A 64,830-nucleotide genomic window follows, 5' to 3' on the forward strand; every position below is an offset into this window, starting at 1 on the left:
AGCCGTGAGGTTAGGTCCTTTTTTTTATATTCAAATGGTAACTATAAGTCCTTATTTAAAATAATACCTCATGCCATTATTTGAAAAAATGTGAGCACTTTAAGCCCTTACTTGAAAAAATGAGGACACTTCATGCCCTTATTTAGAATTTTTCCTTTCATTAATTAAGGATGACTATACTTAGAGATTAAAAAATTTTCCCGTCCATTCACTAAACGCTTTATAATTTCGAATTTATTACTTAGTTTTCAAATTCTACATCTATCCTTGAACAAATCCACCTAGATTTATTGTTTAGAATTTGTCATACCTAAAAATTCACATAGCAATCTCACATTCAAGAACTCTTTTTCCTTTTGTCTTTCGAATTCTATAAAAGTATTAATTCTTAAATAGATTCTAATAACTCACTAGTGTCATCAACTAATATAATACCTTCCAACAATCTTTCCAACACCATAAAATCCGTTAATACTTGTTGACACTTGAAAGCTAATTGGCTGAATATCTATAAAACTAAGATATATTGTATCATCTCCTATAGTCATTACAACCTGAATATTTTTACTAACCATCAATTCTTCTTTTGACATTCTCGTCATTTTAATTATGTAAATCATTAATAATATCACATCATCCAGTTGAAAGGAGGGTCTTATACTAAGTTTCAAATAATAATATGAAAGATAAATTTGAGGAATTTTTATATAATTCAATATATTCATAATGAGGATATTAGGCAATTATTGAATGCAACATATCAATTAAGGATATGTACTATCAAATGGGTTATATGTAATTTTGAAAGATATTTATAATTAAGTAGATCTCCTAATTTTACTAACAAAGGTTGTGCTCAATCTTTGAACATTAACTTCTACCGAGTCCGTCGAAGGTGACCCAACGCCTCCTAAAACAACGCCTCCTATAAGCTACTCCCTAAAGGAGCTCCGAGTAGCCACAGGCAACTTCAGCCGCGACAACTTCTTGGGGGAAGCTAGATTTGGGAAGCTTTACCGGTGGGGGCTCTTGTTTGCACCCACCAGCTCGTAGTTTTCCTGCTTCAGCTGTTTTTTGTTCTTGAATTAGCCACGCGAACGAGTGAAGTTGTCGTCTTTTTGGCTGATGGCGACCACCCATTATGATAATTTTCTACTTTGCTTCTCTTTGATCTCTCCCCGAACTGATTATGGCTTCAATTCTGCATGCTTTGCCCTCCTTAATTGTCCTCGTGACTTCTGATCGATTCAGATTGGCTCGTTTAGCTTGAATTCACCCTAGTTTTAGCGCTGTTTAATGTTCTTGTGGGACGTATACGGGAAAAAATACAGGTATAGATTTTTTTTTCTGACAGTACGTGAAAGGCTGTTCTCTTGGCCATTTGTGATTTTAATGTAAAAAATATCGGAAGGGCTTGTTCTGTTTTTTGCTCCAAGAGAATGAAAGAGAGGTTGATGTTATTTTTGGTTTGAAATATGAACTGAATTGAGCCACATGAGTCTCAAGGAATTTATTCAGTGAAATAGTTCTTTATCCTTTTCTGCCCTGAAAATTGGTTGCGCTGTTAATGCTTCTTCTGAGCTGGGGGGCGGGTGTTAGAGAGATAAAACAGATATCAAAAGAGCAATTAAACACAGGAGCTAATAATAGTGGAAGAATCAGACTTAGCGAAGTAACTGAGGCAGAGAAGGCTGGAACAGAGGAAGCTAGAGCAGAGGAGAGTCGTTAGCTGAAGAATCTGGAGCAGAGGAAGATTGATGAGCTGGCGATCCATGGCATGAATTGATGAGCTGGTGATCCATGGCATCAATGAGCTGGCAATCCATGGCATCAAAATCTGGAAGAACAGAAGTTGATCAAGCAGGATTAAAGGAACTGCACAGATTAAAGCTAGAAGGACTCTCGCATATTTCTATATTGGTTATTCTGTTGTAACAAGTTTGTAACAGAAGTACTTGAACTACCTGCACTAGTATAAAAGGATAAGAGAATGAGAGTAGAGTTAGAAAACTTACCTTCATCCTTTAAAACTCAGTTTTCTCTTGGAATCATCTGTAGCAATTCTCTTCACCTCTGCATTTTCTCAAGAATGGTGAAGTTTTGTAAAGCGTGATCTCGAACTTCAGAAGAATGAATACATTTCAGCTGAGGTATTACTCATTGATTGTTCAAGAGTTGAAATCTCTTTCATATTCAGATCGTATTCTATGTTCAATTTCTTCTCATGGTATCAGAGCTTGAATGCCTGGGAGTAATAGATCTGATATGTTCTTGCTGCAAGATAGTATAGAGATTCTGGTGATTTCTTAAGTAATTGATCTTCAAAGTTTGCTGGGTTATTTCTTCAAATCTTCAAGGTTTCTGATCATATAAGAATGGCAACTAGAGTGCAGAAGTATCCTTTCCCTATCCATGTGAATATAGCTAATTTCGTTACTATCAAATTGAATGAAGAGAACTTTCTGCTATGGCAAGCTCAATTCAATCGATTTCTGAAAAGCCAAGATCTGATTGGCTTTATTAATGGTGAAACATTACCTCCAACACAAATGATACGACGATAACAGGAGAAATAATGAATCCCGATCATCCGGATTGGATAAAAACCGACCAGCTCATATCATCCTCGGATTAGTGGTGCTGTATCAGAGAATATTCTAAGCCTGATAATTGGTTTAGAAACCTCACTTGAAGTATGGCAGGCTCTTGTAAATAAGTTTACACAGAAATCTATTGCAAAGGAGTTTGAGTTGAGAGGAAAACTTCAGGCTTGCAAGAAGAGAAATAGATTACTAAGCGAATACCTTCGTGAGTTCAAAACTATCTGTGATCAGTTAAATGCAATTGGAAAGCCTGTTGATGATATAACAAGAATGTTTGGCATACTCGAAGGGCTAGATTCTGAATATGAAACTTTCAGGACAACCATGTATTGTCTAAAGCCTCAGCCAGAATATGATGAGGTAATTTCACAACTTGAAAGGTTTGAAACCCGATTACGCATATTCCGTGAATGAGTATAATACCAACTTGGCCTATTACGGGCAAAGAAGAATTGGAACAAGTCAGCAGAGAGTTAATCCTAGAAATCAAAGAGAAAATTTTCGAGGAGAAGCTAACTATGGTAGAGGACAGTCATTCACTCGAAGGGAGTATGGAAACAATGTTACAGAAGCAGGAAGGAATCAACAGATTAAAGTGAATACCCTGAATTCAACTCAGCAAGGTCAAGTTAACAAGGATAATTGGTCTAATTTTGGACAAGGATTTAGACCATATTCCAATCCTGCACAAAGATATCAAGGTGTTAGGTCTTATTCACCACAAAGTTCAAATAGTGGAAGACAAACACAGAGTACAAAACCTATGAGTAATGGATTACTGCAATGTCAGATTTGTAAGAAATCAGGCCATACAAAGACTCGGATGTTGGTACAGTTTGATAACTCATACTGGCGAGGAAATACCAACTGCATTGGCAGCAGTTCATATTGAAGAACCATATGGCTCGGAATGGTACCCAGATACAGGGGCTACAGCTCACATTACCTCAGAACCTGGTAAGATTCAAAACTTCGGTACATATAATGGTACTGACACTGTCATGATAGGAGATGGATCTCATTTGTCAATCTCCTGCATTGGTAATGGAATATTGAACATAGAAAATAGCAAATTACCTCTGAATGATGTTTTAATAGTCCCTGAAATCAAAAAGAATCTTCTATCAGTGTCAAAACTCACTGATGATTATCCCTGTGCTTTTATTTTTGATAAAAATGGGGTATATGTGAAGGACAATCACAAACATACAACAGTGAAGCTAGGAAGGAAAGTCAAGGGACTATACCAGGTGGAACCTAAAGTTGCAGAGGTCTTCTTCACACAAACTCAACCAGAGGTTGGAGAGGACATCTGGCATCAAAGACTTGCTCACACTAGTCTTAAAACAAAGGGAGACTCTGGCGAAACAACAACTCATTCATTTTAGTTCTAAAGCTCAGAATATATGTAGTAGCTGTCAAACTGCCAAAAGCTCAGCTTTATCTTTCCATTCCTCAGAACATATCTCGAATATTCCATTAGAAAGAATACACTGTGATGTATGGGGACCTTCACCAATTCAATCTGTTCAGAAATTCTCCTATTATGTCATTTTTGTGGATGATTTTTCTCGGTATAGTTGGTTATACCCAATGAGACAAAAGTCAGAAGTCTATGAGATATTCATTATGTTTCAAAGACTTATAGAAAATCAGTTTAACCACAAGATCAAAATCTTTCAGAGTGATGGAGGAGGTGAGTTTACTAGCAGTAAATTTCAAACTCATCTACAAAAATGTGGAATCAAGCAGTATATTTCTTGCCCTCACACACCAGAGCAAAATGGTGTCTCAGAAAGAAAGCATCGACATGTCATTGATTTGAGTCTAGCAATGATGTATCATGCTACAATACCACTGAAATATTGGGTAGATGCATTCAAAACAGCAATTCACATTATCAATCTTCTGCCCTCAACAAAACTACATATGCATTCACCCCATTATAAGCTCTACAACAAGACACCGACTATTCGTATCTTCGAGTCTTTGGGTCAGCATGTTATCCATGTCTCGGGCACTACACAAAGCATAAGTTTGATCCAAGATCACTTACATGTATCTTTCTTGGATATAGTGAGAAGCATAAGGGATACGAGATGTCTCTTACCTACAAATGGAAGAGTTTACATCAGCAGACATGTCATATTTGATGAGAAGGTTTTTCCCTTCTCTCATACTATACATACCGAATATCAACAGGATCGATTTATACAAACAAAGGGATAAAAGGAGTACTATCTTCTATTTCCAGTTCTACTAAGCGAATCAATCACAAGACAATATATCAAGGGAGCATTTGCAGCATACCAGATCAACTCAAACAACTTCGCACACAGACAATGAGTTCGGTCAGGTAATCCAGCCAATCACATTTCCGATAGTATCCGATGCTGAAATGCGAATGATCTCCATAATGCCTCTGAGTTACCGAATTGCACTTGCCATCTCCAATCATAGAGGAACAAATACCTACAAGTCAAGAGACTACCTCAACATCAAATGCTAATACGAGCATATACAAATCGCCTCAAACCAACAGTGCAAGGTACTTCTTCAACTCATCCTATGCAAACAAGACTTCGATCTGGAATTATTAAAGCAAATCCCAAATATGCATGTCTAGTTGAATATCAGTTCCTATAGAACCAAAATCGGTAAAGTCAGCATTAGCGTAGACCAAGGATGGTATCAAGCAATGAAAGAAGAAATGGATGCCTTATATCGAATCAAACTCCGGGATTTAGTTCCTCGAAATGATCATATGCATGTTATCGGATGCAGATGGGTGTTCAAGGCAAAACTTGCATCCGATGGAAGCCCTCGGATAGACTCAAAGCAAGGCTTGTAGCCAAAGGCTTCCATCAAGAAGAAGGTCTTGATTTCACAAACCTTCAGCCCTGTAGTAAAACAGGCAACAATCCGAATAATTCTATCAGTAGCTATGATGAAACAATGGAAAATTCATCAATTAGATGTCAAAAATGCCTTCTTACATGGAACCTTAAGTGAAACAGTATATATGGAGCAGCCTCCGATTTAAAGAATCACAAAAGCCTCACCATGTCTGTCTTCTTTCGAAGATCTCTTTATGGACTTCGACAAGCTCCTCGAGCTTGGTTTGATAGGTTTAGCAGTTTCCTACTCGAATATGGATTTTTCTGCAGCTCTACTGATCCTTCTCTATTCATTCTGCATACTAAAACAGCAACCATTCTCTTATTATTGTATGTAGATGATATAATTCTCACTGGAAGCTCTCCTCACATGATTTCTGCTCTTATTAATTCTCTGAGTATTCATTTTCATATGAAGGATTTAGGATCCCTGCACTATTTCCTCGGCATTGAAGCTACACGAACTTCGATTATCTCGTTCTTATGTCAAACCAAGTATGCTCTAGACCTTCTTACTCGAGCTCATATGCTTAACTCAAAACCAGTTTCAACTCCTCTTGCATTAAAACCACCTATTCTAATCAATGATACTATACCTTTGACCAATCCTACTGAATATCGAAGTCTAGTTGGAGGTCCAATATCTTACATTAACTGAGACCCGGACATTGCTTATGCTACTAATATTCTCTCGTCAAAGAATGCAGCAAACCTACAATTGCTGACTTCAACCGGTTAAAAAGAGTCTTGCGATATATCAAGGGAACTATCAAGCTTGGCTTATTCCTTCATTCTCACGGTACCATGAATCTCTATGGTTTCTCGATGCCGATTGGGCGGGGTGTACGAAACCGAAGATCAACAACGGTTTTTGTATATATCTTGGATCTAACCTTATATCCTGGGCAGCAAAGAAACAACCTACAAAAGGAGCGAGATCTTCTCTAAGCCGAATACCGTGCTCTTGCATCAGCCACTGCTGATCTTACTTGGGTTAGTTTTGTATTGCGTGATATAGGTTGTTCTCTTAATCCTCCTATTCATTTGTACTGTGATAATAAATCAGCCATCTCTCTCACTTTAAATCCTGTTTTACACGCTCGAACCAAACATATTGAAGTAGATTTCCACTTCGTTCGGGAAAAAGTATCTTCAGGATCTTTACAAGTCAGATACATTCCAAGTGCTTATCAATTAGCTGATATTTTCACCAAATCACTGACACGAAGTGTACATTCTTATATGAGAACCAAATTGGGAATTTGTACTCTACCTATTCCCAATTTGAGGGGGATGTTAGAGAGATAAAACAGATATCAAAAGAGCAATTAAACACAGGGAGCTAATAATAGTGGAAGAATCGGACTTAGCGAAGTAACGAGGCGAGAAAGGCTGGAACAGAGGAAGCTAGAGCAGAGGAGAGTCGTTAGCTGAAGAATCTGGGAGCAGAGGAAGATTGATGAGTGGGCGATCCATGGCATGAATTGATGAGCTGGTGATCCATGGCATCAATGAGCCGGCAATCCATGGCATCAAAATCTGAAGAACAGAAGTTGATCAAGCGGATTAAAGGAACCGCACGTGATTAAAGCTAGAAGGACTCTCGCATATTTCTATATTGGTTATTCTTGTTGTAACAAGTTTGTAATGTAAAGTACTTGAACTACCTCGCACTAGTATAAAAGGATAAGAGAATGAGAGTAGAGTTAGAAAACTTACCTTCATCCTTTAAAACTCAGTTTCTCTTGGAATCATCTCAGCAATTCTCTTCACCTCTGCATTTTCTCAAGAATGGTGAAGTTTTGTAAAGCGTGATCTCGAACTTCGAAGAATGAATACATTTCAGCTGAGGTATTACTCATTGATTGTTCAAGAGTTGAAATCTCTTTCATATTCAGATCGTATTCTATGTTCAATTTCTTCTCAGCGGGTTCATACTTGCAAGTTGAAGACTGTTAGTTGGCCAATTTTTGCAGGTTAATGTCGGTCTGGCATTTTCTGCAATATGCTCTTCAACTGTGCATTCTGGTTTCTTTCTACTCGTTCTCTTGATCTTCAAGTTGTGAAGTAGTAGTAATGACTGCTTCAATTCCATCTTTTCTTCAGCTCAACTTCCTTCTGTTAGACTTGTCGGAGTTTTGCTGGTTGTCATCAATATTGTGTACTTGTATAGACAGGATTTGTTCTTCTCATCAAGTATTGTGGCCATGGGCACTGCTGAAGGAGTTATCCAAGTTTTCGCTGGTGTTGCTCCACGTAATCTTTGTTCTGACGTTCTAATGCATTGGGCTTGGCATATCCAGTTAACTCTCGTCTCATCAGTACCAAAAGAAGTGCATCGAAGAAAACAAAAATCCCTGTCTATGTAAGGGTACAGATTTGTACTTCTGAAACCTGTGGGGTGCAAGGATTTGGAGGGAGTTCATATAAGGATAGGAGTATCGATTGGTTGAAGTTTTCAAGTTGCAGATGCCAAAAGTGTTGTTGGGACAACGGCCGGGAGTTGGTTTGTAGATAGTGCTGATGATTTAAACCCCTTAAATACTATGGTAAATTGGTCACATGTTCTGAATTTTGATGATGTCAAGCAATTGAAAGAGGATAAAACAGATGCAATGTCAAATGGTGCACCCATAGCCAGCAGTACCATTCACAGGGCTAAGGTTGAGCCCATTTGTCACGCCCCGATCCTCCAAGCGCGCGAACATCCCACTCTGGTCGATACAAATGCGACTTCTCAGGACATGTCGTCGACCTATTCATTTTTATTGCACATGCGGATGCGAAACAAATCCCCTGACAACATCTAACTTGGGATAGAAAAGCAGGCAATCAATCACAACCAAACAAGCTTTCTTATAAACACATAGGTTTATATACAATAATAGATTGACTACAAAATAGACCGGCTTAACAAAAAGGGAACTATCCTATGACCAACTTGTCAGACACGTTTGCCAATTTTTTAGCCTCCACCTTCCAAACTCCAGGACTTCCGATCCTCCACAACCGTCATCTAGGTACCTGAAATATTATCCCACAATCGGAATGAGACTACGTCTCAACGAGTCATACCCTCTAAAACTCAATTAGGAAGAAAATACGCCTCAGGGCGCTCTAGCCACACAAATAGGATAAAGGACTTACCTCGCCTCAGTTCCTTCTTGCACATCAGTACATTTCATAATTCAACCAATTCCGATCATTCACAATGATTCAATTCAATCATATTATCTATGTTTCCATACCATCTATCAAACCAGTCATTAATACGACAAATGCTCTCAAAAGCTGTAATATATAGACGGTAGCTCGCTGAAGCTATAGCGTAAAGATAGCTCACTGAAGCTGTAGCGTATAGATAGCTCACTGAAGTTGTAGCGTATATTTATATAATATTTGCTCGACCAAGCTAATACATATATAAACAATTGCTCGCCAAAGCTATCAATTCAACAATAACCCAAACCAATCCTCAATCAAGTCAATCAATAGATTCAAATTGATCTTACCAACCACCACGATGCCAATAGGCGACACCGGTATTTTCAAGTTAAATACCAAAACTTCTCCAATTTCACTTAATTCCACATTATTGGAATTATTAACCACAATCATCATTTCCACTCAATTCCTCAATTACACATACAATTAACACAAACTAACCGCACTACTACGATCGGCCGCAAAATTCTAATGACTGCCATCCCGGCAAAATTTTCAAAATTATTAAATAATTAAATTTAATTCCGAAAATTAAATAATTAAATATTATATTATAATAATATAATTTAATAAAATAATATTTATAAATTCGAAATAATTAATTAGGGCTTAAACAAGATTACACTAATTTAATCATACAATTAGCCCTAATTAAACATCCATTAAGCTAATCATACAACTAATCTAATTTACATTGAAATAATCTAATCTAATCACCTAAACCTAATTAGACTAATCTAAACACCCCTTAAGCGTCGTTAACTCACTAAGCAATGATTAGAGAATAAACTCACCGGTTTGCACGCCGGTGAGTTCATGGCGACCTCGACACCAAGGCGGTCGATAAACCCCAAGGCGGCGACACCAACGGAGGCCAGAAGACATTGAAAATGGGCCTCGAAGTCTGGAACTTATTGTTGTCTTCTACTTCGATTTGGCCGAATAACCGCAAAGAAGAAACCCAAGAACTCAACGGCGAAAATGGGCCGATTGGAGCTCCGGCGAGCGGGTGGTTGGCAACCAGCGGCTCTCGGGGTCAAGAGGATCTTGCTGGTGGTTGGCATGGGTGGAGGTAGGGTAGAAATGGGGAAAAAATGGCTGAAAACCGCGAAATGGGCGAAACAGGCGAAACCAGGCGAGTCCATACGGTCCGGCGAGCGGCGGCTTCGGGCGGCCTTACGGGACGGCTGGAGAATTGTTCTGGTGAGCGGCGAGGTGCTCCGAAACGGTCTGGATGTCGTCTTCGCGGTGATGGGTGGCTCGTTCGCTGATTCAGCCGGAAGTTAACTTTTACTTAGATCTTTGGCGAAAGGTCGGCTGGAGCGTAACCGGAACGAGGGAAAAACAAGGGAGGAAAACGGCCCACGATGGCCTTCCGGGCGTACGACGATGGAGGGGCTGGTGAGCTCGGTTTCCTTTGGTTCTCTTGAGCTTTTCCTAAGCCTTAACCATGGAGAAAGCCATGAATGAAGGAAGAAGATGGTCTGCTGAAGAGGGGGGCCTCCTTGGTTGCTCACTAGAACTCAACATTTGTCTAAATCTCATTTGTTTTGCCCCCACCATGACATCACATGACATCATCCACTCTCTCTCCTCAATCTTCCTCCACAACCTTGCCAATAGGTGCAAAATAGCTCTCCCCCATGGTATACGAATTTCATATATTTGTACATCAAATTCAATCAATTCTCACTCAATTCCATCCAATTGAAGCTCAATTAAATCAACCCATGTATCCTCGGCCTTCTCATGACATTTCCTCGTCAAATGATCCAACTTGCATCTCGAAGATTCGATTAAAAACGGCCCTTTGACAATCTCGAACAAAAACGGCATTACTTTGCTTTTCCGCCAAAAATCTCGGTTTGTAGAATAATCTTCGGAGATGAGTCGACATTCCTAAAATGAATTGTGACTTGACAGAACTTCCAATTTCGTAATCGGGTTCAATTTCACGGTTAAATTCAATCGCGCGACTTTAGTGTGTCATAATCTACCGGGTAGCTTTTAGGAATTTTCTGGCAATTAACTTGTGGTTGATTATTTTCAAGCCACAAAGTGCATCTTCGACATATTGGCGACTCTCGATTATCGTAGAAATCTCGAGGTTTTAAATACGAACACAGGGTACCAAAACAATAGGGAAATCGGTCTAGTGCCGATCAACAAGAATTGTGCAATTAGGTAGAATCACCCACACTGAATTACATGGTTCTGTTGAATCGACCTATCTCCGGTCTCTAATCGATCTGTGCCGTAATGGCCATTGCATATTAGTACGGTCGAGCAATCGGTTCCTGATCGAATTCTCAAGTCTATTGCGTTTAGATTCCTTAACGGCTTCACATGATAGACTAGTTATCTCGCAAGTGGCCAACTCAGAGAAGAAAGATATAGATGCGAAGATGAAATACCCGACTTATTTAATTGAAACCAGAATTGGAAAATCGGGATGTCACACCATTGAGGATGAAGCATGGGATCTATTGCGCAACTCAGTTATTTAATACTATGGAAGTCCTATAAGAATGATTGCTGCAAATGATCAAACCAGTTCTAGCGTTTTGAACTATGATCAGGTCCTGATTCATGATTTCATTCCTTCTGGTATAGCTTTCTCTTGAAGGGATAGTATGATATTGTGCGGAACTTCATCCTTCACACTCTTCAGTTGCAAGTATATATTATTCAATTGCCATTGATGTAACTCATTTCAATTGTGGTTGTCCTTGCTTTTGTTCCAACGTTCAACTATTGTTGTCAGTATATGTTTGTTGTATTGAGTTTCTAGGCTTATCTATCTCAATATCAGATGCACTTTGGCGACTGCACTTCGAGTTTTTTAAATTAATCTAATCACTGTTGGTTTCTGTGATTCTGATGATATATGCTTACATGGTGAAGGAACTTTGTTGTGTTAACTAAAAGATGCTCTTCATCAGTTTTGGGGCTCTTACTGTAGTTTGGATGTACACCATGCCTTTCACCTGAAGGATAAGAAGAATTCTAGTAATTTAATCTTTCCATTGCTCTTTGACATCAGACTATACAGTCCTCTGTTAGCATCACTTTGTGCTGATAAACCAAAGCGCAAAAGGTGTTTTGAGTTTGAGGCGCACTAGATGAAGGTCCATAGTTGTTCTTCTTTTAAGGGCTGGGGAGCTCAGTTTGAGTTTTGAAACTCTTGCCATTTCTCCCGCCGAGAGGGGCATAAAAAGAACTCCCAAAAATCCAGAAAAATTCAAGCAATTGAGCAATGCGGCATCATTTAAGAGTGTGCAAAAGAACCGGGCACCATATGAAAGTATTGACACATATACTATTCTTACTCCCTATTTCTCCTCATGGTCTTCGAGCGGGTGAGTAAAAAAAAAAAAAAGCTTAAGAAAATTTGAAGCACAATGGAAACCCCCTCCAAAAAAAAAAAAAGAACGAAAAAGAAACATAATGACGTGTAAGAAAAAAAATTAGAAAAGAAAAAATTGGAAGAGAATTGGCAAATTCTCGAGCAAGTGGACCATCAAAATTTTTCCCGTGACCGGCGTGTGGGCCTCATTACTGTAAAGAGAGAGAGAGAGAGAGAGAGAGAGAGAAAAGGGAGGAGAGACGAGCCTTGGCTTTCTAATGTTAAAAGAATGCCCGACATTCACGGCATCCCTCGCTCCCTCCACATTACCGCTTAGATCTGGGGGCAACTCATTGTTGGGCGTGGCTGGGGTAGAAGTCGAGCGGTGGGAATATGTAGGGCTTGGTGGCCGCGGTGGAAAAGGCGATAATGACGGATGAACAGTACGAGAGGCAGTAAAACAAAAAAGAACGAAGAGAGAAGGAAAGGAAAGGAAAGGAAAAAAAATCTAAAAAATTCAACAAAAAAATTCAAAATGAGGTCATATTGAGTGGAGTTGTACATGTTAGATTGCCGGTGTGCCACGTAGAATGGTCGGAGTTGACTAGACCTCTATGTCGGAATTTCCTAACCTAAATTAATTGAGTGACTTGCATTGCAAGTAGATTACTATCTTCTCAACTTTTCATGGATTGAAAGTGCAACACAACCATGGTGGATCCAAAGGAAAAAAAAAGACTCTTTACCTTAAAGAAGATTTATCAAATAAGCCAACGCTCCTTCTGCAAAGTTCATTTAATTCAATAAATAAAGGGAAAAAGCCACCAAAAACTCCAAACTTTGCCTAGAGTGACACATTTATCCCGAACTTTGTTTTGTGACGTGAAAAATCCCAAAGTTTGCTAACTCGACACATTTACCCCAAACTTTTATTTGTGACATAAAAACCTTGAACTTTCATTTGTGTGACACATTTACCCTAAATCATAGGGGCATTTTGGTCTTTTTACTTTTAAAAACTTTTTTTTTTTTTTTCCTTATTCTTCTTTCTTTTCTCCACTGGCCATGGCGGAGGGAAGCCGGCGTCCCGGCGAGGACTGCCCGCCGACGTCCGGCCCTCGTTGGCGTCGGGCGAGGGCCTCCCAGATAGATCTCGGCGAGGGCACCTCGCCCGACGCGGCGAGGGTGGGCCTCCTCGCTGACGCCCCGGCGAGGGCGGCCCTAGCTAGCCCAGGCGAGGGCGACCCTCACCGACGCCGGCAAGGGCAGCTCTCGCCGGACGCCGGCTCCGCCATGGCCGGCGGAGGGAAGAGAGAAGAAGAAAAATAAAAAATAAAAAAGAATAAGAAAAATAGAAAGAATAAGACGAAAATACCCTTAATGGGATAAATGTGTTACAGTTAGCAAACTTCGATGTTTTTTATGTCGCAAAACAAAGTTCGGGAGAAATGTGTCACTACAAGCAAAGTTGAGAGTTTTTGGTAGCTTTTTCCCATAAATAAACTCAAGTGGCACTCACCTAGCCAATACTTATATATCCGGTCATCTTCACTGCCCGCTCTTTTTGCTTTTTTCACCTCCCTTTTTCTCATTAAAACTAAAAGCAACACGACCTCCCGCCATCAATTATTAACAGAGTCAAGTCAAGACAGCAAGTCATTTGGCAGAAACAACAAAGAATGGTGCCAATTTCCAGGTAGTTTCCAGCATCACCTCTCTTCATGCCTTGCAGCTACAACGAAGAGTGCCGCCAATTTCCTGGTAATTTCTAGCATCACATCTCTTCATGCCTTGCAGCTACAACGAAGAGCGCCGCCAATTTCCTGGTAATTTCCAGCATCACCTCTCTCCATACCTTACAGCTACGAAGAGTACTACAAAAAATCAAAGCATCTGCTGGGTGCCAATGACACAAAAATCTTCAGCGAATTAAACAGAGCCAATAAAAAAGAAGAACGCCAATGTCCAGAGAGTCAGATTCTCGCCGCAGCAAAACCATCGGCAGCAGTGGTTCTTCCATTGTGTGGTCAATGTCAAAACGACGGATGTTAGGGGCGGAGATTCAGCAGAGGGGATAGGTTTTTGCATCTTTAGAGCGCCTCAAAGTCTGTCCGAGATCAATCCAGAAGGCTTACCAGCCTAAAATTGTCCCGATCGGCCCTTACCACCATGGAGAGCGACACTTTCAAAAGACTCAAGAGCACAAGCGACGATTCTCCACCGATCTGCTCCATCGAACAGACCAAACGACAGACAAGCTAGAGCACTTCGCCGAGGCTTTAAAACCAAAGGAGGAGGAGATAAGAAGGTGTTACTCTGAGGAGTTAGATTTCGACAGCGATGAGCTCATAGGGATGATGGTTCTCGATGGTTGTTTCATCATTGAGCTGTTCTGCAAGTACTACTACCGTAAATCCCCAGGCCACACCCATCTGAAGCATGACCCCTTACTGACTGAACAATGGAGGTTGCCTTTCCTTATGCAGGATCTCGCCAAACTCGAGAACCAGATTCCATGGTCCGTTCTTAAATGTCTATTTGATCTAACTCTGGGGTCCTGGAATGAGGAACATCCTTCTCTATCCGAACTTGCCTTGAGTTTCTTCAATCAGATAGTTCAAAGAAAAGATGATATCTTGAAGAAGTACTTCAATCGGGAAGGAGAACATTTGCTTGATTTCCTCCGTTGTACATACATCCCAGAATCTCAAGAAACAAAGAGAAAGGCGAAGGAAAGAAAGACAAATGATTTCCTTCAACTGATCCAGCCCGCGAATAAGCTACGCCAGGCAGGCATTCAGTTCAAGCCCACCCATTGTGAAAGCTTCATGGACATCAAATTCAGTAATGGTGCCCTGGAAATTCCGGTACTAAAATTTGATGACTTTTTGAGTAGTCTGTTCCTCAACTTCATTGCATTTGAGCAGTGCCACTGTGGATCCTCCAAGCACGTCACGGATTATGCCACTTTCATGGCTTGCCTCCTTAACACACCAGCAGATGCCGAGTTCCTGTGCAACCGCAAGATCATCGAGAGATTCTTTGGGACAGATAAGAAAATTGCCCAATTCTTCAACAACATCGGGAAAGATATCGTGTTCAACATCCGCAAGACCTATTTACGCCATGTGTTCCAGGATGTAAACAGGTATTGCGAGAAGGACTGGCGAGTACATTGGGCCAGCTTCAAGAACACCTTCTTCAAAACGCGGTGGTATCTCCTTACAGCTATAGTAGCTTTCATAGTTTTGGATTTGTCAACAGTTCAGTCTTTATATGCTGTGCTTGCTTATTACCGACCTACTCCTTAGCCACGTTTGATGCATGATCTACTTCTGCTGCTAATTGTTATAGGTCATTAGTGCATGTTTCTGACTCCCTTAGTTGTTTCAATATCATTAGCAATGTCAGTCCGTTATATTCATTTGGAACTATATGATTGGGGGTGAGACTGAATTGTCTTCCAATGAATGATATACCGCCTCTAATTTTTGAGTTCATAAGACTAGAATGAGTTGCAACTCATTAACTTTCCTTGCATTGCCAAGCAAAGTAAGCGTGGAGTCTTTGGACTGAACAGTATAGATAGAGTAATTACTACAATGTATTGGTATAAACGTGGGAAAACTACTCGTTAGCTTTCTATACCTGAACGTGGTTGAGAACTTATTACCTTCAAAAAAGGTGATGAAGACACCGATAGTGATCAAATTTTGCAAATTTTAGCCATGTAAATCCTTAGACTATACTTTTTTGGTTCACTTTATTTATTTCTTTATATACAATGCTCCTTCGACTCATTGTATATTTGAGATAACTAAATAGAGTGGAAAAAGAAAAAGAAAATCAGAAACAAGAAACGGGAGTAGGTGTGCTTATGGGAAGGGACAGAGGCGGGAGATGGTGGCTGGGCTCCCAGCCAATGGTCCGATGAACGTCTATGGGGGCCCACCGCAACTGCCAACATTCCCCCAACACCCACGTAGAGACTGCGGAGAGAAGCAAAAAGAAACAAACGAGGCCACGGCCATCGTCACAGATCTGCTGCGAGGTCTGACCACGGTCGAAGGGGCGATTTTGGACAGGGGCGCCACCTTGCCTGGCTCGCTTGACCCGCACATGCTGGGAGAACAATAAAAATCTGAACAATATTGGATTTACGCAGCAAAACAAAACAATATTCCCTTGTGTAAACCTAATAGGAAACAAGACAATAGAGCAATATAAATATCAAGCACGCAAACACCAAGTGAATTTTTTTTTTTTTTTTGTGAAAAACCTCAATGTGAGGAAACAAAAAAAACTAAGAGACTAGAGTCCACCCAAAATCTTCACTATCAACGAAACTGATGAACAAAGTTCTTCTCTAATAAATATTAGAGGTGCATAGGAGCAAAGACATCAAAAATGTCATTATTGGAAATACAAATGAATTTCACAAGAGATCAATGATAAATCCTACCAAAAAACACACCACAAGATATGGGGAACTTCGATGAAAATCAAACTAATCAAATTCGAAAAGAATATGTCACAAACACACTAACCAAATTTAAACTCAATTGAACCACGAATCGACCTCTAATGTCAGTTTGATAAAAATCAGATATTGCCCTCCACCCAGATTTTCTGCTCTATTTTCTCTCTTATTATCATGTCTCAACAAACATTCACTCTCTCCATATGATTTATCATATGGGCTCAAGCCTTTAGGTTTATAATTTGTTGGATTTCCTCTACATGGGAGTGAACCCAACAAATAGTGCGTCCACATGATCTAAGGCTCAAGCGTATGGTCCCACTTGCCATGGTGATAAACTACCCTTGGGTAAAACCATGATAGCTATTTATATATTTCTTTACAAAAATATATATTTGGTACCATACTTTGGTAACATTTTTGGCTCTAAAAATTTTATATTCTATTTAAGAACAATGAATGGAATCCACGTGCATTACGTGAACTTTATTCTAGGAAGTTTAGCAATCGGTGGATTGGATGTGACATAGCCATTTACTGGTCCATTTGTCATCAAAATTTTCAAATGCCTAACATATGGAGTGCCAAAACTTGACATAGATGAATACTTAAGTGCAAAAAATTAAAAAAATGATATTTAAATGTCAAAATCGGAGCAAAATGAATCACTTATGGCACATTTTATAACGTTTATGTTCTGGTGAACAATTTTTTAACAAAAATAGTTTTTTTTGTTCCTGAGAATAATTTCTAAGTATAAGAACGCACTTGGTAACTGCAAAAAATTTCTACTCCAAGAATAGAGATGCATTTGGTAAACTTGTATAATTTTGTTGTTTCTTTTAATTTATCAACATTTTTCAATATTTTTATTATATTTTTCCTTTTTTTTTTTTTTTTTCTTCTTTCTTCCTTTAGGCCGATCACCAGCTCTCATCGGCCATCGGTCATGGCCAAGGCCGGTGACTGGCCAAAAGGAAGAAAGAAGAAAAAAAAAGAAGAAGAAGAAAGAAGAAGAAAAAAGAGAAGAAAAAAAAGTGTTTCTTGAAATTATTCATGGGAACAAGAAATAACTTTTTCTACTTCTTGTTTCTATTCCAAATCTGTTCTCGGGAACAAAAATATAGATTTTTTGTTCCCGGAACAAAAGTGTTACCAAACGCATTTATGTTCTTTTTTTTTCCCCGAAACAAAATAATATAATTTTTTTTTTCCGAGGAATAGAAACAAAAATAAACAAACATGCCCTTAAATGCCAACGGCGAGAAAATCTAACCAAAATGTTGACGTGACGATTTTCAGCGAGGCAAGTGCAAAATGACGTCGTTTTACTTCTCACGTGGATAAATCATTAATATAAAAATTATTAAATTAAATTTAAAACTAAATTTATTTAAAAAAGAAACAGAGAGAGAGAGAGAGAGAGAGAGAGAGCCTTGGTCGCCGCCTCCTCACCGTTGTTGGCCATTGGCAAGGGTCCGACAACTCTAGCCACCCTCCCCCACCATCATCGCCAACCCTTCCTAGCGATGATGGGGAGGTGGCAACGGAGAGGATTGAGCCCTTAGCTACCTGCAACTGTTCATCTTTTCCTTCCTCTCTCTCTCTCTCTCTCTCTCTCTCTCTCTCTCTCTCTTAATTAAATTTTTAAAATTAAATTTAATTAATTTTTATATTAATATTCAAAATCGTGCCAAAACATTGGCGTTTTGTGTTTCATTGCTGAGTCATCCCTCTAGCAAGCTATGTAGGTGAGCAAAATTAATAAAAAAAATTGCCACGTAAGATTTTTAGTGGGGTTTGCTAGAGGTGGCACTCAAGTATTCCATTTTTAGAAAAAAAGTGACATTTAAGTATCACTTTCCTAACTTTTAACACTAAAATGTCCTCTTGTGTCAAGTTTTGATACTTGAGGTGTACTTTTGCCCATCGTTTTCCTTTGTATAACTTTATATTTGTCTATAGACCTAGTTGGATGGAGTACGTCATCGCTTAGGTACCAAAGCGTTTTCCTAACGTAATATGAGTTTGTTGAATTTTTTTGAATCGCTTCTTTAGAAAATCACAGTTGAGCTATCCTCTTTTGCCAGTGTGAACATCTATCAACAATTGATAAAAGATACCCACATATTATAAATGTGGAAAGAGCCAAAACAACTTCCTTTGAGCTAGAAGACTCTTCAGAACATAAAACTGATTGGAGTAACACCACTGACTTGGAAGATTCGCACTTCTTGTTATATAGTTGTTAACTAGAAAACACTAATACTTTTTTAGAGCATTCATGTCATGTCAAATATTCCACATGTGTCTGATACCCTTCGACACTTTTCGTCACTTGGTCAACATATGACAAAAAATCCGACACCTGATTAACTTTCTCGAACTCTCTAACATTCAAGTTGGAATTTCAACATGCGAGTTTCCGACATTTGATTCCAACAAGTGAGGTTAATTGTAAAAATTTCAAATAAATGATGACTCAAAAGGTATATATGTGAAAAAAAAAATAAAAAAAATAAATAAAAATAATAATAACATGAGAAAAAAGAAAAACCTAATCTTCTCTTCTCTTCTAACTCTCACTTCTCATGATACACAATTCACCCTTAAGTTTTTTTTTCTCTTCTCTTCCGACACGTCTCACACGTGAATCCACAATGTGAATTGCTTGTTTCTTTCTCCAAATTTTATGAATTATTGGAATGAAATTAAATTTGTCGAATTGAAATAATGAATAATTTTAATAAATGTTGGATTAATGCTTTTAGTGTAAATTCATTCTAAGCTTTTTTATTGTTTATTTATTTGTGAATTTAAATCAAATTAATTTGATTGAAATAATTATAAAAATGATAATTTATTATATCTATAAATATACATTTAATATACAACGTGTCCTAACGTATCGAAATTATCTGTTTTTTGAAAAACGACATGTTGACGTGCCATGGCGTGTCATGTTGTGTCGTGTGTTAGTGTCAATGCTTCTTAAGTTGCCGGTGACACTGCTATCTTGTCACACGATCATGAGAGAGCTCTAATATTTCCTTCTAAATATAGGAGATATTTGTTTTGGGACGGCTCATTGAACACGCATGGAGAGAAATTTTTTATCCTTTAAATATATTTTTTTTACCCATGACTTATACCCTATGACTCTACCACCTTGGCACGCAATCTATTAACATCGCCGACCACCTAGCACCACTAGGCTATCGACTAGCATCGGCCGACCACCCAATGCAGTGACTATACCTGGAGCAAGCTTGTACATGACCCCACCACCATGGCCCTCCACTTAAGAAGTGTTAACAATGCGAAGATTCGAACTCATTCTCTCGGTGCTGAGGTAGTAGAGCCCAACTAGCTACACTGCCCACCGGTGAATTAAGATAAAAAGTTTTGACTGTTTGTAAACGTAAAAAGTGAGGTTAAGAGTTTCCAAAAATTATTAGGAATGATAATTTTGTTGTATGTGCTTGTTACGCACTTTTTTGTGCTTTCAATTGCCAATTTTCCACTAAATTAATTCAGAGTTGATGTTGAGAAGATTGACTAGATTGAGCTAGGAACGTGTAGATGTAATCTTCAGTGGATTTTTTGCCCACGATACCATTTGGGCCAGTACTTAACATGTTTATATACTTCATAAAGTGTAATTGGAATTATTCTCACGCTTTAAAAAATAAGTGATTTCAAAATTCAATATGGTTTAGTAAATAATCATGTGCTTCTTAGGCAATATGTGATTGCAAGAGTCCACTATTGTTGACACTCTTTCTCCTTGATATCCAGGTAAAACCTCCCTTGATCAATTCATATGGTAAGGATGTGATCCAACACATGATTGACAATTTTATGTTATGGCAAAACTATCATCTAGAGGGGGTGAATAGGTGATTATGTGGAGACTAAAAAGTTAATTCAAGAATCTAGCGAGACAACTTTTAATGAAGTAGTAAGATCTTATCGGTGCACAATCCTATCACAGAAAATTAAAGGTATAAGGGATAGAGAATTGTATACTCAAAATTATAGTGGTTCGATTTTTGCAAGCCTATGTCAACTTTCCTGTGCTACAGCCAATTGACTGAAATCCACTGATGAGAACCGATCAGAGATTACAAGATCTGAGCTTTGATACTCAAGCTCGTGTGTATAGTTTTTTCACACACTCTCAAACTCTAAAAGGTTACACAATTTCCTTTACTGAATCAAATGCAAAATGATCACAAACACCCTTCAGAATTTTAGAATTAAGAGCAGCAATACTCGTAAAGCAAATTAATTTCCTTCTGCTACGAGATCTCCTTTTATACCCCTCCTGATCCAAGTTGACCATTGGACATGTCTTTGAGAGGATCATCCAGCCAATCCACATGTTGGTCCTGGATTTGGTTGAGAAGATCTGATGGCATGAGGATCGCCGAGGTTGAAGCTTTCCGTAAGATTTGCTGCCCATAAAGCAAGTCAGGTTTCCAAAAGTTGAGTGTCTATGTTTATAAAGAATAGCTCATCATCGAAGATTTAGGAAAGATTGGAATTGTGAAGATTTTTTTATGAAAACCTTCCTTTTTAAGATCCTCCAAAGAGATAACAAGTTTTCTAGTCAATTTAGCCATTACACGAGAAATATATTCCTTCCTAGCCGATTGATTGATTGTCCGAATAGGAAAGCATTATTAGTGACTTTGATTTTGATCGTAATCATTAGACTTTCCTTCCTGAAAAATACTTTATAATCAAATTTCAAAGTTGATAAGTTTTGTCAATCATCAAAACCAATAAGGGAACGTTTTCACAACAATCTCCCCATTTTTTATGATGACAAAATTTTTGTCAAGCAGAACCCTATTTAAAAAATTGTACGATAGATAATAATAAATTGCTTCTTTAATTAAAGCTAATTTAAACAATAAAGTACGAAAATGAGAGATAAGGGTCAAAGGAGCTTTAACCAAATCCCTTAACTTTTACGATGCTACCTGTGTTCTGTTGGATCTCTCCACTTTTTCTCCCTTTTTGTCAACAATCAAAAAGGTAAGTTCCATAATATTAACTACAAACCATAGTATGAATGTCAAACAAAATCATAATGTTAACGTCAAACATAGTACAAATAACCAACCACAACCACAAACAGAGTAGACCACAGCAAAAACAAACCAAACTATGAAGAAATAACGAAAATAGAGAGTTATTTAGAAGAGGATGGTTGGTTGGATGCTAGTCCAGGTGCTGGAGAAAGAGCTGGAGATAGCATTTTATGTTCTGGAGACAATTGAACAAGCACATAGTATTACATATTCTCAAGAGTTCGCTCCAAAAAAAGTCATTCTGCTATCCAGTGTAGTCATAGCAGCCACCAGAGTTTCAACCTTAGTATGGAGAAAAACAGATAATTTCTTCAACTCTACTTGCATCTGATCCTTATGTTCCATCATCCTGAGTAAAGTTTGAAGAAAAATCCTATCTTTAGTGCTGTCAATGATAGGTATTTTTGATGGATTTGTTTCTAATCCAAGCTTCATCACCATGTTAATGTCATTCTGCCTCATTTTAACAGCTTCAGACTTCCCCTCAACCTCTGCAATTCCTTGACCTTTATCCTGCACAATTGGGTCAAGAGTTAAAGTATGAGCAATGAGCGGCTCACCAGATATGCTTATAGTTGCAGTAGGGATCGAATGAGTTGTAGCATCTAGTAGATCAAAAACAGTCTCTTTAGTCACCACTTCAGGAACTTCTTGACTTTCTTGGACTTTTTTAGCACGAGCAGTAGCTTCTGGATCAATAGAAATTCCTTTGTCAGGATCAACATGGATCTTCAAGGGAATGTTTTCAGAGAAAGTTTCCTTAGCATCTTCAACACGAGAGAGCTCCTCTTGTTTCTCATGAGTGTATGCTACAACTCTGGAAAAATCATCACCATTGGTCTGTAAGGATGTATGACTTGTCAAAAACTTTGAACTCAATGGTGTCCACTGAATAAAAAGAGATTATCGAATAAAAATAAGCAGAAAGAGCAGGATAAGTAGGACATTCATTCGTGCACAATGTCGTGCAAAGACAATCATCAAAAAATTGTTTGACATGAATATCGGTGGATTTAAAAAAGTCAAAATCAACCGTCTTTTGTTTGATAACTCCTCTATTTATTAGGGCTCTAAAACATTGTTGGTGTTCTTTAGATTTAATCAATTTATCACCCCAATCAGCATCTACTTCATACTCAGTAACTCTCCTTCGGAAACTAACAAATAGCTTTTCATCGTTATCCCCTCTTTTGCCATCATCTTCAGTTCTTTTATTAGTACCAGAAGTTTCTTCCATTTTCTCCTTTCCTGTTCTAGTTCGCACAACACTAGAATCACCAGCATTAATAGGATGAACGCTTTGAATAGGATTAACAAACATAAGTCTGAATGCTTCTTCACTTGCAAACCCATACTTAGCCAGTAATCGGGAAATCACTTCCTCACTATCTCCTAAGTCGCAATAGTTGATCGTAACTGAGAAAGATTTGAGGAGGCTTCCATACCTTCAACACTGGCAGAAGAATTGGATAGTTCGAAAAACTCAGAATTACCTCTAACTCTTGAATGCAATCCCACAATCCGAACCAGAGGTCTAGTCTTCATCTTTGAAACAGGTTTTGGAGCCATAACTTTGAAAAAGAGGGAAAGTTTCGATCTTTTACAGAGAAGAGAAAGAAGAGTCGAAGGTTTTTTACTCAGAAAAGAGGTATTCTAAAGCATGCTAGTCGATGGAGTTATTGTGGAGAGGCCATGTGACCATCATTTGAATGAAAGCATGTATGCAGCACGTGAGCACTGCATGTTTTAATCTTAAAATGCACCAAAACGTGATATGGATCCTAAATGTAAATGATTACTAGGGACGTGCATAACAAAATTTCTAGAATAGAAATCGATGTCTAGCCAAAACTTGATTTCTCAAATTTTATTCCGTGGACGAGTTTCTGAGTAAAGAAATGTGTTTAATAACAACTCAAAATTTCTATCTCTAAAATAGAATTTCATTTGATAATAGAATAAAGTTTCTATTTCTAGGGGGTGCGGCAATTAGCAGGCAACCAATGATGGGAGGTCGGCAATGGGTGGCCAGCGTCCAACGTCCATGAACTAGTGGCTAGCAACGAGCATCTAGTGATTGGCAGCGAGAGTCCGGCATCCTAGGGTGCGTTTGTTTGCGTTTACGTTTAAAAATTGTTCCGAATGAAATAGAAAAAATGTTTTTACGTTCCTGGAAGTATTTTTGAACAAAACAACGCGTTTGGTAAACTTGTTCGGGAATAAAAAATAAACGAAACATGTTTGGTAAATTTGAATAATTTTTTTTTTATTTTATTTATTCTATTTTTTCTTATTTTTCCTTTTTTTTTTCTTTTTCATTTTTTTCTTCTTTTGGCCGGTCGCCGGCCAAGGCCTTGGCCGGCGACCAGCCGGCGAGGGTCGGCCTCGCCGGGCCACCACCAGCGACGTCGACTCACCCAAATCCGGCGAGGCCGAGGCTCGCGGTCGCTAGGCGAGCTCGATCTTGCCCAGCTCGCCTAGGCCGGGCGTGGTCGGCCTCGCGGCCACCGCGGGCGAGGCCAAGGCTCACCGGCCGGCCATTTGGCGAGGTCGACCTCGTCGGATCTCGGGCGAGATCGGGCTCGCCCGCCGACGCGAGGTCGGCCTTGCCATGGCTGGGCGAGCTCGAGCTCGCCTGCATCCGGCGAGGCCGACCTCGCCACGGCCGGCGGTGAGCCGCGGCCTCGCGAGCCACCGCCCGGTCGGCGTCGGCGAGGTGGGCGAGGCCGAGGCTCGCCGCCGCTAGGCGAGGTCGACCTCGCCGGATAGCTACGGCGAGCCTCGCCGTGGTTGGGCGAGCATGGCCGAGGCCGGCGACCGCCAAAAAAAAAGAACAAGAAAATAAGAGAAAAAAAAAAAAAAAGTGTTTCTCAAAAGTGTTTTAAAAAGAAACACAAAATTTATTTTTTACTTTTATTCTAAAAGAAGAGTTAAAAAATTTTGATTTTAATTTTTACTCCAAATATATTTTTGGAATAGCAATTTGTTCTAGAAATAGAAAAATAAAATTGCATTCATATTTTTATTCCAAATTTATTTCGCAAAACAAAAAGCAAAGAAATAGCAAAGCAAAAATTTTGTCATATGCGCTCTAAGTAAATAATATTTTTGTTTATCAATCTGGGTCTATCCATAATTTATGCAGTAAATGACTAAACGAGATAACTAAAATTTAGGTATCAACACTAATGAACTTGAAATAAAAAATTTGAAATGAATGGAGTGAGCAACTGCAACTTAATGAATAGTACATGTCTCTTTAGGCAAATCAAGTATCCACTATGAAAATTTATAAAGCTATAGTAGAACCTTAATAATCTCAAATCTAGTACATAATGTAGGTGCAATATAAAAAAATGATTTATACCTTTTTCAATAGAGATTACATACATATATTGACATAACAAACTGTAAAATACATGTACAGTCAACTCATAATCACAAATCAAACATCAATGGTCAAACCAGTAGATGCTTCAAACCAAATATGAATGGTCTATTCAATTGACTAGTCTCGTATGCCCAATATCTAACCTAAGGCTCTAAAGGTGGTCCTTATAAGACTCATGTCATTATGTAGAAGTTTGTCCTTAAGAAGTACATATCAATAGTCTAAGGACTCATATAATCATATAGCACTTCATCCTTGATCACAAAGTTCTAGAGGTGGCTCCCAAGAAATTCACATCACCATATAGCCCTTAGTTCTTAATCAACACAATAATTGGACAAGGTTCTAGAGATAGCTTCCATAAATTTACGTTACCATGTAGCAATTAATCCTTTACTAATATGTATACCCAAAAATCAAACCCCTCACTGGGTTCACAACGATGATAGACATCAAACTATCTCCAACAAATCACGAAACTAATCTAGAATCCATATCATAAATCAAAATACATTTCACAAACCAATTTATATATATATATATATATATATATATATATATATCTTTTCACAACAAAATGCCTTTCATAAACTAGTATCACAAATCAGTACATATACCCTTATGCCAATCTCTTTCGTAAGACATTTTCCCAACCAATTCACATAATTCAATTCGCAACCACTTCTAAAGATACTTTACCATGCCATCAAAAGGGTAATAAATGCCCAATTTGTATTTATGCAACAATTATGCTCTACACATCACTTTTTCCCTTTTCATAAATATCATGTCTGCCCTGCCTTCCATAGTCATAAAAAAATTCCTAATGCGGGTTTACATATTTAGAGAAGAGATAAGATCACTTATCTAGGAAAGTCTAAACTAAACCACGAAAGTTGTATCAAGTAGAATTCACAATCCTATTAATTAAATAAGAAATAATATCAAAATCAAGTAATATGCTACCTCATTTATGTATTGACTAAACTAAGCTTAGCTAATAAAACAACTCTTACACGCCAACAAAACGCTTGTCCAAAGCCATTATTCAAAGCTGTCCGAAAGTAATCATTCAAAGCTTTGTATTAGCTCAAAAATTTAAAAATTTGTTCTGACTAAATCGTGACTACATATTAATTTTTTTTTGGACCTTGCAACTCTATCACACCCTAAACTACTATCTTCATATAATTTTACAACTTAACAACTTCAAAATTGGACCCCGCAGTTCAAAATTCACATAACTTCAAATTTATGCCCTAACTCCAAAAAATATTCTGATTAGATGAATAAATGACTTAACTCCTTCCTAGGCTTGCCGAAACAAAGTTAATTTGACTTGGCAGGTTTTGGAGGCGTGCACTTCTCTTCCTATTCTTTTTCCTTTCTTACTCTTTCCCTATCTTTCTTTTTCTTCTTCTTTCTTCCCCTTGTTCGTGCTTGGCCTTTTTGGCTTTATAACTCTTATCTTATTGTATTTTCTTTTAAAGCCCACGACTTTGACCAAGTCAAAAGAGACAACCATTACAAGTATGACACACGATTTGGGTCTTTAGTCCTTTTATTTCATGAGATGTGTATACAGCCATTTTGGGGTGGATTTGAGGCCGCCCTTTGCAACGCGAAATAAGAAAATAAACTAGTCATTTCATGGGAAAGAGCAGAGCATATTTTCTTTTGGCCAGGGAAAGAACAGGGCATGGATCACTATGGAAGAGCTATTTTTTTGTCGTAGTTCGCACGATAGAGTAAAGTTTGCATGGTAGAGTAATTATTGACAAAGTCGCACTAAAGACGGTAACTGCTAACTATTTAGAATTTTAAAACCATATTCAAACATTGATTAAGATTTGCGAAGTCATTTAGCAATTAATTTGGCACGCCAATCTTTATCTCTATGTCCCTAACATGTTTCTTGTCCAATAAAAATTCCGCTCTTCTATTATTTTGCGTCAAGCTGAAAGACTAAGATAACTTACAAAATTGATATATCAAGTAATAGTACAAGTTGTAGGTAGGTAACTCAACAAGTGCTTTATATTAAACACCTACCTAAAAATTTATCAATTGTTTAGTATACAAAATATAATAGTCAATCTTGAGTCAATAGGTGTGTTTTCCGGAAAAATTACTAAAAAAATCCATAGATTTATTGTAATTGTATTAATTCAGTCATAAACTTATTTTTTGGCCAACTGAGTCCTAAATCTTTTGCAATTGTGTCGCTACTTTATCCTTTGCCAAAATTGGTTAGTCGGCGCCAACGTGACCGAGGCTCGGCAATTTTTCATAATATTTTATTTTTTAAAATTATTTTATTAATTTTTCTCTTTTTTTCCTTTTTGTTTTCTCCTCCCTCCTCCTCCCTCCTTCTTCCTTTGGCTCTGGCGATTGGCTAGAGGGGAGGCTCGTCCCTCTATGCGAGCTTGCCCAGTTGCCTTAATCTGGTGACTAGCCAGCCCTCCCCTCTGGCCAATCATCGGAGCAAAGGAAGAATGAGGGAGGAGGAAGAATGAAGAAGAAGGGGAAGAGAGAGAGAGAGAGAGAGAGAGAGAGAGAGAGAGAGAGAAATGGAATTTTTTTAAAAAATCAATAAAATAATTCAAAAATAAAATATTATTAAAAAGTAGTCGATGGTGGCTATGTTAGTATCGCTGACCAATTTTGGTCGAATTGACTAAATTAAGATAATTGTAAAAAGTTCAAACTTAATTGTTTAAAAAAATAAATTTATAAATTAATTGACATAATTAAAATAAATTTTAAAAAAATTCATATAATCCAAATGAATTAACCTAGTACTATGATTTTGTCCTCATGCTGAGTCACACCACCGGTTGAAATTGAGATGGGATTTTGATTATTATTATTTTATTTTTTTATTTTTTGGTCGGTAGACAGGATTTTGATTCGACTGTCTATAAATAATCCTGCGAAACTTCCTGGCACCTTCCTCGATGTACCCGGACCAGAAACAACCCGATATGACGGAAAATTTGGGCCACGACCTCCATCAAGGTCAAATCTTCTCTCTTTCGGATCGGAAGTCTGACATAGAGAGCATCAACAAAAATGGTTTTCAATCTGTCCAGCGATGATCTCTCCGAGGATGACACCGTTTCCACTCAGCTTTCGCGGCCTGCTTCGCCGTCGCCCGCCCGTTGCGTGCCCCTCGGCAGGAGCTTCACCCGAGCCATCACAGCCCCAGGCAGAGTCGGTGAAGGCTCTTCTCCTGGGTTCACTGTCCCGGCCATCGGGGGTTCTTTGCGGAGGCAGGAGGAATCTGCAGACGACTTTCATCACCGATCATTTCCCTCTCTGGTAAAGCTTCGAAAATTCACTCACCATGAGCTGAAAGTCGCGACAGACAATTACAGCGAAGTGAATGTTCTGGGACCATGTGGTTCTGGTAAGGTCTACAAAGGAGAGTTGCCTGATGGATCTCTGGTGGCAATAAAAAGATGTGCTCGCCCATTTGGCCATGCCGAAGTGCAGGTTGGGTATATGGCCAAGCACCCGAATGTGATCCAAATGCTCGGCTTTTGCAATTCAAAGGCAACAACAGAACTAGGAGAATTCTTGCTGGTATATCGATTGGCCGTTAATGGAAACTTGGCTTCCTATTTGGGAGAGCGCTCTGCGTCGCCTCTCGAGTGGCCCACCAGGATGCGCATCGCCTTAGGAATAGCGACAGGGCTTTGGTATCTTCACGAGTTTTGCAGTCCTCAGATAATTCACCGCGACATAAACTCTTCAAACATTTTGTTGGATGAGAACTTCGAACCTCTCATCGGGGACTTCGGCTCTGCGAAATTCATGAATCACGAAGGTTGGAAACCTCAGCTCCAGAAGTCGAAAAGCGCCATGGCACCACACCAAACGGCTGAAACTGAAGCAGTGAACAATTGCGAGAGGCCCTTTTCGGCTTTGGAAAGATCAGCAGAGTTATGCAGTACCTTTCGACTATGTGGTACATATGGATACATGCCTCCGGAGTATGTGACGCGAGGGGAACTCTCAGCAAAGAATGATGTCTTCGCATTCGGGATGGTGCTCCTCGAGCTAGTCTCTGGTTTCAAGCCTTTTGATCTTTTGTTGGATCGAGCCAAAAAAGGAATCAATGAATTTGCGTGGGTGAAATATCTTCTGGAACATGACGAGTTTGGAAGTCTACTTGATCCGAGCTTGAAGGGAGACTATGATGAGAATGAGGCTAAGAAATTAGTCAAACTGGCTCTCCGCTGCATCCAATCTTCACCAACAGAACGACCCACGATGCGGGAGGTAGTCGGAACTCTCCAATGAAGCTGCTTAGATGAAAGACGGGTAAGCGGAAAAGAGGAGATAGTTGATATCTGGCGAACTAGTTCTCAATCTCGGGGCACCTTCACTGCCTTTGCATCTCATCTTGATCCAGTGGAGTTATCAGGACCAAGCAGCTTTAGCGTTATAAATATGTAATAGTCAGGCACTAGTCGAGAAACTCGCGTTTCCGTTATCTCTATAGCTTTTTCTGTGTTGTCGTCACTGTCATCAATTGAGAATGTATTGTATCACCAGTAATTTCAATGACTCTGAACCACTTGGTATAATTTCTTTGTAACCAAAAACCCAACAAAAGTTACAAGAGAGTTCTAAATACTTAAAATCGGAGCTATCATGATTCATGACAGATGTCTTTAGGAGCTCGAGCGGCTTACAGTCATCCAACGACATAAGCAGGTGTTAGAAAAGGCTTGGATATCATGTTCAGCTCTTAATGGATAGGGCATAAATTTTTCGAGTCCATTGTCTGAACTCATCAATCTATCATCGGAAGAAACCGACAATTTGTCAGAAAAAAGTTGGATTCACAGACTGATGTAAGAAGCACAACAGTGTACAAGTCAGATATCGATTTTCAATTCGGTCTAGAAGCAAAGTTTCACCCAGAGAAGATGTTGAATCCATTTTGTGTAAGTTCTAAATGGTATCGAATCAAATAGTCAACTTAGAGTAGGTGCAAAGCGAAATTTCTTGATTTTGAAAAGTTCATGTCAACCGATCCAACACAGGAGCGATCCCATTCGTGACTGACCCTGCATCAGTGATCACAGGTATTTAAGCAACGTTTCTAGGAGACTGATTGAAAGCCAATTTCATCAATTCGCTTTCAAAACAAAGGGGCTCTGGTTTGCGGTTGGATTTTTCCTTAGATATTCACTATTTGGTGAACGCTTTGCTCAGGACTTCCACTGCTCAGGCATTTGGTTTGGGTGTATGCAATGAACCTTGGTGTAATTCTACTTCAGGTCAACTACAATTGTAAAACGTAGACGTTGACTGAGTCAAAAAGTAGTGGGACCGAAAAAAAAAAAGAGAATAAGTGGACGTTCACCTCAATTATAAAAGATAAAAGTGGGCACGCACCAGAAAAGGGACAGAGAGAAGAATAGAAAGAAAGAAAGGAGAAAGAAACAAAGGGAAAGTAAAAAGGGAGGGAGCGCTTTTATGCCACCTTCCACGGGGCCTCACCAAGTTAATTTTACTTCATTTTGCAAAGCTTGGTTAGTGTTCGCATCCTACGTCCATCTAATCAAAGAAATTTGCCTAATTTCGGATTTGCCTAATTTCGGATTCAAAATTCTTAACTGGTGGGACAAATTTAGAAGTTAAGTTGAGAAATTATAGAGAATTGATAGTTTAAGATGTAGTGGAGCTATAAAATTTCACAAATCTCAAATCAAGCTTATGATTTATCCTATGCAAATTTTTAAAGTTACGCATGAGCGTGGTGAATGGTAGCAAACTTCCGGTTTTAGCGACGATTTTGGCCCATCTTCAGTGATCATTAGAGTCGACAAAGCTTAGGATATCTACATATCTCTATAGGGCTTCCATTTGATGGTGGATTTGCTAGAATCGGGGTTTGATGAAGAGTGTCGTGGCGAGAACAATTCCAATGCATGAGTTGCATGTAGTGGATTTCATCAAACACATGCTACGATGTGCTTCGATTGGTTGGCAAATAAGTGCAGTTTAGTCAAGTTATAGGTAAAGTAGTGTTTTACTTGATTTTGATGTTAATCTCACTTGGTTAATATGATTACGAGATTGTTGGCTCAAAAAGCTACGTCATATCATTTTAAATATTTTCATATGAGTGGTGTTAAGAAGAGCATATTTATTGGATCATGCTGAATTGAATGTTTACTACCTTTTGGTTAATGTGAGATGCTTTGATAAACCTTTATTGAAAGCTTATGTGTACAAATTTGTGAATTCAATTTATAAGATCTCGGTGAAGGAAGGGGCTTCGGGCGTGCAGAGAACGCATGAAGAAGAAGAAGACCAGAAAAAGTAAAAGGAAAAGAAAAGAAAAAGAAATAAAAAGGGATGATGAAAAGAAATGAAAAGGGCAGAAAGGACGGCCGATGGGGACGTTCGATGAATAAGAGGGAGTGCAAGGGAATAAAAAATTTCTGTCTTTTGCAACCTGACTGGGCCGGACCTGGGTTTGGATCGGGTTTGCAGGGTCGTCTGAGCCCTTTTACCGAATATAACAATATTAAATATTAAAAAATATATTAAAATTTCAATAAAAGTACTTAATTTTTTTTTTTTAAAAATTTAAAAATTTCAGAGAACATTAAAATTTTTAAAAAAATTCAGAAAATATTAAAAAATTCGAATTTTTAAAGTTTTTTTAAAATTAAAAATTAGAAAATTCAAAAAATTCAGAAATGTCAGAAAAAAAAAAAATCATTTGAAAATTGTTAAAAAAAAACAGATTTCTAAGCTATTTTCTTGAAAAATGGAAGCTTCTTAACTCTAAAGCCGTGTTAAAAAAATTGAGTAAGCCCTTAGAGCTCTACCTTAGGATTTTAATTGTCCTTAAAGACAATTACCTATATTTGCATGCTTTTGCTATTTGTAACTCCCCTTAGTTTAGTTAGAATTGGTATTTATCTATTTCCTTAGTTTTAGGTTTTCTTTTATATGCAATCTATTTAATGCTTTTTTTGGTAGCCGATTATTATGTTGATGATTGAGTACCCACATGATTACCTTATTTTTATATAAAATTAATCCAGATTGCCTGACAAAAAAATCTTTTTTTAAACAAGATTATGTACTAAAAGGGGCACTAATTAGTTAATTAGTGTAATCAAGTCCCTGACCCCAAATGTTCTAATTGGGTAAGAAGTGAGATATACTCTCATACCTCACTTATTTTATAACCGACCCCAATAGACTAGTGATGACTTATTATTATAAAATTCTTATGAGCACCCTAATGTTGTCTAATGTTGTGTAAGGTATGAGCTTGGAAGAACCCGTACCTAATCATGGGCCGTAAGCCCATCTTTATGAAATATCCCTAAATTTATTCCCTTCCCCAAGGGATTGTCATGACATATATGACTGTGATGAGTTTGCTAGATTTAGTTGTTAGTTGGAGATGTGCATATTTATTTATATAAAATATAAGAATTCTAATGTTCTAACCAACTTGCTAATTTATAGGAATTCTGATTTTTGCTAGTTTGATACCAGGCTGTTGGTTTTTTTTTTTTTTTTTTTTTTTTTAGGCTACATCTTTTGGGTAGAAGAATTGTCGTTTCATTCCCCCAATCTTGTTGGTTTCAGGGTGTAACAAAATGGTTGTCAAGATTGAATGGACCTCCCCAACAATAATAGGTGAATGACATTGAAACTTTAGGTTCTCATTAGAAGGTGAACTCCACATGAGAATAAAAATAATAATGTCTTGATGTAGTGACTACATTAGTAGTAATGTTAATAGTTCATAACAGTTAGTTGGAGTCAATAGATCAAACATATTTGTCCTAAGTGTAAAGATTCATACTTAAAGTTATATGACAATCTAAAAGTGGAACATATGCAAACACTCAATAGAAATCCCAAATCATTTTTTAAATCAATGTCAAGAAATAATATGTGTTCTCTAATACTATACTTGAGGAAGAACATTTTAAGATATCAAAACTTTGAGGTAAATGGAATCTCTCTTTATGTGGGAAGCTACTAAATGGCTGAAATGCTATGATAGCCCCACCATTTTCACATAATTGCCCTCGATTCGCTCTTTTTTTTGTCCCCTCATTTCATGCACATGAGCCAAATTTTGAGCCTAGTTGTGATAAAGAGGCCATTTTACTCGAAGTTACCTTGACTCCAATAGGCAGAGAGTGGAGACTTTTGTATGCATAAGCAAAAGTCTAGCTCTTTATATAATGAAATGAAAATGTACCTTGGAATCAATTAGTACTAAGAAGAAAATCATCAATGTTGCATGATCCATTATCTTATATGTCACCTCAACACCAACAAAGAATTTGAGATGATGGTCCTTCAACCTTAAGGAAGTAGTCTCAAACACAAATTAACAATCTGTTATTAAAATATATATCTCCAATATATGCATAATATATATATATATATATATATAAATATATATATATATATAAACTGGCAAATTGGTTATAATTAGATTTTGTATAATTCATCAATAATAACATGCACATCACTAAACTGACAACTATCTAGCAAACTCATCTCGATCATATATAGCTAAAAAAATAATAATCTTAAAACCAAAAGTTCCTCATTAATAGCGCTCTTGCTTTACTTGCCGCTAATGGAATAACTTGAAAAATAGTTAAGACAAATGATATAAGCTAATATACAAATATTTTATTGAGCATCCACTAAGCACATATATAAAATAATACTAGAAACTCATCATCCAAAGCTAATATATAATATATGTTTCAAATCAAATATGATTAATTTTATTTCAACAGAGTTTTTATGCATATTAAAAATACTCATTTAATTTGCCATCACAAATAAAAAATTAATGGTCAATTCCATTAATTGATTTATATAAAAGTTATATACCAATGGTCTATTCCATCAATCAATTTATTGCTTAATATCTAACCATATTCACAACACAATACTTGGCAACAAAACGATCAAGATTCCTCTTTGACAAAATTTCCACCTATTATTAGTTGGTGACTTGGTCCAAAACAAAATCACAAAACTAGTATGCAAATTTCGCCTTAACTGGGTTCATAATGATAATGAACATCAAATCTCATCCTTCAACATGAGAAATCAAATTCATAATCCATCTTTTGAACCAAAACATAAATCTTTTCGCAACTTGGCTCATAAGTGATAATACATTCTGTAAAGTATTTCTTAAATCATTTAAGAATTCATTTCACAAACCAAAGTTGCAAAGTAATGCATATAACCTTTCAATATGTCTTTCATAACACATTGTCAAAACATTCACAAATAACCAAAGACTATTAGGTACACTGTCCAAATTTCATCCAACAAAATTTATCATTTCATAACTCAAAGGGATATATGTTCACTGGAAATTCTAAAACTTATCACAAAAGTGTAATTGAGTTTTAAAACTTATAAAAATTGTAATCGAGTCCTAAAACTTGTCAAATTAGTGCGGTTGAGTCATTATGTTAACTTTGTCTGATTTAACTAATAGTAAATGTTAATGTGACTTTCTTTTAATATTTTCTCATTCCTAGTGGTGGTGAAATGGTTAAAATGACGTTGCTTTAGTATAAATCTAATTTTAATATAATTTTTTATTTAAGTTAATTGAAAGATAAGCTAAGCTTTTTTTTTTTTTCCTTAAACAGAAGAAGAAGAAGAAACAGGCGGCAAGGGCACCTCTTGTTGCCGCTGTTGCCCCACCATTGCTAACTACATTCAAGGGTCATTGGTCTTTGCTCGATCTAAGGGAGAGCCACAACCCTCACCTAGATCTAGGCAAGGGCTTGCATGTCCTTGCTTGCTGTTGGTGAGGGATGCCGGCCCCTAACCATTCCCCCAAGGGTTGCAAAGCCCTTGTCTCCTAGTTCTTCTTCCTCATTTTTTTTCCTTTTTAAATTTTATCTTTTTAAAAAAATTAATTGAAATAACATATGTATTAAAAATCATATTTAGACTACAACAACATTGTTTTAGCATCATATTTCGTTTTTTAGCCACATTATTGTACATTATTGTCACATGGGAGAGAGAAAATATTGTTTTAAAAAAAAGCTTTGTCAGTATTTTTCGTTAGCCATATTAGGCGAGTTAACAAAACGACTAGATTGCACCAATCTAATAAATTTTAATACTTGATTGTACTCTTTACAAATTTTAGGACTTAATTACACTTTCATGATAAATTTTAAGATTTCCGTTGCACATATCCCTAACTTTTAATATATCTTTTTGAAATATGAGTTTACAAACTTGAACAAGAGATAAACAACTCACATAGGAAAGCCTAAAGATTACTCGAGTTGGCAAACTCACAATCCTATCTAATAAGCAAGAAACAATAGCAAGATCAAGCAAAATGTTACCTTAATTATGAATCAATTAAACTAAGCATAATTATGAACTAAACAAACCCCGTGCACCATTAAAACACTTGCTCAAAGAAAATAGCTTTCTGTTATTTGTAGCTTAAACGCGAATCCTCAAAGATTTGTTCTAATCAAAGCGTTGCTCAAAATCGATTTTTTTTTAATACCCCGTGACTCTACAACACCTTAAACTACTTTATTTTAATATAATCCTACAACTTAATTAATCTTACTCTGAATTTATGTCCTAACTTCCAATTAGAGGGAAAAGTACCAAAAAAGTCCTAAACCTTTTGCATTGGTACCAATTCAATCCTAAACTTTTCAATTGTATCAATTTAGTCCTAAATCTTTTGCGTTTGGTACTGATTTAGTTCATCTGGCCATTCTCTACCGGAAAAGGCTGATGTGGACTCCAACTCAGCGCCGGCCGGTGCTGACATGGACGCCGGAGTGTGAAACTATGTCGTTTCGCTTAATTTTTTTTTTAAAAAAATCGCTAAAATTATTTTTAAAAAAACCTTTTAACACCAAAAGCACAGCACGTCATTTCGTTTACCCTAAAAGTGAAGACGTCTGCGCACGATCTTCACCCAAAATACGCCGAAGCCCTATTATGATCTCCCCTCGAAATTCTTAGCAACTTGCTCTAGATTTAATCTCGTCATTTCGATTTCTTGAAGACAAGTCGTTCTTCCACCAATCGCCTTCATTAATCGAGCCCCTTTCGGCTGAGGGCTTCATCCATCACCACCCCAGACTCGCCCATCTTTATGGGTGAAGACCCGATTCGCCCACAAACCCAGTTGAGACCCGACTCATCCATCACGACCCGACTCATCAGTCACAATCCGAAGCGAACACAAGTAGGTGTTGTGGTCCCGATTTGATTGTTTTGTCGGCAGTGTTGAGCGACAACTTGGCGTGGCATCTTGAAGTTAGTGGAAAACGTGAAAAGTATGTTGTCGTGCTCCCAAATTGAGTGTGTTGTCCTCTTTTTATTTTATATAATCAATTTGCCTTGATTTCTCCACGTGTGTCGTTGTTGGTTGGAAGAGAGAAAGTCTTCGCATTTACTGTCAAGTACCTGTGTGTAGTAGGGAATATAACACTCAAGTTTGGCCAAATCAATTTCTAATAAAGCACAATATGAAGAGAAAGCTTATGTATGCTCTTGTCTGGCCAAATTCTTCACATGTACAATCATATGGTTGCTGGATTCCTGTGTTTTTATGCACAATATGAAGAGAAAGCTTTTGGTTTTGTGCACTTTTTCCTATTCTTGTACAAGCTTTTTATTACTTGAGGCATGCACAATCATATTCAGTTTCTCGATTCATTGAGGATCTCTTTTGTGGAGTAGCCATAGAAATATCAGCTGGGGCACTTGCAAACCCCATTGTCAATTGTGTCCAAATGATTATTATTTTACCAAACAAGTAAAGGTTCAGGGTGGTTTTGTTAACAAAAGAAAAATAAATAAAGAGGGGTTCATAGTTTGGCTTTGAGTTCTAATGTTTGATAACAAAGAGAGAGACTGCAATTCCACATATTGTAAAAGTTAGTTTTATTGATCAAGTCCACATTGTTGACTCGTACTCTAATTTTTGGAATCCATTAACACTTTTGCTTTGGAAGTTTTGGTTTTGAATCTTTGGATGTTTTTTTTTATTTTGAATTTTTAGATGTTGATCACCTCTGAATCTGAGTAGATGATCACTAATTTTTCTTCTAGAAACATGATGTATGCTACATAGTATGGGACTTACAGTTCTATGCGTTGCCTTGCTTATAAATACATTACTTTTTCTTTTTTCTTTTTTCGTGTAGGGTCAAGATGAGCGAAAAATCAGCATGGATCTGCATTTTCCATGGTGGAACTTTATCTCGTCGCCCAATGCTTGAATACGTTGGAGGCAAGTTTGACTTGGTAAAAGTTGATATTAGTTCAACGAGCTACGAAAGCTTCATTAGAGACATCAAGAATGGGGTAAATAGTACATTTGAAAAGCTTTATTTTAAGATTCCTGGAAAGTCACTAGAAGAGGGGTTGACATACATATGGAATGAAAATAAAGTAGTCGATTTGGTTTTTAGTTATTTGCATCGTGGGTTAATTGAGGTATATGGAGAAAATTTTATGACCAATGAGGCGGCTGAGGGTGATGGTCAAGGTGCCGATGTGGGTGTGGATGCGGGTATTGGTCAAAGGGTCGGTGAGGATGCTGGTCAAAGGGTTGGTGAGGGCGCTGGCACTAGTGTTGGTTTAAGTAATGAGACCATGATTGAGCACGAGAGTGATTTAGATCCTGATGATTTAGTTGATGAAGATGATTATATCGTGGATGATGACAATGATGATGAGGCAGACTTCCTTGTCGATGTAAGATTCTTGACTGATAATGATGATTATGATAATGAGGAGCTTCTAGAAGCAAGGAGGAACATGATAAAGTTCCATGGGGGGGCCATAAATGATTTCATTACAAGGGAATCATCCACGGGGTTGGTGTCATCCCAAGGATTGGATGTGAATAATGTTATTAATGCTGAAACTGGTTATGAAGCAGAGTACTATGAAACGGATGGAAATGAGAGTTTGGAGTCTAATGAAGGAGAAGAAGATGATGATTTGACTAGGAGGAGAAATAGGTTTCCAAAGCATGATCCTAATTGTGCTGTGCCTATGTTTATTGTGTCTATGGCATTTGAAAGTAGTAGGCAATTTAAAGATGCTCTAATAAAGTATTCAATGGCTGAGCGTAGAGAGATAAAATTTGTAAAGAATGACCAGAAATTTGTTAGAGCAAAATGTGCACATGAAAATTGTCATTGGAAGATTTCTGGATATGTCGATAGTCGTACCAAATCATTTCATGTAAAGACTTATCATTTAGAACATACCTGTAGCATAAGTTTCAAGAATCGGAGGGTGATAGGTTCTTGGTTGGCCAAATACTATATTCCTACAATAAGAGCAATGCCAACTATCAAGACTATTGCTTTCAAGGAGCTTATCAAGGAGCAACTGGGCATAGATGTGAGTATAATACAATGCAAGAAGGCTAAGTTGTTGGCTTATCAAGTATTGATGGGAAACTATAAGGAGGAATATGCAAAGTTGTGATTCTTACCTCTTACCAAAAAAAAAATATGCAAAGTTGTGGGATTATGCAGAGGAGCTTAGAGAGAAAAATGCTGGGAGTACTATTATATTGAAGGTTGAAAAGTCTGATATGCAATCTAAGGCGTTATTTGAGAAAATGTACATATGTTTTGCTGCTTGTAAGAAATGATTCATTGATGGATGTAGGAAAGTTGTGGAATTAGATGGTTGCTTCTTAAAAGGAATTTGTCAAGGCCAAATCTTATGCACTGTTGGAAGAGATGCAAATGATCAAATGTTTCCAACCGCTTGGGCGGTTGTCCGAGTCGAGAGTAGTGACACTTGGACGTGGTTCTTGACAAATTTGATGTATGACCTCAACATTTCATCCTCATATGGACAAGGTTGGGTCATAATCAGTGATAAACAAAAACTAAGTTCCTTATTTATTTTTTATTTTGTTTGTTATGCCACTATAGTCACGCTTGTACTATATGTTTCACATTATGATCATCTTTTGTAGGGCCTTGTGCAAGTTGTGGCTCATTTGTTACCTGCAGCTGAGAATAGAATGTGTGCGAGACACATCTATGCCAATTGGGGCAAAAAGTATAAAGGGATACAAATGCAAAGATTATTTTGGAAGTGTGCTAAAAGTAGTTCGATGATAGAGTTTGATGAACACTCTCAAGCATTGAAGAAAATTAGTCCTACCGCATATCATGACTTAATTCAAACAGAGTCAAAGCACTGGTCTAGAGCATTTTTTACCACTGATGTAAAATGTGACATCGTTGACAACAATTTATGCGAGGCATTCAATGGAAGAATTATACATGCTAGGTGTAAGTCCATTTACAGTATGTTGGAGGAAATTCGGATAATAATAATGACAATGATGCATACACAAAAGGATGCATGTGCTAGATGGAGAAAGAACTGTGGTCTAAGAATTGTAAGAAAGTTAGAAGAAAATAGAGCTAGTGGGACATATTGCCAAGTGATCTGGAATGGTGAGACCGGATATGAGGTAATGGATAAGGGTGAGAAATGTGTGGTGGATGTGTTAAAAAGAGATTGTTCTTGTCGAAGATGGCAGCTTACTGGCATCCCTTGTCCCCATGCCATTTCTGTTTTAAATCATAGGCAAGATGATGCATATGATTATCTTGATGAATGTTACAAGAAGACTAAGTTTTTAGATGCATATAAAAATATGATTATGCCAATTTGAGGGCAGAAATTTTGGAAACAAACTCATAGAGAGCCACCTGAACCACTTCCAGCCAAGGTCAAACCCGGTAGACGTAAACTGAAAAGATCGAGGGAGGAAGGTGAGGTGGCAATTGGAACTAGGATGTCAAGGATTGGAATGAAAATGACATGTCAAACTTGCTTGAAGACAGGACACAACCGTTTGACATGTCCAGCTAAGAAGACTGGGTCTACATCATCACAAACACGATTTTCAAGGCAAAACATTTTGGTTAGTATCTCCATTTTCATTGTGTTATGTTTGTTTTGTCAATAAAACTTTAAGCGAATATACTTTTTGTAGGTACAAAGATGTACAGGTACAGTGACAAGTGGTAGTGGTGGCGGCCCTACCGGTGTGAATCCTACAATCAAAGGCGCAAAAGCCAAAAGTTGCTCAGAAGTGACAAGATGTGGGGGTGGATTTAGTAGTGATATGTTTTAGCTCTAACTTTTTGTGAAGATATGTGAAGTGAAGATTTTCTTTTAATGTAACTTTTTGGTCGGCACACTCTAGGTTCTTGCCTTTTGAAGACAAAAGACACCCATGTTGCACTATCTTCTAGACTTGATTGAGTTCTACTAAGACAGTAATATTTAAAGCAGCAGCAAATATTCGCATTTTGATGCCATGAACTATTAATGAATATCATCTCTTGTTTCAATATACTTGTTGTAAGTTCTGGGCATGAGTTTTGCATTGGTGTTTTTTTTTTTCCTTTGTACTTCCTTAATAACCACATAGCAATTTGGATAATGATGTCTCACATGTAACATGTTGTTTGAACCTTTAATAAGAAATTGTCTTCTTTTACTTTTTGATAGCCATTTGGACATAAAATTGTGTGAATGTTGTTTGCTTGTTTGGTAGCCATTTGGACGTAAGATTGTGTGTATGTTGTTTGCTTGTTTATTATTTTGTGGTTGTTTGTTCATGAAGTTGTGAGATTCATTAATCATAATAACAGGTCATGACATCAAGAACGATATGTCTCTAGTGTTGAGATTGAGAAACAAATTGCATATGACACAAGAGGGTGTGAACAACTTTCACTTTGTTTATGTTCATATTCCAACATGTGGACAAATACAAAATATATTGCAAAAATGTGCAAAAATAGATTATATAACAAGATCAGTACATCATTCATCTTCAAATTTCCAAATAGCATGTTTCCTAGAATTACTATAAAGACCCACGACACAATCAACATGGCCTTCAATGTCGACACTTGTTCTTCTTCAACATTGCTCCGGTGAAATTTTGTTGACACACTTCTTGTTGATTGACACATTTCTGCATCAGTCCAAATAAAAAAACCGCAACTTTCTTCGATTTTATATTTCGGACAGCCGTGATATCTTCTTCCTCGATTCTCCTTCGTCTTTGCTGTCTATAAAGAACATTTGAGGCCACAGTAGCAAAATATAAATGTATCGTTGTTGATTAGAGGAATCGATGTCCTCGATTGTAACGAATTTATCAATATCTTCATCAATTGTGATGATTGTAGAGTAATTGTTATGTATGCTTTCAGAATCAACATGAGCATTTTCAACTTGTAAAAAAGTTGAACAACAACACCTTAGCATAAGTCTACATGACTTAACCTCAATAGCAACAACATAACTCATTCCATCTTGAAATCAGTCTCAATAGCAAGAAATCAGGTCCTAAATGCACCTCATAATGCTGACCTAAAATTCCTGTCCCCATTAGGATGCAACAAGCTTACCAAAAGAAAATGCAAATAAGAACTTCAAAAATCTGTTTCATGCTTCTAAGACAAATACTGAATAGACTACATCAAAGCATATATATTCATGCTTGGCCAAAGCCAACATCAGAGTAATTTTCCTCCCAAATTGTATGCATGATATGGATCTCAATTTGCCAAAAACTAAGCAAATGTCAGCATTGACTACAAAGTTTACACAAATGGGATTTCAACCCCAATTAAGCCAACAGTTCTTGGGGAGATCGGAATCCGCAAACACAGCATGCAAGCAACATCACCATTTCAGCCATCCGCAAACTATTCCCACAACAGAAAATCTTACCTCGACCAGCATGCCCAATCCGAGATCAAGAAGTAGAATTAGTGGAACATCTATACTTGCTTTGTCCATGGACGAACTCAATTTGGTCGGATCCTGAAGTAAAAATCCAAATTTCACATCAAAACCTTTCGCAAATTGAGGTTTGGCTCCAACGCATAATTGAATAGCCAGGAAATTCATTAACTTTCGAAGAAATTGTCTCAGCAATTTCAGCAAGTGGAACAAGCAAAGTTCGAAACTTTACATGGAAATGACTCAATTGACTCAAAGATTGGATCCCACCGAAGCCTCTTACCTTTCAAAATCAACATCGACGGAGAGTTTATGGAAGGAGCAACGGTAGGGTTTCTCAAGAGTTCTTTGAGACATGTCGGGAACCTTTCTCGTTTATTTTGCAAAAGACGATTCCAGCTTCAACGGCGATCCAAACGGAGTACTTGGCCTTGATCGAAGCTCTGAAATTTTTTCGGTCAAAGAGAGAGATGGAGGCAATTGGTGGAAGAACATGGGGGGAGATCATAATAGGGCTTCGGCGTATTTTGAGTGAAGATCGTGGGCAGACATCTTCACTTTTACCCGTACTGCATTTTGGGTGTTAAAAAGGTTTTTTTTTTTTTTTTTTTAATTTAGCAATTTTTTTATATATAAATTTAAGCGAAACGATGTAGTTTCGCACTCGGCGTTCATGTCGCACTGGCAACGCGGCTGGCGCCGAGTTGGAGTCCACATCAGCCTTTTTCCTAGAGAATGGCCGGATGAACTGAACTAAATTAGTACCAAACGCAAAATGTTTAGGACTAAATTGGTCCAATTGAAAAGTTTAGGACTAAATTGGTATAAATGTAAAAGATTTAGGACTAAATTGGTACTTTTCCCTCAAATTAGATAAACCAAGGGTTTGAATCCTTAACGAGCTTTGAAAAACGAAATTAATTTGGCTTGCAAGTTTCTTTTTCCTTTCTCTGTCCCGTCCACTCCTCCCACTCTTCTCCCCCGTTTTTTTTTTTTTGAGTTCAGCCGGCTCCTTTTCTTATTTTGCCCACCTTCTGACTGGCCGACGGCCGCTCCCACCCCCTTCCCCCTTTTTTTTTTTTATCCAATCATTACATTATAAAGGAATCGACTCCAATCTCCGTGGAAGACGATCCAACACTCCCCCAAAGTTTCCCTCTGCAAAACTTCAAGTCGCGACACAATGATCAATATCTTGTACGATCAATGTTGGCAAAACTCTGAGAGCAGGCCGGAAGCTTCGAGGACTTCGCAACTAGGGTGGATCTGTTCAATGACTTCGGTTCGGAGGATGATCTGCCCAGGACCAACACAGATTTGGGGGCTTATGGTTGGCCGTGGCGGGGTTTGAAGTCGAGCGGTGGGGAGACGCAGGGCGTAGCAGTGGCGGTGGAGAAGGCAATAATTGTGGATGAACAGTACCTGACGAACTGAAGAAGAAGATGAACAGTAAAAGCAAAAAGAAAAAAAAATCTAAAATATAAAAAAAGATATGACGTTGTTTTGAACGGAGCTGTACATATTAGATCGCCGCGCATGTCATATAAAATGACCGATATTAATTGGGCCGGCACACTAGAATTTTTTAACCTAAATTAATTGGATTGATTACATTGAAAAATCAATTTAAAAGTACATTAAACAAATTCAAAAGTTGAGAATCAAAATTTTTGGGTAATGTTCCCAGCTGCTAGCTTCTAAACTTTTTATGGAATTAAAAGGTGGAAAGTGCAACGCAACAACCATGGGGAACCCAAAAAAAAAAAAAAAAAACTCTCGATCTCATAGAAGATTGGTCAAACAAGCCAATGCTACTTCTGTGAAATTCATTATAAGTCAATACATAAACTCAAGTGGAACCGACCTAGCCAATACTTAGATATATCCCGGTCATCTTCACTGATTCCGTCATTTTTCTTTTCTCACTAAAACTAAAAGCAAGACGACCCCACCATCAATTATTAATAGAGTCAAGTCAAGACTGACGCTCATTTCCTGGTAATTTCCGGCATCGCCTAATCTTCATTCTTTACAATCACGAAAAGTACTATAAAAATTCAGACCTTCTGCGCGGTGCGAATCGCAGAAAAATCTTCAGCAAACACCAATGCCCGGAGAGTCGGATCCTCGCGGCAACCAAAACGCCAGGAGTGGTAGTAGTTCCTCTCATCATGTGGTCGATGTTGAGTCGTCCGATGGTAGGAGCCGAGGACCAGCAGACAAGATAAGTTTTTGCATCTTTAGAGTGCCTCAAAGTCTGTCCCATATCGATCAGATGGCGTACCGGCCTAGCACGGTCCCGATTGGCCCCTACCACCACCAAAACCCAGAGTTTGAAAAGATTCAAGAGCATAAGCGGCGATTCTTCATCGATCTGCTTAATCGAAGGCACCAGAGAACGGAGAAGCTACAGATGGAGAAGCTACAACAGTTCGCTAAGGCTTTGAAGCCAATGGAGGAGAAGATAAGAAAGTGTTATCCTGAGGCCTTAGCTTTCGACAGCGATGAGCTCATCCAGATGATGGTACTTGATGCTTGCTTCATCATTGAGCTGTTCTGCAAGTACTCCAGTAGACGGAAAGGGGACCCCGATATAAGGCATGACCCCTTGTTGACAGAGCCCTGGGTTTTGCCTTTCCTTATGCGGGATCTGGCCAAACTCGAGAACCAAATTCCATGGTTCGTTCTTAAACGTCTATTCGATCTGACGCTGGGATCTTCAAATGAGAGCGATCCTTCTCTATCCGATCTCGCCTTGAGTTTCTTCAATCGGATGCTTCAAAGACCAAAGGATGTCTTGAAGAAGTACTCCGATTGGGAAGGAGAACATCTGCTTGATTTCCTCCGTTCGACTTACATCCATGACTCTCCAGAAACAAAGCGAGAACAAAATAAATTCCTTTGCCTGATCCAGCCGGCGAACAAGCTCCACCGAGCAGGCATTAAGTTCAAGCCCACCCATTGTGAAAGCTTCATGGACATCAAATTCAGCAATGGTGTCTTGGAAATTCCGGTACTAAAATTCGATGACTTCTTGAGTTCTCTGTTCCTTAATTTTATTGCATTTGAGCAATGCCACAGGGACTCCTCCAAGCATGTCACAACTTATGCCACTTTCATGGCTTGCCTCCTTAACACACCAGCAGATGCCGAGTTCCTATGCAACCGCAAGATCATTGAGAGATATTTTGGGACGGATGAGAAAATTGCCCATTTCTTTAGCAACATTGGGAAAGATGTTGTGTTTGACATCCGCAAGAACCATTTATGCCAGGTGTTCCAGGATGTGAACACGTATTGTGAGAAGGACTTCCGAGTGCATTGGGCCAGCTTCAAGAACATCTACTTCAAATCGCGGTGGTATCTCATATCAGCTATAGCGGCATTCATACTTCTGGTTCTGTCGGCAATTCAGTCTTCGTATGCTGTGATTGCTTATTACCGACCTCCTTCTTAGTGACGTTTAATGGATGATTTACATCTGCTACTCGTTGTTGTAGGTCATCAGTGCATGTTTCTGACTACCTTCATGATTTCAATATCATTAGCAATGTTAGTCCAATATATTCATATGGAACATGATGATTAAGGGTGAGATTGAATTATGCCTTCCAATGTTAGTCCAAGACTAGAATGACTTGCAGTTCATTAACTTTCGTTACATTACCAAGCAAAGTAAACATGGAGTTCCTGGAATGAACAACATAATTTGCGTAATTACTACAATGTATTGGTATAAACTACACGTTAGCTTTCTATAATCCTTTGTTAATCATATATAATTTGAACTTAGAGGACCACAAGCCCTTTCATTTTTGAAGCAGAAGGAAATCTGAAAGTGTCAAGGTGACAGAGGTAAAAGAGGAATTCACCGAAACATCCGGTATAGATATAAACGTACAATTTTGATAAAACAAAAATGACATAATTATTCATTTAATTGCAAAATGTACCAAAGTCTAGCGCTTGTCTTCTAGTGAGGTTAATCCATTCATGGGGTCAAGAAGAAATTTTTGTCAACCATATACATAGATTCTTTTATATTTTCATTAATGTCATTGAGAACTTTTTACCTTCCAAAAAATGGTTGAAGACACTAATAGTTGTTAAATTTTGCAATATATTCACCCTAATTCCTAAACTTTTTTTTAGCCAATTAATTCCTTAGACTATACTTTTTTTGTTCGCCTTATTTATTTCATATATACAATGCTCCTTCGACTCATTGTATACTTGAGATAAATAAATGGAGTGAAAAAAAGAGAAATAAAATTAGAAACAAGAAATGAGAGAGGGTGTGCACATGGGAAGGGACAGACCCAGCCACCGGCGCGAATGTCTCGGGGTCCCAGAGAGAGAAGCAAAGACAAAACATACTTGCCCACTTGCCTAGCTCGCTTGTATAGTTTGTGATGCTTGTCAAATTGCACAGAAACTCAAGAAATGAAGAGATTTTCCTGACAAATACTTCGAGACATAACGAATATAGGTCTGAGAGCTATTAAAATTAAATTAGATTCACACATTAAGGATCCTATTACTAATAAGCATTTCAGGAGAGCAGACTATAATCTTTTATACTTCATCGCCTCATTTACAAGCTTGACTCATGCCATTGACAGTGGTTTATACCATTGAACTTCGAAAAAGAAGCCTTCCACATGCTCTAATTCTATAGTGGCTTCATTATTATATATACATAAAGGCAACGATGTGCTGTAAGCTCAGATTCCATTCGCGAGGCCTCTTCCAGTGTTCATGTACCATATGCCAGGGTGATAAACTACCCCTAGGTAAAGCCACGATAGCAATTTAAATATATTCCCTTTTTTCCAAATTGGCTCTGAAAAATTTATATTCTATTTAAGAACAATGAATGGAATCCACGTGCATCACCTGGATTGCACGGGTTTCTAGGCTAGTGCAGGGATAAATTAGTGACATGAACTTTCTCGGCAAGAGTGGCTGTGGAAGTAGTTTTACGAGGAAGTTGAACTCAGATCAAGTTCTTTCGTCTCTTCCAATATTTGGTCAACGTTAACTCCAGAAAGAAATATCGAAAATAGATCCTGATTTTTTTTATTATTTTTGTATCGATTGACTATATGTTGTATCTCTTTACCACATCATTGTAAAGATTTTTACTTACTGTCAATGCACTTGATTCTAATTCCCAAGGATTGACTATTAAAATGGAACATAGAGAAATAAAATAATAATATTAGAATTATTACTCATATTTCCATTAATATAAAAAAATTACATTGAAATTGCAATGTGATCAATACACATTTAACGTGCATGTTGCAAATATTTGCAATTTATTTCTTGGAAAATCTGATATTTTTGGAAAATGCTTTCCAAGTCATTTCTAAAAAATGACAATTTTTTTTTTATTTGACCAAAATTTGAAAATCATTCCATCGTTTGAAAAGGAAAACATACTTTATTTTTTGAAATAGACATAATTGGGCACAAATGATTTGATCATGAGCAATTTAAAAATCGGACATGGGCATTAGATCCCGCCTAGCCTCTGTGGACCCAGGCCAAAGCATAGGTGACCTGAGCATGGCCACTAGGTCCTAGGTATGGTCTCGATGGACCTAGGCTCTAGCCTCGGGGATTTGAGCATGAGTGCTAGGGTCTTTGGCCCAAGCTCTGTGGACCTAGGCCTAAGTGCCGAGGAGCTAGGTGGGGGTATCAAGCTTTGAGGCTTGAGCATCAAGGAACTTGGCCTAGGCATCAATCCAGTCTTTGGACACAGGCTTGGTTGGTATCTACAACAAGGGCTGCTGCTAAGGACTCAAGAACGGGTGTTCTGGATTCCACACTCAAGCGTAAAGTCTCTAGTGCAAATGCTGATGTTTAGTCATGTTTGGAAAAATAATTTTTTATTTTTGAAAGAGGAAATCATTTTCTTAGTTTAAGCAAAGGTTTTTAGTTTACAAGGAATATAATTTTTTATTGACCCATTATCCTTAGTGATCAAACGATTGGAAATGAGGAAAATGTTTTTTAACAAAAAAAAAAAAAATCTCTCGAAACTAACAGAACCTAGGCAAATTTATGCACAAAAGAGGGCATTTTCATGAAATGCAGAGAGTCCCCAACAAATCCTTCAAGACAGAGCAGATATGATGGGTTCAAGAGTCATCAAAATTAAATTAGATCGCATCGGTAAGGTTCTCATGATTAATAAGCATTTTGGAAGAGTGGTTGCAGGCAATTATTTTTCCTGTAGGCATACTATCACCTCATTAACGAGCTTAACTCATGCCATTGACAGCGCGGTTCATACCATTGACCTTCTAAAACGGGGCCTTCAACAACTCAGATTCCATTTGTAAGGCCTCTTCCTGTGTTCATATGCGACATCCCGTGGAGTTTCCATAATCACTAAAACTTGCAGGGGTTGCAATCACAAGTTGCGGCTCAAAGTAGGCATGCCTGTTATGTTACTATGAATCATTAATCCGACTTTGGATTTAGGTAATGTAGTACTCAAAGTGCCGATTCCATGCACAATTATGTCACCCACCGAATCTCACTGGCCATTTTTTTTGTAAGAGAAAGCATCTCCCCTTTCTCTGTGACAATAAACAAAAGTCGAGGCCAAACTTTAAGCCATGTCGGTTTGTTACTCCCTTGGCCGGTTTTTATAGCCGTGGACAATTTTAGGTTGCAAGTTCCAAAGTAAAAATGAGAGACGGACTTGTGCCATATTGAACATGTTGTGTACAGAGAAATTTTTGACAAATGGCTCTGAGTATTTTGTACTCTATTTAAAGAACAATGGGATGGAATCCACGTGTCTCCCGGCCCCCTGGCATAGCACGGGCTGCTTGGCCAGTACAATGATAAATTAGCGACACAAATTTTCTAAGTTCCTTCTGAAATTAATTTTTTAACACACGTACAAGATCATTAATTGTCATAAAAGGAAAAATGGACTTAGTTGTAAAATTTGCTTTATATCTGTTGCCCTTTTAGTAAAATTGCCTTTTAACAAAACATTTGGACGCTTCGAGGTAATGAAACCTCTCTCTCTCTCTCTCTCTACGAAACTTGCTCACAGGAGGCCCTGGAGTGAGATGGCCCCACACTTTGACATCAACCTACAAATGCACTTCAATGACTTTTCCTTCCATTTCATTTATACACACCAACTAGGATGAGAAAAGATTAGTTGGGGCTGTTTTATTAAATTATCAGTGCACAGATAGAGCATTGCTGTCACGCTTATCATCAGAGGAAGCAAAGAAGATAGAAAGACCGATCATAAAAGGGGTTTTGTCAAATTATCTTTTGGCTTGTCACTCTCTTCAATTGAAATCGGCTCTTTTTCAAAAGGTGATCACTTTCGGCAAGTGAATAAAAGAATAAGATTATGGATAAATTGCCAAGCCATTCTGTTCATTGTGATTTTTCTTAGTACTAAGCAGGACATATTGGGATGGCATATAGGATTTTGAAATATTTGAATTCAGGACTTCATGCTATAAAACCATCTTGGATTTTGTAAAATCACCTTCAACTATTCTAAAATTTAAATTTTTGAGATGAAATCTTCTAATATAGTATAAAAGTTAGTACTCTCCGTTATGTGAATGTGCGTCCACCTCTCATTAGTCAAATTCCTTATGCCATGGTCAAAGTTCCACAGATTAGATGAATAAATAGCTTGAATCCTTATGAGGCAATGTGAAATGAAATTAATTCGGCTTATCGGGACGTTTGAGGCGAGCTCTTGCGAGTTTCCCTCTTTCTTTTCCCTTTCTACTTTCCTTTTTTCTTCTCCCCTTCTCTCTTGTTTTCACGGGCTACTCTCTCTCTCTCTCTCTCTCTCTCTCTCTCTCAATCGAGATAGTTTCTCTCTGTGTTTTATTGTAAAGCCACCAAGTCTTACCAAGTCCTTTTCTTTTATTCAATCATTACATTCCATACTTCATCTCTTTTAATTGAGGCAGTTTTCTCTCTGTGTTTTATTATAAAGCCACCAAGTCTGACTAAGTCAAACTTTTCCTTTTATCCAATTCCATTCTATACTTCTTAAAAGAAATTTAGATATACCTCAGTGGAAAATTTCATTCTATTTTGACTTGATTTTACTAATTAAGGTTGGTTGTACTAAGAGATTAGCTAAAAGAGCACCCAATTGATAAACAAATACCTCTAGATTCAACTTTGTTATACGCTGAGGGATAAATTCATGAGTAATCGGTAATGTTGACATGTCATAGAAGACTTACTGCCTAAGGCATTTGGTACATCGTTTCTCTTAAAGACAGATTGTAGCTTTCAAGAGCCCTAACTATCTCCTTTGTTTCCTTTGTCTCATGTTCAATTATTTTTTGAATAAAATAGATATATAATTAAGATTTTGGAATCTATAAAGACATTACATTTTTTTTCACCATACAAGTAATGCCACAATATTTTTAATGCAAAACTCAATCACTGCTAGCACTAGATCATGAGTGGAGTAACTCTTTGCATGTGATTTTACTTGTTTAGAGGTATAGGCCTCAACTTTGTCATTTTGCATCATTAGAATTCTAATTTTTCATTTTTTTTTTATGATGTCCATTCACTAAATGCTTATTAATTTTGAATCTATTACTTAGTTTCCCAATTCGGCATTACCATCCTTAAACGAATTCACCAAGAATAATTGTTAGAATATGCCATACCTAAAAATTCACATCAGCAGTCTACCATTCAACATTCTTTTTCCTTTTTCTCTTTCTAATTCTATAAAAAATTGATTCTTAAATGGACTCGCTAGTGTCATAAACTAATATGATACCTCGCAACAATCTTTCCAATAGCATAAAATTCATTATCACTCGTTGACCCTTGAAATCTAATCCGAAGGATATCTATAGAACTAAGATAGTTGCATCATCTTCTATAGTCATCACAACCCAAATATCTCACTAACCATGAATTGTTCTTTCAACATTTCCGTCATTTCAATTTTGTACATCGCCTAATCATATCACATCATCCAGTTGAAGACTTATATAAATCAACTCTTATTTATTACACCTAAATCTTCAAATACTTTTCATGTCTTACGAACACCCCAAGCAGAGATCATTGATAACCTTATCTCAAAATCAAGCACAAGCTATAACAACAAAATATGTGCAATCATTATTTCTCTATTGACAATTTTGCTAATTGCTTTCTCTCTTAAATAAAATGCATTGACAATCTCCATTAACTCTATTATGGTAATAATTTTTTTCCTTAATTCTCTCTAAAATATATGCATTTCTTTTATGCCCAGATAGATTGACCCTTATTCTATTTTAATTAACCAATATAACATACAGAAACAGCCTTTTTGGATGCTCCTTGCTAATTGCTAATACTCCGATTCGAATGCACTGTTCTCGGTCACCAATTCTTCTTCATGTCACCAAAATCAATTGAAATGACAGTCCATCTTAAAGGATACCATTTTTCTAAACAGATAGTTCAAGAACTTAAGCCAACACACGCATGGGCCACACAAAACAAAATTAGTAATTTCGCTCTCATAATTAATTAACCGTGTACTTCTAATTGTAACACTAAGATAAGGTACATTTCTTCACATTTCAATCTCAACCATCTTCCAAGGCAATTTGCTATAGTTTTCTGTAGGATGATAGATTTTCAAAAGAATAACTTATCTCTAACCGCAAATCTTAATACAAAATATCACCACTCAAGTACTCGTATTGCTTCGACAAAGAAAAAAGAGTACTCGTCTTGCATCACCAAGCTCTCTCTCTCTCTCTCTCTCTCTCTCTCTCTCTCTCTCTCTCTCTCTCTCTCTCTCTCTCTCTCTCTCTCTCTCTCTCATTATTTATCTCTTTTACTTGAGGCAGTTTCTCTATGTTTTTATTAGAGACCCACCAAGTACATTATATCAAATATACAACATGATCCTATCTATAAATTATGTGAGATTACCATCTAACATAATAAAATATTATGATATCAAATATACTCCATGAGGCATATGCATAGTCTGTCACGCCCCGATCCTTGGGCACGCACACATCCTTCTCTTGGTCGATTTTAATATGCGATAGTCCTCTCTCTCTCTCACATTATTTATCTCTTTTACTTGAGGCAGTTTCCTCTATGTTTTTCATTAGAAGAGAGCCACCAAGTACATAATATCAAATATACAACATGATCCTGTCTATAAATTATGTGAGGTTACCATCTAACGTAATAAAATATTATGATATCAAATATACTCCATAAGGCATATGCATAGTCTGTCACGCCCCGATCCTTGGGCACGCACACATCCTTCTCTTGGTCGATTTTAATATGCGATATCCCAGGACTATATATCGCCGACCCTTTCATTCTTTAAGCACATGCGGAAGCAATTATAAATCCCCAGACAATAAAACAATGGGATAGAAAAGCAGGCTATATTTTTCATATTGAAATTTACAACCAAACCTTTATACATGACATTTGACAGAGCACTTCACAAAATATTCGCAACTTCAGAGTCTCACTCTATCTACACATATACAAAAGGGTTCACAAACAGATGGGATTTCAATCCTCGTCTAAGTCATACTCGAGATCATCCTGATCCTCTTCTGATTCCTCTTCACTCAGATCATTCTCTTCCTCAATTTCACCTCAGAGTTCTCCTTAACAAAATCCTCCTCCTTAGCTCCTCGTCGGGATCCTGAAATGTTTTTCCCAAACTAGGATGAGACTACGTCTCAGCGAGTTCTACCCCACTAAGCCTGATTAGTAAACTGTTATACTAAAGGCTGCCTAAACACGCATAGGTCAGAAGACATACCTTAGCATCAGATCCCACCTGCAAGTCAGTACAATTTACAATAGGCACTCAAGCAATCATATCACCGATCGAAGCATCGATCAAATCGACCTAGTCGATTACAAGTCAACAAGACCACTCACGGTCATTTCCATTCAGTCAATCAATTTACAATATCATAATCAAGGCAAGGATCAATCGACTTAGTCGACTACATATCGACCTGGACCATCTTTCCAGTCATTCCAGTCATTTGCTATACAATCAACTAAAACCAATCACCGAGCCACGTGCATTCTTTGAGGTGATGGGACCGATCAATAAGCCACGATACACATGACCAAATTTCTAGATGACATGCCAAGTCATCAGGTCAGCATACATCTTACATACTCACTTTCATTTCCACAATTTCCAGTGTGATCAGTAGTCTACTACAATACCTTTATCACTGGCAACTGATACTTGATACACAGAAATACAGCCACGCAGGCACAATCTACGCTACACTTGCATGATCAACTACCGCCACACGGGCATGATCAACTACCGCCACACAGGCATGATCAATTATCCAACAATTTACGTGTATTCTCTAAGGCATCCTACATGCCAAAGCGATGTAATAATCGTCAAGCCACATCACACAGCATTTCTTCACACAGCATTTCTTTTCATCTTTTATCATCATTAATAAAATATCGTGCATTAGTACACAATTGGCCTTAGCCAAAATATGATGATTTCGATTCCACAATTCCCACCATTATTAACGTCCACCAAAACACTTTTGGTCTTGTCAACCGACACCCTTATTTTCCAATTAATTTTCCAAATTAATTAACCGAGGAAAATAATCTTGTAATCACAATTCACTTCAGCACAAAAAATAAAGCTCAATTAAATAAATGAACTGCGCCACGATGATCGCACGAAATTTCGGTCGTCGGCCATCAGATTCTTAATTTCCGAAAAATAAATAAATAATTAATTAATTTCGAAAATTAATTAATAATTATTAAAAATTCCATTTAAATTTCAAAAATAAAGCAATTTAAATAAACGGACTGCACCACGATCATCCGCATAATATTCCGGTCACTTTACCATCTCAACCTTAATTTCCGAAAAATAAATAATTAAATAATAAATTTCGAAAATTAAACAATTAACATCAAAATTCAATTTAGCTCAAAATAAAGCCCGATTAAATAAAACGGACTTCACCACGGTCATCCGCATAATATTCCGGTTCCGGACCATCTTCTTGAATTTTCGGAAAATAAATAATTATTTAATTTAATTCCGAAAATTAATATTTAAATGCCCAAAAATCTCACTTAGGCCCGAATCGCCAAATTGAAGCTCGATTAGGGGTCGGAAAATTCCCGAGATGCTTCCATAAATAGTAGACCACGTCTACTTGTTAATTGCACAATCAATTTATCTAAATCGCATCACAATTGACTAATAATTGCTAATTTATTCTAATCTAACAACCTAAACATAATTAATTAAAACTAAACCAACCTTAAAACGTAATTAGTCAACTAATCCGAGATTAGTGAGATTATTCACCAAATCGCGCGCAAATCGGATCAATTCGACGGGGAGAAACGATTCTTCCCAAAGCACGGCTCGTTCCGGGGCCCGGAAACGGCCCAAAAGCGAGCCCGAAGTGCTGAAACCCACTTCGTGGATCTGCTGGACGGAGCTGATCGGGGCTGCTCCGGCAGCTAAGGCGGCGAGGGGAAGCCGGCGGAGGGCGAGGGGAACGCGGGGGAGGTCCAGCGGGGCTGGACGGTGGCCGGTGGTGGCCGGACGGGGCTGGAACAGGGGTGAACAGCGGCTGGGTCGCGGCTGGATCGCGCGGCCTGGGCGTGCGCGGACGGCGGGACGGCGGCGGGCGCGCGGGCGCAGCGCGGGCAGCGGTGCAGCGGCAGGACGGTGGCGACGACGAGCTGCAGCTTCTGCTCCGGTTTTTGCTTCTGGTTTCGCACGCGAGGAAAGAAGGAGAAGAAGAAGCTGGTTGGGTCGTGTGCGGGAAGAAAGAAGAGAGAGGAGAGAGAAGAAGAGATAAGAAGAAGAGGTTTGAATAGTCAAAGTGAGAGGGGAAGAAGCAAGTGGGTGACATCCCACTATTCGGTGGAAAGGGGGAAGGGAATTCGCACGAGGGGGAGGGGAGAGGAGAGAAGAGAGAGAAAGAAAAGAGAGAAAAAGAGAGAAGAGAGAGAAAGAAAAGAGAGAAAAAGAGAGGAAAGAAGGAGAAAATATTCAGTGGTTCGTTCGCGCCACGTCATTCGCTGACGTGGCGCGCACATACCACTCAGATTTCGACACCTGTCCTGGGGGACCCGCTGGAAAATGAAAAGACTGGCTCGGCTCGGCTCGGTTCGGCTCGGCGTGGGACCCACAATCTGGTCAGACTGAGGAGAAAATCAGGCGCCATTTTAAAAAAATTTCGGACTGAGCTAGGTTTTCTTCTTCTTCTCTTTCTTCGCGCCTCTCACTCTACCCTCCCTCTCTCTCTCTCTCCGACGAAGAGGACGCGACCTCCCAGTCGCTCTGTGCCTCTTTCCCACCGGCGAACCACCGCCAACAACCGACGAACCACCGCACCGGACCGGCGAGAGGACCGCGAGATCTAGCTCCCTCCCTTTGCCCTCGCTCTTTCCGACCGGCGAACCACCACGGACCGGCGAGAGGACCGCGACCTCCCTCTCTCTCTCTGCATTCCCTCTTTCCGACCGACGAACCACCGCACGAGCGAGAGGACCGCGAGCAATCGACGAACCACTGCACACGGGACTAGCGAGAGGACCGCGACCTCCCTCTCTCTCTGCCCTCCCTCTTTCCGACCGGCGAACCACCGCGAGCAAATTAGATGTTTTTGTAGAGATCACCCATCGTCGCCTTCATCTTCTTCCCCCTTTTTTTTGTTGTGTTGTTTTTTTTTCCCCCTAGTGTTCTAATGGTGGATCTGGAGTTGCATATGAAGGATGACGTGATGTCTCACATCAACCTCGACGGCTTCTTCGGCGACCTCCCTGAGATCGGCGACGTCATCGGCGCTTACTCCTCGACGATCGCGTCGTCGTCGTCTCCAGACTCGGGGCTCTCGTGGTTCGACGAGATCGAGAACATCTTGATGAAGGACGACGATGTCCACGTGCTTGCTGAGCCGGGGGCTGAGCGGGCCATGTCGGAGGGACTCGAGCTTCCCGCGGACCTTCGCTTCCCCGGCCCCTCGCCGCTGGCTTCTCCCCGCCTCCTGCAAGATGCGGCAGCGCGGCCTCAGGTGCTCCGCCAGCTGGCTGATTTCCTCGGTTTCCATGGCGCGCGCTTGTAAGGACTGGACATTTCGCAGAGTGTATCTCCTTGATTGATTGCTCATATTTATCTGATTTCCATGGCTGACCATGTGGTTGACCTAAGTCAGTAGTTTTTCTGGCCACGAGAAACCATGAAGTGGCCCTTTTTGCAGATAATACTTTACCGTCAATACACCCCCTTATCTGTACCCCTTTTTGCAGATCATGGGCATTGGAGGCAAATGACATGAATCGTTTCAACATCCAATTTCAGCTGGATTTAGTCTTTGGAGATTTACTAAATGAAAGAGGCAGGTTGCTTTCAACATCCTCACCCCTGGAGGATTTGTCCACTCTAGGATCCAAGGTATGTCATCTTTTTGTGAACTTACTCCCTGCAGTTCAGTTGCAGTTACCGATATCCTTTCTCCTGCCTTTGTCATATAGTGTTGTCCATTGGCATAAGATAATTTGTGCAAGAAATTTATATATATTATGTTCCCTTAATATGCTCTTGTTATCACATTAGTTGATGCTTTATGATGACTTTTTGGTCAATTAGCACGATCAGGTGTGGGTTGTCGTCCTTAGTGGAATGGGTATCGCATTCTCTTTCTATTATGTACTCTGAAAAGAAAAAATTAAACGGCTCATTGGTCAACTATCACTTGATTATAGAAGCTAGAAATTAGTTCTTAGTACATATGGTTACCTGAATATCTTTCTGCTCACAATTAAGTAGCTATTATCACCGTGGAGAATTTGTAATCTGATGCCTCTGCACTCTTCTTGTTCATAGTGCTGCAGAACCTGTTCGAAAGAGGGTAACTGCGATCATCGAAATGTATTTGAGATGCAAGAGAAAGAACTTTTGGTGAGTGCCTCTCTATATGATGCAGAAAATCTTTAGGAAAGAAAAGCTCGCAGACTTCTTTTGCCGATTTTTGCAAAATGAATTGGAAAGATTTTGTTTGATAAAAAGATTTTAGTAAGGGTGGTTGGGACTATAATAGATATTTTCAATTTTCATTTAAACTTGCTTGCAGGATACACTAATAAAGCAAGGTCTTTAAGTTAACGTGATTTCATGTTCCCGTCAACAATTGTAAAGGACAAGAAAGTCTAATATTTGCATCTTGCAGGATCTTAAAACTTTGTTGGTGAAGACAAAAGGGAGTTTGAAGATCTGCAGTTCCAGTTTCAGAGAGATCTAAAACAGCTAGGTAGGAAAAGTAGACTAAAAAGGAGTAGTCTAATTAGTTCTTTTTCTGAGCACAGGCGAGGCTTAGGACATGGAGTTGCATGTTCCTTGTCCTTTTGCATTGAATGTCAACCATTTTAGATGAGTGTCGTCTATATACTTTATTTATTACAGCTCCTCCGCTGAATGTTATTATCTCAGATTGAGGCCATTGTCATTAATATGCTCCCTAAGATTTGGCAATAAATCTCAAATTTCAACTTGAAGAATGAATCTATGGGATCTTGTTACGATCTTTTTTGGCTTTTGCATTTTATTAAGGAGAATAAAAGCTAGATGTGACATGCTTCCTGAGCATTAATATGTGTTTTTGCTTTTCCAATGGATCAGGCAATCAAGTCCAGGAGATGTCTACTGCTGCCCTTGGATATCATAAAGTGGTGAAGGAAAATCGAAACCTGTACAACATGGTTCAGGATTTAAAAGGTCAGCTTTTTTTTTTTTTCGAGAGTTATTTGTTTATGAATTGGATCGCATAACTCAATTTTTTGAGCAGTATGCATTTATCCGCAGAAGTATATGCTTGTCCATGGGTCAGTTGCTTTTAAGTAAAGGAGCTTTTGTTGTTTTATTTCCAATGTTATGAGTTTAATTTGACAAAAATCTTTACAGGAAATATACGAGTATACTGCAGAATTAGACACATTTTTAATGCGGAAGCCAAAAATGTGGTAGATTTTATTGGAGAAGATGGTTCACTTGTGATTGTTGACCCTTCAAAACCCCATAGAGATGGAAGGAAAAGTGTTTCAGTTTAATCGGGTTTTCAGTCCACTTGCTACTCAAGGTATTGTTACACTTCATCTTACTGTCTAAGGGTATATTGTTGGCCAAGTGATTGTCCTGCAAGTTGATGTTCAGCTCCTAAATAACAATGTAAATTGTTTTTCGCCATGCGGCCCTCTTTGCAGATGATGTGTACATGGATACTCAACCTTTGATTAGATCAGTTATGGATGGTTACAATGTCTGCATCTTTGCTTATGGTCAAACTGGATCGGGTAAAACACATACAATGGTAAGAACTTAAGTGTAGCTTTAGTAGATCCAACCTTGTGCCAGATCACCTCCTAGGCTCCTAGATAATTTGTGTAAAATAAAAAGTGTGCATTTTCCTTGCTGTTAGATGGATGTACTGTTAATTTCGTATATCTACCTGCAAAGCATGAACATAATTCAATCTAAGCAGATGCTTAAGATTGCTTACGTTGATTTGAGGAATAACTACTTATTGCCTTTTGGAATTGCAGAGTGGTCCATCAGGCGAACTGACAAAGGACATGGGGATTAATTACTTGGCTCTCAACGATCTCTTCGAGTTGTCTAACAGAAGGAAGGACATTATAACTTATGATATTCATGTTCAGATGGTTGAAATATATAATGAGCAAGTGCGTGATCTCCTTGTTGAGGATTCAGCATCCTCAAGATATCCTTTGAAATGGATTATTCTGTCTAATATAGATACATTTGATGTCAAATAAGTAGATAAAAAGACTGAAGAAAGCTTAAGTTTCTGAAATGTAAATTTAGGTTCCTTGACTATGCACAAATTAAATATTCGAAGCTGTACCAGTGACGGTGGCTTGAGCCTTCCAGATGCTACCATGCATTCTGTCAAGTCCACAGCTGATGTGGTCAACCTAATGAAATTTGGTGATGTGAATCGTGTCGTCAGTTCTACAGCACTGAACAATAGAAGTAGCCCGGTCTCACAGGTCAGTTTTTGGACAGGCAGAGTTTCCCTACCCATTCTTTTTGGTATAAATTTTGATGTAGTTTCCAATAGATAGATTATTCAAGAGAGTGATACTGATGTCCATGGGATGCATCCTTGCAGTGTGCTGACAGTACATGTTCAAGGGAAAGATGTATCTGGATCCATCCTCCACAGTTGCCTGCATTTGGTTGATCTTGCAGGAAGTGAACGGGTAGATAAATCTGAAGTCACAGGAGAGACTGAAGGAGGCACAGTACATTAACCGGTCTTTGTCTTGTCTGGGAGATGTTATCACAGCTTTGGCCTAGAAAAACTCCAATGTACCTTACTGCAATAGCAAACTTACGCTTCTGCTGCAAGATTCCCTAGGTACCTATTTCAAAGTTTCGAACTTTGTCAGGTGTCATTGAAGCTTCATTTTAGGATAAAATTACTAATTCCAGAGTGAGCATTTCATAGAATTGAGATACTCTGATTATGATCCTTGGGTAATGGTGACATTGCTTTTATGCATTTTATTTCAGGAGGAAATGCGAAGACATTGATGCTGGCTAATGTGAACCCTGAGAGAGATCCATTTGGGGAATCAATGAGTACCTTGAAGTTTGCCCGGAGAGTTTCAACGGTTGAACTTGGTGCTGCACGCATGAACAAATAGACCAGTGAGGTCATGCAACTCAAAGAGCAGGTAAATGTACTTGGGTAATCTCTATGCTTCAGATGCCTTTCTGACAATAATCAACATTACAATTCTAGGGGCTGGATCTGTCGATTTGGCAAAAATGAGATCCAGCTTGTTATGCAAGGAGAGCGCACTCTTTGTACTGATCCTCGAACGCCCAACTTGCTTGTTCAAAGCATGAATGGCAAGGAATCTCACATAAGGAAATCGCTGCACACCATAGAGAGGAAGCTCATCAATGGATCTGAAAGGAGGTCAGCGAAATATTTAACTATCTAGTCTTAACACTGAATTGGACAAATTTAGTATGGTATGAAATACACAAATGCAACTGAAAAATTCCAAAATGACGGGTAATATGAGAATTTGCTCACATCATTATCTTGCCATTAAGACTTGGTTTCTATGCAATTGCAGGAACCAAAGAAATGTGACAGAAGCTCGTTCACTTGTCAGAGGCTCTACTACTTGCATTAAAAATGGAGTATTGGCAATTGCAGCCAACACACGGACACTTAGGAGACAATCACTAACAGGTGCTGGTTCAGACCAGTCTCGCCGGTCTTCTCTGGGTGGCAAGTCCACTAATTCCAGTAAGCAGAATCAGCATAATTAAATTTAATTCACAGTATATATTTCATCTCATTATGTCCATCATCTGATTATTTGTTTTTTGTTTCTTCAATAAGATGTAAAAGACACAAGGAATGCCAAGACGCTCCTCCAGTCCACCCATCATCTACGATAGCAAAGCGTTGGCTGTAGCTATAGATGGCGAAATTTAGTGTTCAATGACCAGCGAAGTGATGCTTCGACTCGAAGCTGACTGAAGTTTTGACATGATAGATGAGACACTGAGAATTGACCAGGGAAAAACTGAAGAGTTAGCCGACAAACGCAATAGCAATTTTGTGGTTTAACACACTGCTTATGTACATATTGACACAAGTTCTTCAAATAATGCCCGAAATTTCTATGGTAATGTTTTCAAACTGCTCTTGCCCATTGTTCTCTGAATCTCTGACTTAAGTCATCAAAGCTATCGGCATCTTTTAACAGAAATGGAGGAAATGACAGGTGCCTCTGCTAATAAACCGGCTGCTCTTCTATTGTATAGCTAGCTAAAAATCACAGATTATAGCACGACATTCATATAACGTGACGCCAATGTGGTACTATAGAATCAAGTGTTCTTGTTTTTAGTATAGTTGATTATAATAGCTTCACAGGCCCTGAAAACCGAGATCCCTCAGTTTATCCAGCGATACCTTGCGTGATATGGATCATACATAGTTTACTTATTCAGTTATAAACCTCCAATGTAACTGAGGGGCTAGTCAGTTAAAAAAACACACAACTATAGCAACAACTTCCATGTTTCATTTTCAAAACAGGATCCCATGCCCATCTTTGAAGTTCAGCTTAATTTAGTTGAAGATGCAAACAAGCAGATGGCCATTGCCTTAGATTTACCCAAAAGTGCTACTGTCAGGAAACCAGACGTGAAGGTTAAGAGGAGCATCATTAACAAGTCATCCAGTTCACCAAATTGTTAAAAATGCCTTCTTTACAGGTTTATGATGAACCTGAAAAACTGATTCACAGATGAGTGTACTTTGTTCAAGTTTCAACCATTCAGTCAATGGAAAGAAATATCGACAATTATTTAAGGAAGGTGAAGAGAAGAAAGTAGTTAGCAAAGCTTAAACAAGTCGGTTGTTTGATTGTAGCTAATTTGCCCGTTTATTTTCTTGAAGGAATAGTCATAGGCTTGAAGCAGCCGCTTGTGGAATCTCCTCATGTCCAAGCTCACATTCTGTCTGTCGAATTCTGTGGATCGGCTGTCCCCATTAGATAGTAAGAATTTGGAATAGGAATCCTTCCTCCTTTCAAACTCTTCCTTTCATCATTCGTAGATGGACGGACGATTTTGTAGGTATGTTTAAGTCTGCGAATCCCGTGATAAGATCATTCTAGCCGCAAAGTGAAACCATCCTTCTCACCATGATTCACCAAAACTGTTCATACAGTAAAAGAACAAAAGGAAAAACACAAGGGAAAATGTTTACACATCAAATAGCAATTGAAGGAAATACGCACCCAAGGGAAGTAAAACCAGCAAAGATGAATAGAGATGCATTTTTTACTTATGCATATTTCGAATCAAGAAAAATAAAGAAGCACATCCAAGTATAGAAAAAAAAATTGGAGAAAAATCTCTTTTGGACTGTTTTAAGAATGGACAATATTTCAACAGTCCAAAAGTTCAGAAGAATACTACCTCTTAGAGCTGCTCGTTTACTAGAAAGACACTATTTGCATATCCCAGAGCATTTGTCCACCATGTCCAAAAGAAATTCATTAGGGACCCGCCATAGCTTAAAAGTGCAATCAAAATCTTTGAAAGATATGCAAGCTTTGGTTTATTATCGCACATCAATGAGGACCAAGGTCTAATCAGTTCTTCCAAAAGGTAAAATGATGGCAGAAAAAAGCTCCAAAAACAAAAAGCAATGGGATTTAGTAATTCACAAGAAAAACATGTCCCACGTTCAAATTAAACTACTGAAAGAACAAGAAAGCCGCTAACTTTTCAGTCTGTTTATGTAAGGGTCTTTTAACCAGCTAACTTCAAAGGAAAATCTTAACACAATGATCAACAAATCAATAGTATAGCCAGGCAACAAACCCACAGATAACACTGTGATCACAGTACTAGGCGTCAGAGGTACCATAAGAACCTCAAGAGAATTAATTAAAACAATGATAGCCTGCTAGCAAAATATGTTGGTTGTACCTTGTTTGTACTATTTCAATGCATCAACAGTCACGATATCCCGAAAGCTTCGGGTCCTTTTCAACCTTGATCATCAACGGTCGAATATGAATTGTATGAGGAGGGAGCTACAGATTAAAATTAGGCCAAAACAATTAGAATGGAAGATATAAATGAACCGATAGAAAAAATGAAATATATTGCAATATGGAGAATTATTGCAGCTGAAAAACTAATAACTAGACTCACACTTAATAATACAATGTAGATTTTCCTAAGCAACCAAAACACTCTTAACAACATCAATGATTTAACCAATTTTCTGCATATAAAATGATTGGCTTGACAAAGCTTAAACAAACAAGATATCTTCCGCTTAGGACTATTTGGAACGTCTCCATTTAAATGAGGGGAAAGAAAGGCCTAAAGCAAGATATTGTACTTTTAGAACATTTGTCACTAACAATATCAACAAAGGCATGAAACACAAAGGTAACTGTTCAAGGCTTATGAAAAGATATCATCACTATTATATGTAAGAAGGAAATTGATCACTAGTAGTATCGACTAACAATGCTTTGTTGCAAAAAAACTCAATAAAGCCGTGATCCGCAACACCTAAGTTACAAATTCACATTGTGTACGGCTTAGATCTGCATTTCGTTCAAATTTATTTATGGATTGCATCCCATAACCAAAATACTACTATTACTAGACGGTCCAGTAATTCATCGTACTCGGCAGCAGCATCCTATTGCCAAATATAGTATTGCCATTACGGTGTCATCATGACTATGACTATACTATCTAAAGACATAATGCACAATTAACCATAAATGACATCATTACATACTATCAGTTTTCCTTTTTATTTGTCATAATTATTTTTGAGATCATTTTCTTGCATAGCAAGAGGAAGATACCACTAAGATGATACCCATATCCACAGTCACAAACCTTAAAGCGAGAGGCATCGATTACAAATTCTCCACTAGTGATAATAGCTACTTAATTGCGAGCAGAAAGATATTCAGGTAACCATATGTACTAAGAACTAATTTCTAGCTTCTATAATCAAGTGATAGTTGACCAATGAAAGCATCAACTAATGTGATAACAGAGCATATTAAGGGAACATAATATATATAAATTTCTTGCACAAATTATCTCATGCCAATGGACAACAACGTATGACAAAGGGGAAAAAGGATATCGCAACCGCAACTTAACTGCAGGAGAGTAAGTTCACAAAGATGACATACCTTGGATCCTCGAGTGGACAAATCCTCCAGGGGTGAGGATGTTGAAAGCAACCTGCCTCTTTCTTTTAGTAAATCTCCAAAGACTAAATCCAGCTGAAATTGGATGTTGAAACAATTCATGTCATTTGTGATTATGATAGGAAACAAAAACCATCAGTATCAAAAAGTGAAAACTTAACAAACTCAAAGTTTCTCATCCTATATCAATTATATTGGGCAGTAGATTTGAGTACAAAATGTTTCCTGATGGTTGAACATGACATTTAGTTCAGCAAAAGAAGATTTTCTGCTTATTTTATTTGTAGGAAAAATGGAAACGCCACTCCTGTGACGTTTAGTGCCCTGTATTTCTCATGGATGCAAAGGAAGCACTGGAAAAACAACATATTTAGCCCTGGTTAGTCTTACAACTATATTTTAATCTCATACACATCAACCAGGCACAAAAGCGTGTGCAAAATTTCTACAGGCGATATTTGCTCTATCTATGCGATAGAAGAAAGCAATACCTTCCCACTCAATCTACGAGCTGTGCGATTTGTACTCTTTCTACCTTCTAGTGACATGTAGATTCCATGTTCAACCAGCAAGGTAACTAGTCAAAACTGTTACGGTCTTCCAAGGACAACAAGACATATACTTATTTTAGGCTCTGCAGTTTTGATCAAGTCATGCAAGAATACCTATTATTGTAGTTGCAGAATATCTCTAGTGAGGTGTTTCCATGCACATCAAAATCATTTATTCATCGAAAAATTAAATTTCAATTGCCCATATTCCCACTAATATTTATCTTCTTTTTGCCATAAACGAAACAACATATTATTCCATCCAAAGAGAGCCTAAGCATTACAGTGCTTAGCCTACATAGAAATGAAATGAAGGTTGTCCTCAAAGACATGTGAAGTAAATTAACTCAAATCTTCCACTTTTGTGCTCCCTCGCTACTGCGCATTCGCTGGCAATTGAACAACCCAACAAAGATACGTAACAACCCATTCGGGATTTCAAGCTGCGCATTCGAAACCAGCCCATGAGAGGGGAGGAAGAAGGAAACTCACCGGTCGAGAGAGAAACGCACGGACCCGCCTGTGTCCACAGCAGCGAAACTCTCCAGCCTAAGTGTTCTCC

At 38.3% G+C, this 64,830-nt stretch overlaps 4 protein-coding genes, 2 long non-coding RNA genes and 1 pseudogene across 6 annotated transcripts; 5 read left to right on the forward strand and 2 right to left on the reverse strand.

Moving 5' to 3' along the window:
• Positions 1 to 1,598: 1,598 nt before the first annotated feature.
• On the reverse strand, positions 1,599 to 2,524 carry LOC120289382. Its single transcript, XR_005547341.1, has 3 exons — positions 2,158 to 2,524; positions 2,016 to 2,073; positions 1,599 to 1,837 (listed from the first exon to the last, which is right to left on the reverse strand). It is a non-coding gene; the product is annotated as an uncharacterized LOC120289382 (long non-coding RNA).
• Positions 2,525 to 3,457: 933 nt separating this feature from the next.
• LOC120289530 lies at positions 3,458 to 3,952 on the reverse strand. The gene is made up of 3 exons (XR_005547564.1): positions 3,851 to 3,952; positions 3,681 to 3,704; positions 3,458 to 3,557 (listed from the first exon to the last, which is right to left on the reverse strand). It is a non-coding gene; the product is annotated as an uncharacterized LOC120289530 (long non-coding RNA).
• Positions 3,953 to 13,654: 9,702 nt separating this feature from the next.
• LOC104427434 (UPF0481 protein At3g47200) lies at positions 13,655 to 15,571 on the forward strand. Its single transcript, XM_010040530.2, has 2 exons — positions 13,655 to 13,767; positions 13,869 to 15,571. The coding sequence occupies exon 2, from the start codon at positions 14,426 to 14,428 to the stop codon at positions 15,380 to 15,382; it is 957 nt and encodes a 318-aa protein (XP_010038832.2). The 5' UTR covers positions 13,655 to 13,767; positions 13,869 to 14,425; the 3' UTR covers positions 15,383 to 15,571.
• A 12,542-nt stretch (positions 15,572 to 28,113) lies between these two features.
• Positions 28,114 to 29,346, forward strand: LOC104425351 (BRASSINOSTEROID INSENSITIVE 1-associated receptor kinase 1). Its single transcript, XM_010038033.3, has one exon. It carries the CDS (start codon positions 28,114 to 28,116, stop codon positions 29,344 to 29,346), a length of 1,233 nt encoding a protein of 410 aa, XP_010036335.2.
• Positions 29,347 to 43,984: 14,638 nt separating this feature from the next.
• LOC104425350 (UPF0481 protein At3g47200) lies at positions 43,985 to 45,334 on the forward strand. The gene has a single exon (XM_010038032.3). The coding sequence runs from the start codon at positions 43,985 to 43,987 to the stop codon at positions 45,332 to 45,334; it is 1,350 nt and encodes a 449-aa protein (XP_010036334.2).
• A 9,627-nt stretch (positions 45,335 to 54,961) lies between these two features.
• On the forward strand, positions 54,962 to 59,731 carry LOC104439247 (annotated as a pseudogene).
• Positions 59,732 to 59,744: 13 nt separating this feature from the next.
• Positions 59,745 to 60,650, forward strand: LOC104436891 (kinesin-like protein KIN-14L). The gene is made up of 3 exons (XM_018870594.2): positions 59,745 to 59,915; positions 60,079 to 60,254; positions 60,351 to 60,650. The coding sequence occupies exons 1-3, from the start codon at positions 59,779 to 59,781 to the stop codon at positions 60,407 to 60,409; spliced, it is 372 nt and encodes a 123-aa protein (XP_018726139.2). The 5' UTR covers positions 59,745 to 59,778; the 3' UTR covers positions 60,410 to 60,650.
• Positions 60,651 to 64,830: the final 4,180 nt, after the last annotated feature.

Source organism: Eucalyptus grandis, chromosome 11, assembly GCF_016545825.1.
Source record: "Eucalyptus grandis isolate ANBG69807.140 chromosome 11, ASM1654582v1, whole genome shotgun sequence".
NCBI lineage: Eukaryota > Viridiplantae > Streptophyta > Magnoliopsida > Myrtales > Myrtaceae > Eucalyptus > Eucalyptus grandis.

Coding starts and splice junctions, on each gene's coding strand:
- LOC104427434 (XM_010040530.2), top strand. CDS start 14,426: ATGATGGTTCTCGATGGTTGTTTCATCATTGAGCTGTTCTGCAAGTAC.
- LOC104425351 (XM_010038033.3), top strand. CDS start 28,114: ATGGTTTTCAATCTGTCCAGCGATGATCTCTCCGAGGATGACACCGTT.
- LOC104425350 (XM_010038032.3), top strand. CDS start 43,985: ATGCCCGGAGAGTCGGATCCTCGCGGCAACCAAAACGCCAGGAGTGGT.
- LOC104436891 (XM_018870594.2), top strand. CDS start 59,779: ATGCAAGGAGAGCGCACTCTTTGTACTGATCCTCGAACGCCCAACTTG. Junction 59,916..60,078: donor ATCAATGGATCTGAAAGGAG/GTCAGCGAAATA, acceptor ATGCAATTGCAG/GAACCAAAGAAATGTGACAG. Junction 60,255..60,350: donor TGGCAAGTCCACTAATTCCA/GTAAGCAGAATC, acceptor TTCTTCAATAAG/ATGTAAAAGACACAAGGAAT.